Here is a 55,498-nt window from a genome sequence, read left to right on the forward strand (position 1 = left end):
AAATCATAAACAGAAAATTATTATTGCATTTAGAAATATCGAGCAATCGTATATTAATTCAGATTGGAATTGAGAATTGTGTAAATGATTTCGATACATATTTTCTTATGCGATTACTAACACAAATTGTACTGGAATGTAGACTCCTGCATTAAAATGTTATCAAAAGCAACTAAGTTCTTCTATTTGTTCAGAAATTTGATTATATGGTGAGTTAGCATTTAAACTTTGACACTTTCAAGAGTTCATTCTTAATCATCTCATATTATTATTAAGTATTTAAAAGTGTTATCAGTTTGCATAAAATACCAAGTGGATATAAAAGATTCCATGATTCAGAAAAAGATGTGAAGAATATAGTTCTGCACAAACCGACAAACCCAACAAACATTTGTGGTTGTCAACAAGAAAACAAAAGAATTAAAACTTATGGTTCATGAACTGAAAATTAACGATCGATGACATGCACTAATTTGCTATTTACTGTTTACCGTAACAACCAGGAGCTTTTGCAGCCCTTAATTGCTTACAAATCTTCCCATTCCAATTAATGATTTTTTAAAAAAATGCTATTATTCAATTTTTTCTTCTGTATATAAATTATATATAATTATAAAAATTATTATATATTATTTTTAAGAGATGAATGAAAATTACAAGAAAAAACCTCTAACGCAGAAGGTCAAAATTAAAGAAAGAAAGAGCTGAATCCAGAGCTGCATAGAAGAATGGTTATGGACTTATGGCCAATAGAGGTGACTACGTCCGCGACAAAGTAGGGTTCACGAAGAATGTGGCTGAATGAAATATCTTCAAACCTTCCAGGTATCACGATCTTAGGGTGAATGCATCTCACACATATTATTAATGCAGTTGCGAATGATTAAATTTTTAACCAGCCCATTTATGCAAAACAGATGGATCGCGCTGATGGGTATGGGGTGAGTGGGTGGGCTCCACTTTCAGATGATCATATATTAAAAATATCTTTCTAATATCTACAACTTCATAATAGCACATTACCCCCACGTTGAAGTTAATTTTACAAAAGAATTTGAGGTTCCTACTAAAGTACTAAGGGACAGATGCCCACATTCATTTAGAACGTACTGAGAATCTTTTTGAGTAGTAGTTTACAACAAAATCCTCATAAATTAATATTTTCTTAAATTATTTCTACGATCGAGACTAGCATTTTTCACGTTCTATCGGTATTTAATCAGGCAATGACAGAATTATAATATGTGAACTGGGTTTCAAGGAAAATGATCGACGAGAGTTCCAACATATCTTTATTCTTCAGAAGTGACTTGGAAATGACTGTGAAATATGTATTTCAATTATTTTCATTCAAACTTCAAAAGTCTGTCTCTTTTGGTCCGAGTCAATACCTACCCACGTACGCTTATAAGTGTTATAAATATCGAGTTCCCCCACTCCAGGTCTCCAGCAGTCGATCAAAGTGATCGAGTTCTACTCCTACATATCTCAAACCAAGTCAATCATTCCTCGTAGCTAGATCGCTCTCATGGCTCAGACGACTCCGAATCATACACAGACCGTTTCTGGGTGGGCAGCTCACGATTCCTCCGGCGAGATTACCCCTTTCATCTTCAAGCGAAGGTACGTACCTATATACTAAAATCATCACTCATTAATTAAATGAGATTTTTGTTTGCAGCCTCTCTCATCATGTGTCTTATACTAAAAACTACAGAGAAAACGGGATCAACGATGTCACGATAAAGATATTATACTGCGGGATATGCCACACTGATCTCCACCAAGCTAGGAATGACTGGGGCATCACCATGTATCCTGTTGTCCCTGGTCATGAGATTACTGGGGTGGTCACGAAAGTTGGGAGCAACGTGAAGAACTTCTCGGTCGGAGATAGAGTTGGAGTCGGGTGCTTGGCGGCGACGTGTTTGGAGTGCGATTTCTGCAAGGAATCCCAGGAGAACTACTGCGAGGACCTTCAATTTACCTACAATGGCATCTTCTGGGATGGTAGTATCACCTATGGTGGCTACTCCAAAATGTTGGTTGCTGATCATAGGTACGTTACCTACAAGTACCAACTAATTTAACCGATCAAGCTCATAAATCTCATGTTTACAATTAGTCACCGTAATTCTACGTTTAATGGAAAGAGGTAACAAAAGCGATTGATTTAGGTCTTTGGTCTTGTTCTTTGAGAGGTCTATTCTAAATTGACTTTCCTAGCTGGCATATATGGCGTAGAATGTTTTATTAAAGGGGTAGTGGGAAACCAGCTTATTAAACTGCGACTGGTGGTTCTTTATTTTTCTCTTTGGGGGAAAAGACGACGTACAATTGGTTAGTAGGTCATATATTAGTCACCAATTTTTTTTTTTTTGTTAGAGTTTGTTCTTAATTTTCTAATCTAGCTACCATGTTACTACGACTACCTCAAAAAATTGGGTGGAATATACATATAGTTCGGCCCCTGAAAGTTCTATAACAGTTGAAATTTTGGAAATTTTATTATTAGTTAACTCAATGTTATCCGTGTGACACACTGAGTTAATCTAATGACTCAAGTCTTCAATTTCAATATTCAGAGTACATGGACAGCCAGCTAACACCTACCGGTCCTAGCTTCTTTTTTATGAAATATCTTTTGAAAGTAGTGATGGCTTCCGCCTGATCCTCCTTTTTGGTAAAGCTGTGGTAGAGTAGGGTCTGTGGGATATTATGAAGTCCATTACTCCTTTATATGGGTTTCTGTGGTTGTAAAGGTTTTTAAAGCAGAAAAAGAAGAGAAGAAACAAAAAGATGTCATAATCGATCGGTTTGGTACTTAATTATAGTAGCAGTAGTTCATCGATCATTAGCTCATTGCAGAAGATTAATAAGAAAATATTGCAGCTGTCAAATAACTATATACAAAGCTAGCTTAGCTTGTCTTTGGCTAGGCAAACTAAACAAAACCAGATTTTAAATTAAAGATGAGTGATTAATTAATCGCGGTGTTAACGTACTTGTTGAACATGATGGTTGATAATGAATTAGGTACGTGGTGCGCATACCAGAAAACCTACCAATGGATGCTGCAGCGCCGCTATTGTGTGCCGGAGTGACTGTGTTCAGCCCCTTGAGAGACCACGACTTGCACAAAACACCGGGGAAGAAGATAGGCGTCGTCGGCCTCGGAGGTCTCGGACACGTGGCGGTGAAATTCGGGAAGGCCTTTGGTCATCACGTCACCGTCATCAGCACCTCTCCGTCCAAAGAGAAAGAGGCCAAAGGTCACTTGGGTGCAGACGATTTCATAGTCAGCACTGACGACCAACAAATGCAGGTTTAATTTGCATGGAATAATTTATTAACATGCGGATTATATATTAATTAATCTTGCTTATACTTAAGAATAATCTATCATGACAGAAAGGAAAGAGGAGCCTTGACTTCATATTAAACACGGTGTCAGCTAAGCACTGTCTCGGACCACTCTTAGAGTTGCTCAAAGTGAACGGGACCATGGTGGTTGTGGGTGCACCTGACCAGCCCTTTACGTTGCCTTCCTTCCCTATGATATTTGGTACGTAATTAACTAATTATATCAAGTGTACATATGTAAATATTATAAGCATGCTAACTAATTAGCCTTATGCCCTTATTAATTTAATTAGATTAAACTATCATGCATGGTTATTGCTACAGGGAAGAGGGCAGTGAAGGGTAGTGTGATCGGAGGAATGGATGAGACGAGGGAGATGATGGAACTTTGCGGCAAACACAACATTACGTGCGACATTGAGCTTACATCGCCAGACAAAATTAACCAAGCCTTGGACCGCGTCGCAAAGAATGACGTTAGGTATCGCTTTGTCATCGACATTGCTAATGCCCCCGCTGCTACTGTTGATGATGATAAAATCTGTTCCAATCTTTAGAGGAGCTATCTAAGACATCTAAGACGTACTACTACGGTATTTATATGCATGCCGTCTTAATATCATTGTAATTTTCATCTCAATTGGTTGTGTCATTTGAGTTAATTAATCAAGGTGTTCGATGGGTCTTTGTTGTTTAGTTTGGTCAAGACTCGAGATAGTTGTTGGAGAAACTTTAGTCAAAAATCATGGTGGCTACTTGTGTAAACATCGGGTTCATACTTTTTAATTTATGTTATTCGTTTGGTTGAAGTGCGGCGTTCATGACCTGATTTCTTGTGTATACGATGAAACTATGTTGGTTAACTTTCGACTCGTTGAAAAATAAAGAAAAACATAGGGTTAAGATTTCCCAAAATAGCCTTCAATTTTATTATTTCAAGTTATTCTTCAAATAGACACTCGTAATACATCATCACACTCTTAGAGAGAATGATCCTCGATGCTCAAACATGCGTAAAAAAATTAGCTTATTCTTTCATTAACATGTTTACACATCTTTTCAAATAGTGAACCAAAACTAGCTATAGCCATACCAAAATCTAACAGAGTGAGCGAGACCACTTACCTCTTTTTATTTCTTATGCATATACATAGTGAATGGGCCAATGCCACAAACAACAACCATACTGTGCAATATCTCTTAAACATTTGGCCCATTTTATGCTCCGTACAGATATCTTGATTTTGAAACCCAATCCATCCACAAATTGTGGATATTCTCCTTTTTAATATATGAAATTCTACATACTACGGTTTTAGTGTTTCAATCGAGTAGTGCTACATACACCAAAAAATTATACCAAAAACTAATACCAAATGATGTGGCATTCTACGTGGCATATGTCAAGTCATAACTTATGAAGATACCTCTTTTCTGTTTTGAGATCCATTAATTATTTTGGTCTGAAAAGCATAAAAAGACCATGTAGTCTCTGGACTTATGTACCACTTTTGATATTGTATATCAAAAGAATCAATATGATAGAGAAGAAAAAAAAATTCGGTTAAATTATGCCCTTACCATCCATGCATTAATTGAAAGATTATTGTAAGCAGAGGCGGAGCCGCTAAGGGGCACAGTGGGTCACGGGACCTAGTAACTTTTTGAAGGTATAAATAAAATGAAGTTGCATTACCTTCAAGAATTGTTAGTATGGTTTAGTGTTGTGGCCTACTTACTTTATGGAAGGGGTCTAGGTTTTGATTCTCCCTAGCGACAAGTTTTTTTGTTCAACATATTTACGGTTAGTTAGACTAACTTTTTTGGTATGTTGTGTTGTTCAAAATTTGAAGTTTTCTCTTTATGTTCTTGTTTCTTTTTGGGTTTGTTTACGTTTCTTCATTACCAAAAAAAAAAATTATGAATGAATTATTTAATTATAAAAGATGAATGAATTAGTTAATTATAAAAGATTTTTTTTTACTTGATATATCCACTTAAAAGAAATAAATGATTTCTCGATTTCTTCTATTGAGAAAAACATTTTATTAGTATAAATAAGAGACTTTTATGGAAAAACTTAAAAATATAAAATCTCGTTGAAAACAATCACTATTTTAGTAGGTAAAAATTTCATTTATGTTTAAGGAAAACCAAAATTGGGAGAGAATTGAGTCGTGCTTTCATTGATAATAGGGGTCTCTTTATATAGAGGATTACAAGACATAGAATTAGAGTTGTACAAGGAAATATAACCGTACAATTAATCGGATATCTATGAATATCTCTGAGAATATCTCTAATTCAAAACCCTATTACAACTAGGTCAAGTAACCTAGAGTTTGGGCCAGACACATATTCTGGATTTACTTGAACACTCCCCCTTGTGTCGCCCAAAAGTGGTGCTCCTCTCGTTGCCTCATTAAAAACCTTGCCGAGTAACAAAAACTCAGTGGGACAAAAATAACCTCGGTCGAAGGGAAAAAAGAGCACAACACACCCTTCGATCACTTTTTGAGACCATACATGTAGACATCTCCCCCTAATGTCTGCATCTCCCTCTGATGACTACGGTCATGGGAGTTCGGATAACTTCCGCAAATGATGCTACCAACATGTTTCCTGAAAGTGGAATTTAGGCAATGACTTAGTAAAAAGTCTGCCGCACTGTCCTCAAATTGAACCTAATTCACTTTGATCTTGAGGAGAGTTTGTTGTTGCTGATTATCCATGGTCTTGTCGCTTTTGATGTAGCCTTGCTTCACTTGTTCAAAATAAGCAGCATTATCCTAAATGCTCGTAGGCTCATCTGTGGTAGACTTCAAACCACAATTGTTCGAACATGCGTAATTATGGATCTAATCCATAAACATTCGCGAACTACTACATGAAGAGCAAAAATCTCTGCATGGTTCTAAGATATAGTGACTAGGGTCTGTTCTGTAGACCCCCAAGATATCATGGTCTTTACCCATGGTGAACACTTAACCAGTTTGGGAATGACCTTTGTGTGGGTCAGAGAGATACCCAACATCAGCAAAACCTTCCAAAACGCTTATCGTTTTGGGATGGGGATAGTGGACGCAGGCCAGTGTTGGCGGCGTTCCTGGTGTGTGATGGGTCTGAATCCATCATCTCTCTGTAGGGATAGAACAAGCCCATATCAATCGTACATCTCAAGTACCGAAAGATATCTTTTACACCAATCTAATGACGTCGCGTTGGCGCAAAGCTATACCTTAGCTAACAAGTTCACTGGAAATGAGATGTCCGGTCTGGTGCATTGAGCTAAGTACAATAATGCACCTACTGTACTCAAGTAAGGCACTTCTGCCCCTAGCACATCTTCGTCATCATCCTTCAGACGAAGATGATCATTTTAAGGATCAAGACTACGGACGATCATGGGGGTGCTTGAAGGTTTGACCTTGTCAAAATGCCTAAACATCTATCAACACGATGCTCAAGTTCCAAACTGAGACATAATCGTGTTCTCCCAAAATCCTTCATCTCAAACTCGGATTTCAAGTGTTCAGCGGTTTCCCTTAACTTTTTAAGGGCTTCCAATGAAGATCATGTCCAACATGAACCGTGATAGAATCCGAAACTTGTTATGGAAATGCGCGAGCACATCCCTTCCCAATCAAGTAGTCACTTTAGTGAGCGTTTCAATCTTATTGCAAACGCGCTCTGTGGTCTAGAGCCACTTGACTTGGGTAAATGAAGTCCACCGTGAACCTTCATGCATATTCCTTATCTAGATCCCCATAGAGATACGTAGTGACCACATTCGTAAGCTGCATGATCAGTTATTTAGAAACTACCAAACTGACAGGGTAGTGGAGTGCAATGACATCTATTACGAGAGAATATATCTCATCGTAGTCGATTCCAGGGCGTTTTATGAGAAGCCTTGCGCCATAAGGCGAGATTGCCATCTCTTTTTCTCATCACGCTTTCTAACGAAGACCCATTAGTCAATAGGTTTTATGTTAGGAGGTGTTGGCATCACTGGCTCAGAAACCTTCCTATTCGTTAGAGAATCCAACTTAACCTGGATCGCATCTTTCCATTTAGGCCAAATTTCTCTACGTTGGCATTCATTCATCAACGGAGCGTGGTTCGATATCATCGGACTCAACAAACTCATGCGCAACTACATCATCAATTATATGTTGGAGTTTCTATCCCACATCTCATGTACACTAGTGTAATTTTCATAGAGCTCTATATTCTCAGGAATAGGTTCTGACGTTGAGGCGTCCCCCAACGATAATCATAACCCGGAAGATACTCATGAGACGGATTTTGAGTCTTGATGATCAAAGGATTGGAATGTGCCAAAGTATCCTTCGAACCCACGGGCTTCCCACGCATCCTAGCTGGGGCCATGGCCTATAACGCCAGAGTGCCACTCTCTTTGGCGTTGGCGCCATGCCTACCTCCGTGTAGGGTGGCGTTACGTCATCTCGTAGGGACGTCCTTCCTTGCAGGCATATTTGCAGCAGATATGTGTGATCTCGTCACTTTAGTGGGGATCGAGATGAGACATAGTGGGGACAGACCACGACAATTCATGTCGTTCCTGCTGAACATTCGTGTTCTTATCTCACCCTAACGACTAGAAGACTGTCTCATCAAAGTGACAACCCGCAAATCTAGCGGTAATGAGATCGCCTTGCAAGGGCATTAAGTGGCGGACGATTGTCGGAGTCTCAAATCCAACGTAGTTGCCCATTCGTCTGTAAGGACCTATCATAGTGCACTGTGGCAGCGCAATTGGCACATAAATGGCACACTCAAATTTTGCATAAGTATGATACTTGTACCCAGTCCCAGTCACTAGCTGTAACGCAGAGGTAGATTGAGTGGCGGTGGGTCGTAGACGAATTAGCATCGCTGCATGCGATATTGCATCACCCCAAGCGGATATAAGGAGATTGGTGCGCATTACCAATGTTTTGACTACCATCGTAGTCATTTCCGCGAGACCATTTGGGTGTGTTCATGAGAATATGATGTTCAACATCAGTCCCAGTGCAATATCCATCGAAAGTCTTCGATGTAAACTCTCTAGCATAGTTAAATCCAATTGACTGAATATGATGATTCGGGGAGTGAGCCCGTTGTCATATGATATGTGCTAGGAGTGTAGCATAAGCAACATTTACAGGTGGACAATGGCACAACACGTGACCAGCGTGTTTGCGTGTCAACCAACATCATGAGATATTTAAACGTTCGCAAGTTGGTTGAATTAGTCCATAGAATCCCCATGGATTCTATGTAAGAACAGAATGAGTATTTTCATATCCTTTGCATAGGACGGTCTCAGTCCCAATTTCCTTAAGGAACGGGCTTTGTAAAACGAGCGAGAGGCTTTAGAAGCAACCAATGAGGATTTTGGTTGGGCCTGAGCGTTTGAAACGCTATTTGAAGCAAAGTTGGTGATTACAGCATCACCTAGGGCGCCATCACCATGATGGACGTCATCCATGGCGTCATGGATAGGGACTGTGCCAGCCCTAGGCTGGTGGTGGAAAGCGGCAGTGCCAGAGGCAGCAGCGGCGGTCACACTTAGTCCAGGAATCAACTTTTGATTCATGCTTCGTTTTGCTCGAAAGAATAGATATCCGTGTGAAGTCTTTAGTAGACGGATCATCATGACTAGGATGACCTATCCTGTCGTGACAAAGTCATTATGTGTCTAAATCCAAGAGATCTTCTCTCATAACTTTAATTGATTTAATAACTCGAATAGTGACATAGAGTCCACTAGAGAGACACATAAACTTCTCTAAGATGCGTTTTTGTTCGCAATCATTAGAAGTTTTGCAAAGAAACTCATTTCCGTTCTCTACATGCGTTTTAGCATGGAATCCGTTGGCTATTCATAGGTACGATTTGCCCTAGGAGCGTAGAGAGTTTCTGACAGTAATCAAGGTGTCATTTGGGAACTTGGGCTATTCCATGTCCTTGAATTAATACTGATGACCCAGCCATCGTAGTCACAAAGTAATATGCTCAGAATCAAAATTGAGTCATAATGAAAAGAACTCGAAATTTTATTCATAAGCCAACGGAGTACATCATTGTCTCTTAACCATTAGGAGAATCTAATCCAAATGCTAGCTAATGCAAAACAAAGGTAGTCGTTTGATTTCTTTCGGTAACTCTAAAATAAATATGACCAGGTGAGTATAGAGATGTCGATGGAGCAAAGCTCGCTTAAGTACCACTTATCTCAAAACCTTCCTAGACATCATACTCATTTTGGATGAGCCTATGTGAAAAAAAACTAAACCAATGGCATTCAAAGTATATGCCAATTGCCCATTACATCTCTTGGAAAAATAAAGACTTAAACAGAATTGGCGATCTATTGATCCAAGCCAGATTTGTAGTCTTCAACCCTTCACTCTAGATCATCTTCTTGATCTTCTTGTTCCACATAGTGAGCTTCTCTTGCTTCACAATATGCTTTGTAGGCGGTGACAATTTCTTCACGAGCTCTACAAATGTGTGCCCAATGAACGGATACTCCACATCGAGAACATACATCTCTTTGCTCAAACTCCATTGATTGAGGAGCTTTGAAAGCATCATTTAGATGGCTCCTAGTGTTAGTGGCGCCACCAACATGGCCAGAGGCGTTGTCTCCCTCTCTCTTTCCACATTGACCTCTTCGGTTCCGTGTTCGCCTATTTTGGCTGTTAACTTCCCAAGCAGAGCGATTATATGGACCAGAACGTCCAGAAGTATCCCTAAGATTAGGGTTTCGCTCTTGGCGCACTCTCTTAGGAGCACGACTATAATTGGATTTCGGAATATGATATGTTTCCACGGATCTCGAATTATAGTTCTTCACAAGGATGTTGTCATGCTTTTCAGCGACATTCATAGCTTCAATAAGCTCATGAAACCTTGTGATCCGTCCTGCAGTAACATCGATTCGATAGTTCTTAGCAACCATCAATGCAGAGACGGGGAAGGTAGAGAAAGTATTCTCAATCAACATCACATCTGTGATCTCTTTACCACAGAATTCCATTAAGGATTTAATGCGAAGTGCTTCCGAGTTGTAGTCAAGAACTGACTTGAAATCACAGAAGTGGAGGCTATGCCATCTCACTTCTAGATCAGGAAGCAGGGAGTCACAGACGTTGCCAAATCTTTCTTCGAGTAAGACCCACAGCCTTCTGCGGTCTTCTTCATTCATACACTCGTACTAGAGCGAATCATCCATATGAAGAGTCATTAGGATGATGGCTTTTGCCTTATTTGCCTCTAAGGCTACTCTATTTTCTTCCAAAGCTTGAGCTTGCTCAACAGTTAGCACGTCCTGGCTAGGCTCGAGAATCATATCCAGGATTCCATTGGCTTTGAGATGCTGGCGGACATCACGAACCCACCTGTGATATCCAGAGCCAGTTGTTCCCAATGGAGCAAAATCCAATTTGTTCAAGTTACTCAGCCTGAAAGAGAACAAGAAAAATGGTTAGTTTCGAAGCGGAAAAAGTTACCACGAAAACATATATAATTTCTGAGCATAATTGCTTCCAAGAAATTAGGAATTTCTGAGCGTAATCGCTTCCAAGAAATTCAATTCCAAGAGGTATTGGATTAGATCGAAACAATGACGTAAGTGGTCGATCATAAATTCTCTACAAACTCAAAGTTTGGAGATTTCAACAAGCTCCAAGCTTGGAGTAAGCACGAACCCCCACAGTTCGGCTTAATTAGGTCTCCCCTATGATGAAGAAAGGGAGGTAGAAGAAGGGATGTTGCAAGTCCCCGAGAAAAGAAGAGAAATTGAATTAAAAAACTCTAAAAAAACGGGAACTTTTAGAAAAAAATACCTCGAAATAGGTCGCCGGAAAATTTAACCGGAAAAGTCGTCGGAAAGTTGACCGGAAACGGTCAATCGGTGTTGACAGGTGCTGACGTGGCAGTGGGGTCCTACTGCTGACGTGGTCGTGGGTCCCTTTGATGACGTGGCAAAATCTGATTACGTGGCTGCTGACGTGGCAGAATCTGATTATGGGCTTGCTTCTGGGCTGCGTCAGTGGGCCTGTTTCTGGGATTCTTTCTTTCTTCTTCTTGGCTGGGCCGCCTGCTTCTTCCTTCTCCCTTTTTTCTTTCTTTTTCTTCTCTCTGCCGGTTCAAGATGCAGCCGCAGTCAGGTGGCCGGTTCCGGGGAAAAAATTTTCGATTCCCGGATTCTGGGATCGATACGTTGTCTGTGGAAAAATTTGGTAGCAATTGGAGGTCTGAAAGGTGATGAACCGGTGGAATATTTGCTGAGGGTGGTTTGGAGCTTCCGGTGGCCGGTTCGATAGGTTTTCGACCGGTTCTTGGGGTGGCGCCGCCGGTTCTGGACTCCTGGGATGGAGGGCTTCAAGATGTGCGGCGGGGACCGAAAGGGTTTCAAGGTTTTGTATTCGGATTTAGGGTTTTCGCTATTAGATTTTAGGGTTAGGGCGTCGTACTGATAACGTGTTTAAGGAAAACCAAAATTGGGAGAGAATTGAATCGTGCTTTCATTGATAATAGGGGCCTCTTTATATAGAGGATTACAAGACATAAAATTAGAGTTGTACAAGGAAAAATAATCGTACAATTAATCGGATATCTATGAATATCTCCGAGAATATCTCTAATTCAAAACCCTATTACAACTAGGTCAAGTAACCTAGAGTTTAGGCCAGACACATATTCTGGATTTACTTGAATAATTTAGACATTTTTTTATGTTTTGATATTATTGATTTGTGCCCCAGTAACCTTGAAATTCTGGCGCCGCCACTGATTGTAAGTTCATCCAATAGCACCACATAGAGGAAGCATATATAGTTTCATCACATGACGAACAAGCATAGCAAACCTTGATTATTTGATTGCCCTTAGCCCTAGCCCTAACCGTTAGGATACATAGAAACAACCTTCCCTATTTCAAGCCCTTGCTCATTTTTGTGAGATTGGGAAGGCAAAGAGAACAATTTTTTTTTTAGATCGTGCACTGAGATGAAAAGATAATTCAAGCTCGAGGTTGAATTAAAATTTTCTGCTAAGTTTTTTCTAATAACCAAACCCTTAAGTTCAAAGCTATATTAACTCATTGATACCATCCAGTTTTTTAATAAACAAGATATCATAATAAAAATTTATACTTTAATTGTTGGTTTTTATTTTAAATTAAATAAAATAAAATAGAAACACATGTGAAAAATTATTAGAATTAAGATGATGATGTGGCACATGCCACGTCATTTGGTATATATTTTTGTATAACATTTTAGAATCTCAAATATTTTCTGTTTTAAAATATTGAAATTCTAGAACTAGAAAATTATTAAATAAATTATTTTTTAGGATGCGTACCATAAATATATTAATTCAACAGTTTTAAACTTCAAAATTTCAATACTCATAATAATTAATACAAAACACTCCGCATGCATGAAACATGATAATCTCTTGCAAGATTCGCCCCAATGCTCAGGCACTATTGCCCACATCTTTATCTTCTGGCTTTCAATCATTAAGTGACGAATATATACCCACTTGCAAAATAAATATTATTGCTTTCCGAATGATCGATAATCACAAGCTAAGCATAATTTGATGAAGATATACCAATCTGAAAACACGAATATGCTTTGCTTTTCTCTTTCACTTTGTAAAGCAATCAACCATGTATGAGTTACAGTAATGAAAATGCACATTAACGAGTGTGACATGTACGTGTGAGATTAGGACATTAGGTCAAGCCATATTCAGTGTGTTTTGGAGGTCGACATGTCCCCTATCTTGCGTACAAAATGAAAATGAAATCCCACGTTTAAAATCCAGCCACATTTTGATCCATCGTCATATATCCAGCCAGCCACGTCAACCCTAATTGATTAGTTTCCATGATTGGTCTTATCAGCGACAGATTAGTTTAGGGTTCTGCCATAATTATATGGCATATGCTCTTACGCCTCTCGCATTAATAATGTTATAAATCTCTAAGCCAAGTGAACGACACAGAATCGATAACAGAAGACAGTCCTTTAACGATGTCGAAAGAAGAAGTGACTGAAGAAGGAGAGGTGTTCTCTCATGGTCAGCAACCTAGAGACTACAGCGAACCGGCACCGGCACCGCTCTTTGATGCCGGAGAGCTCAGCCTCTGGTCCTTTTACAGAGCCGTGATTGCCGAGTTCATCGCCAGCCTTCTGTTTTTGTACATCACAGTCGCTACAGTAATAGGGTATCAAAAAGAATCGAACCCATGCGACACTATTGGAGTCTTGGGGATTGCATGGTCTTTCGGAGGCATGATTTTCATCCTTGTATATTCCACTGCTGGAATTTCGGGTATGTTTCGATTTGATTGACCTCGCCAACTTTATATTACTTTCCGGCTCAATAGTCAAGACTTTGTTGAGTACAATGTACGACTACATGTATACACACATGCAGGTGGTCACATAAATCCGGCGGTGACGTTCGGATTGTTCTTGGCAAGGAAGGTTTCGTTGGTAAGGGCAGTGGCATACATAGTGGCACAGTGCTTGGGAGCAATATGTGGAGTTGGGTTGGTAAAGGGAGTGATGAAGCATTACTATGAAAGCTCACCAGGTGGAGGTGCCAATGCTGTGGCTGCTGGCTACTCTAATGGAACCGCTTTGGGAGCTGAGATTATCGGAACTTTTGTGCTGGTCTACACCGTCTTCTCTACCACCGATCCTAAGAGAAACGCACGAGATTCTCACGTACCTGTAAGTTGCTACCTTGCTAACTTTACTTACAATATATACCACGTACTCTTTTGTGTTTTGAATTTCGTAACTTCAATCGAATCATGTGCTTAGCAATCGTTGCAATTTTGCCATTTTAATTGACGTCAAAGTCGATACAAACAATTTCACTTGCTTAGTTGATCTTGTTTGGGTTTGGAACGAACGAATGATATTAGGTTTTGGCCCCGTTGCCGATTGGGTTTGCGGTGTTTGCGGTGCACTTGGCCACGATTCCTATCACAGGGACCGGGATCAACCCTGCTCGGAGCTTGGGAGCAGCCGTCATCTTCGACAACCATAAAGTTTGGGACGATCAGTGGATATTCTGGGTTGGGCCCCTTGTTGGGGCACTGGCTGCCGCAATTTACCATGAGCACATATTGAGAGCCGCCGCCATAAAGGCTTTGGGATCTTTCACAGCCCGCTGACTTACGACTCAGAAGCCACAACGTTTCCAGGGCTGTCTATACAGAAATGTATATTTGCTTAATTGCTTTGTAATTTTTTTCGATGGAATTTTCGTTGTTTGTGTATATATGTTTGAAGTAGTGGGTTGGATGTAAAATGCTTTATGCACCATATCCTTCTAATCTTCTATGTATTCTATGGGTTGTAATCAATAGATTGGGATAGTTTATTAATTACAAGAATGGTTTTGGGAACTATCTGAGTTGCTTGCATATTGAGGTAGGTTTAATAACTATATCCTGTTGAGAATATATACATCCCACATGGGAAAAATGAGACCTTGCATATGAGTTTATAAGGGTTTGGGTCACTCCATTCATTGCCAATTGGTTTTGGATGCAAACCCCAGATTACTTTATCATGGTATCAGAGCGGGCTAACCATGTGTGCATGCCTCACGGCCACACGAGCTCCACGACACCCAAAGTTGTCCACGTGTATGGCTTGAAAATTCGCCACACGTACGGGGGCGTGCTGAGAATCCCACATGAGAAAAATGGAACCTTGCATATGAGTTTATAAGGGTTTGGGTCACTCCATTCATTGTCATTAGTTTTGGATGTGAACCCCATATTACTTTATCATATTACACGCATAAAATTTTGGAGGGAAAAAATGGATTAAGGAGAAATTAATTTCTATCTTTCTATAGCGTATTGTATGAGGATTTGAAAGAAAAAAAGAACGATGATAATATTGAGAGCACCTGTGATTCTGCTGTAATCTTCTCTTTCCTTGCAATTTGGCAGTTTGTTTCTTCTCCATAAACGCCCACCTTGTCTCCAAAGCCTTTTACGTAGAAGCAGTGGCGGAACCACGATCCGAGACTTGTCTAGGCTAATTAGAAGTACACTAATTTTTTTTTTAAGGTGGAATCATGTTTGATTGTTCGGTCCAAATTGAGAATCTTTCAATAGGTTTTTACCTCCGATTGTTCTACTCTTGCAGACAATCAGTACATAATTGTATTGGCCTTCAAAATCTGGGAAAATTTATGTTTCCCCTCCTAATTCATCTTGATTCTAGTTCCTACTTACCAATTCCAAAGATTGTACATATATACTCCTTTCAAGAAAAGTCACGAACCTTGCTATGAGCTTTAAACCAGGACTCTCGGTCGAATTGAGGATTATCAGGATTCACAGGGTCGCCATAAAAGAAATCGGGAACCACCACGAAAAATCCAGCTGCAACAACTTTATCCGGAAGTTTCCTTTTTCAAAAGACAATGTGAAGTAGTAAGTAATGGATACAGTTCATTACTTAACTCAAAGTTGTATGGTAAACTTGGAATAAGACCCCAACTGACCATCTTGATACCAAATTTTTCAAAACGAACATACTTGCATCATTCAAACATTTACCTTATTCTCAGATTTCCAGAGAAAGATTGACCATTTTATTGCTTACTAGAGTAGAGAAAAAGAAGGCATGCCATTGAATAAGAATAAGGACGGACGAATCACAATGTAGAATTGAAGAAAAGATAACCGTACCTTAAACCAAAGAAAAGAATTGATCAGCAAAGAAAAGAAATCAACAACAAACCCATTTAACCCATTAAACCAATCAAGAGAGAATTGATCAGAAACACTATTTCAATCAATGTTAACGTTAATGATCCGTAGGGATCTCTAGTTAGCTATAAATAAAGAGAGAGAGAGATTTGACACAAGATGTATAGTGGTTCGCCTCCGCATGAGCGGGAGACTACGTCCACTTGAAAGCTATACTAGTGTGTCGAGCCTTGCGGCCTAACAAGATTACAAGAGATGTAATGAATGTGTTGAGTTGTGGGAGGAGGCATTCCTTTTATAGATGAAGGAATGCCCTTCCATTACTTGTTCTTCGATGTGGGACAAGTTTCCACATATTTCTAGTCTAGAAAGCCTAGAAGCATGTAGAAAGCTATGTTGTGGTGGCATCTTGGCAAGGGCGGAAAGGTGGCTTCCCGATGGCGGATTTGTGACTTCCGGATACCGCCGCGTAGCCTGAACATAGGGCTACACGATGTATGTCTCGGTTGGGCCTTGCCATGTCTTGTGGATGTCCCAAAGTGGGTGTTACTTATGCTTGGTGATGTAGTAAATACTCCATATTATTGGAGGTATGTACAAGTCCCCGAAGTCCCCAAGTAAGAGGAGCTTCTTGGTTGGGGAGTTCAAATCATGAAGTCATCAAGCATAAGTAACCGGGCGGTACGGAGCCCACAAGTCCCCGAACTCTGTAAGCAAGAAGGGACTCGTTAACCTGCACAACAAAGACAAGAAGACAGGCATATGTAGAATGCTCGTTGCATTTGGGCAACAAATGTGAGTTGCATCGATATGCGTTGGCATATATAAACGTATGGGGTGCGTGATTCATGTTGATGTATACACGCGAATGGCACCGAGTACGATCGATTATGACGTACAAACTCGAGAGCGTGTATGGGCGTGTGAGCATATGGATTGCATATGATAAATGTAAGTTGTATGAGCGCTGCGAAGGTAAGCGTTTGTTTGGTTGTCGCTCGTATTAATGGAACGCGAAAAGAATTCAATTTGTCGGGAGCGACAAATGGTAGAAGAATTCCATGTTCCATTAACGTGTGGTGTGTCGTGTAGACATGAATGTGAAGAGTGGGAATGCCGGGAAGGCGTGAGCGGGAAGCTCGAGGATTGCCGGGAAGGCATGAGCGGGAAGCTCAAGGGGGATGCCGGGAAGGCATGAGCGGAAAGCTCAATGGGTTGCCGGGAAGGCATGAGCGGGAAGCTCGTGAGCGGAAGCTCAAGGGGTGCCGGGAAGGCATGAGCGGGAAGCTCGTGAGCGGAAGCTCAAGGGGTGCCGGGAAGGCATGAGCGGAAGCTCAATGGGATGCCGGGAAGGCATGAGCGGGAAGCTCGTGAGCGGAAGCTCAAGGGTTGGGCCCCTGCTAGGCCCGCTAGAGAGTCCCCGACTCCCCAGCCATGTTTGTTGAGGGGGAGCTGCACGGAGCAGAGGGTGTTGGGAAGCGATCCCAATCTTTAGTACCCAAGCGTCGGGGTTAACTGCCGGATCAATGGCTGCCGTAGGCTGTGTTAACTAGTCCCTTGCTACTGGATCAATGGCTATTATGAGGCGTTGCCTGACCGCTTGGCGGTTTGGTCGTAGACCGTAGACTCGTAAAGTATGTATCTGCATGAAAAAATGACAAAACACACAGAGCAAGCATGTACGATGTAGTAAAGGTGTTAATAACACGCCGTAGGCATGCGTAAGGGCCATGGAGACATGCATAGTCATGGCAAAGGCTCTAATGGCAAGAGCGTAAAGATAAGAGGAAGGCACTTATCTCGTGCCAATTTGGAGGCTAGCGGAGTTTGGCCGAGCGTGACGGTCCATGGCATCGGCAAAGCACCATAGTAGAAGACTAATGGAGACGGTGCTTTTTCCTTGACATAAGATAAGTGATTAGCATACAAATTTGTAAAATGTGAATGGCTATAATGCAACCTGAAAATCACCATTTAGCCATATAGTAAATGCAACCTGCCACATAGCATGTATATACACGAGTGCAAGCAATATCGGACATAAGGATTATGTGCATGAATAACTTGAGTTTAGGCGTATCGAAAACATAGTCGAAGTTCAACAATATGTGGCCATGCTAGTATGCTATAGTGGGAGTGATAACTACCCTGGTGAGTGGCACATGTATAGGTACTGATAAATTGATGACAAGTATAAAGCAGGTGCATGTGAAGGCATAGTTTTGCACAGAAGACACGCATAAGCTATAATATCATGCAGCTGTTAACCATTTGCCCTGCTCGTGAATAAGCAGATAAATGGATAAGAAGACTTATCTATTGGTTGGCTGCGCTGCAGAGGACACCAGTGGAGAAGGCCGGCGTCGAGACAACACCGGTGGTGTGTCAAGAGTGCCGGCGGCTGGTACGCAGCGGTGGACGGAGCTCCCTGCGGAGGTGAAGCCAGCAGTCCCCGAGCTGTCGTTCAGCAGAGTGCAGCGAAGAAGAGAAACTGTAGTTTGGCGGAACTTCAAACTGAAGTCCGGCGGAGGATCGCAGTCCGGCGGAAGATCTCAGGCCGGCGGAGACGTCAGGCCGGCTGAGCTGAGGAGCTGAGGAGGCGAAGCCCTTGTGGGCAACTGTTGCGGTCCGAAAGTTGGGCGGAGCTCGTGCCGGCAACCAACGCGGGGCGGTTGGGTAGTGCCGCTGACGGAGCTGGTTGGTCGGCGGTGAGAGTTGGCCGGCGGAACCTGCAGTGAGCTATCGGAGTCATGTCGGAAGGGTTCGGTGCAACCTGCATTCTGGCAGAACTGCAGAAGTCCGGCGGAACTCCAAAGTGTGGCGGTGGAAGTTGGGCGGAAGATTTCGGTGGCGGAGGATGCCTCTGCTGGCGGAACTGTGTGCAGCGGACCGAGTTCGAAGTCCGGCGGAGCGACACTTTGATTTCGGCAGCGGTGTCCGCTTGGCGGAGGAAGACGGAGGCTCTGAGCTTGGCGATGTAAAGTCCGGCGGAGGACCAGTTCGGCGGAGGACCAGCTCGGCGGAGGAATTGGTGGTCAACGGTGAACGGAGCTCCCTGGGCAGCGTTGTGGCCGGGCAGCAGAAGTCCGGCGGAGCTAGTTCAGCGGGGGCGCAAAGTGCCGCTGATGAAGATGGACGGCAGAGCTCTTGACCGGCAGAGCGGAGCTCGTCCAGCTGAGAAGTCCGGCAGAGCCCTGGAGTGCAGCGGTGGTTTGATGGCCAGTGTAGAGGGTTGCTGCAGTGTCGCTGGGCGGAGGAAGCGCCGGAGTTGCAGCTGGCGGAGCTACAAGTTGGGCGGCGAAGTTGCAGGGGAGGCAGGAGGCAACGCAGCGACGAAGAAGAAGTTGCAAGGGTGTCCAGAAAAAATGTCTGGGTGCCCAGAGAAATTTTTGCCGCCCGAAATTTTTTTTTTTTTGTTTTTTTTTTTTTTTTGGTGGTGGTGGCAGCGTTGACCAAGCTTTGATGGGCGTTGACTGACCCCGCCGGGCGTTGACCAGCTCATACGTTGGTGTTTTGAGCAGTTTCTGCAAGTTTTGACCACTTCATGGGCGTTGACCAATTCCGCTGGGCGTTGACCACGTGTTGACCAGCCCGCAAGGTGCAAATTTCTGCACACTCTGCTCTAGTTGCCGCCAAGAAACATTAATTCAAACATAAACTCAAAGAAGGAAGGAATTTCTTCAAGCTCCGCTAAGCAGACTTAGCTCACGGTAGGTGACGAAGCCATTGTGTTGGCTTCCCACAGACGGCGCCAATGTTAACGTTAGTGATCCGTAGGGATCTCTAGTTAGCTATAAATAAAGAGAGAGAGAGATTTGACACAAGATGTATAGTGGTTCGCCTCCGCATGAGCGGGAGACTACGTTCACTTGAAAGCTATACTAGTGTGTCGAGCCTTGCGGCCTAACAAGATTACAAGAGATGTAATGAATGTGTTGAGTTGTGGGAGGAGGCATTCCTTTTATAGATGAAGCAATGCCCTTCCATTACTTGTTCTTCGATGTGGGACAAGTTTCCACATATTTCTAGTCTAGAAAGCCTAGAAGCATGTAGAAAGCTATGTTGTGGTGGCATCTTGGCAAGGGCGGAAAGGTGGCTTCCCGGTGGCGGATTTGTGACTTCCGGATACCGCCGCGTAGCCTGAACATAGGGCTACACGATGTATGTCTCGGTTGGGCCTTGCCATGTCTTATGGATGTCCCAAAGTGGGTGTTACTTATGCTTGGTGATGTAGTAAATACTCCATATTATTGGAGGTATGTACAATCAACAAACCCATTAAACCAATCAAGAGAGAATTGATCAGGAACACTAATTCCATCAACAAACCCATTAAACCAATCAAGAGACTTAGCTAAAAAGAAAAGAAAGACCTTCCATTTTGGAGCAACTCAGAAAACAAAGCAAGCTTGGATGAGGAAAGCCGGAGAAGATGACTGCAAGTCTGCAATGAAAATCAATACAGGAAGAAGAACTTGACTCAATATCACGAAGAGAAGAACTGGCTGCATCTCATCGACCTGCTGGCTGCTGCGCTACTGTGCGTCCAAGAGGCGACTAGGCGAGGCTGAGAGTTCGAGGAGGTGAGGGAGGTTGCAGATAAGTTGTTGTTTTTTTTTCTTTAGGCTGGTCTGGGCTGAAGGTAGAGATATATATATATATATACACTTACGGATTTTTGGCCCAAAATATTGTCTAGGCTTGAGCCCATATAGCCTTCTATTTGGTTCCGCCCCTGATGTGGAGTTGGGTTGGTAAAGGGGGGTGATGAAGCATTACTATGAAAGCTCACCGGGTGGAGGTGCCAATACTGTGACTGCTGGCTATGCTAATGGAACCGCTTTGGGAGCTGAGATTATTGAAACTTTTGTGCTGGTCTACACCGTCTTCTCTGCCACCGATCCTAAGAGAAATGCGCGAGATTCTCACATACCTGTAAGTTGCTACCTTGCTAACTTTACTTATAATATATACCACGTACTGTTTTGTGTTTTGAATTTCGTAACTTCAATCGAATCATGAACTTAGCAATCGTTGCAATTTGTTGTTTTAGTTGACTTCAAAGTCGATACAAACAATCTAACTTGCTTAGTTGATCTTGTTTGGGTTTGGAACGAACGAATGGAGTTAATTTTTGGCCCCGTTGTTGATTGGGTTTGCGGTGTTTGTGGTGCACTTGGCCACGATTCCCATCACAGGGACCGGAATCAACCTTGCTTGGAGCTTGGGAGCAGCCGTCATCTTCGACAACCATAAAGTTTGGGACGATCAGTGGATATTGGGCCCTTTGTTGGGGCACTGGCTGCCGCACTTTACCATGAGCACATATTGAGAGCCGCGGAGCCGCCACCATAAAGGCTTTGGGATCTTTTACAGCCCGCTGACGTACGACTCCTAAGTCATAATGCATCCAGGGTTGTCTATACAGAAATAATGTGTTTGCTTAATTGCTTTGTAATTTTTTTTCGATGGAATTTTCATTGTTTGTTTATATATGTTTGAAGTAGTTGGTTGGTTGTGCTCGTAAAATGCTTTATTTTTTATTTTATTTTATTTTTTTAAGAAAGCGGTATAAAAGCTAACTCAGCACCCTTACTCGAATTTATTAATAATCAAGGAAAAAAATTCACATAGCAAGGGGGGCTAGACCACACCTTGCCGAGAGAAAATTCAAAATTGCAAAGTACAGAAGATTCAAAAAATCATTGAGAAGCGGGGGACTAGCCCAAGACCGCTTCCAAAACAAACATAATACTAAAAGACAAGAAAAAGAGGCACTCCTTATCTTTTCTGCTTTTTCCATCCATAAAAATAAGGCAACACCCTTCCACTGTTAAAAATGATAATTTGAAAAACCCAAATAATCAGCTTGTAGAAACCTGTGGAGCTCACTAGGAGGATTATCATACCAAGTAAACGTTGCATTTGAGATTCCCAGATTTGCCATCTTGTCAGCTACAGCATTACCTTCCTACAAATATGACTACATCGAAAATTCATTTGGTGTACTTTAGAGAGACAATTGCCCCAACGAACTCTTAAATTCCATGGAGGAGAAAAGGACCTAGAAGAGAAGCAAGCTACCACACTAATAGAATCACTTTCCAACCATAAATAGAACCACCCTCTAGCAAAGGCAATTTCGATAGCCAAAATAACAGCATAAAGTTCAAAATAGAAGGAAGAATTCCAGCCAAGTGACTGACAAAAACTCCCTAAAAATCCACCTGAGGCATCGCGAAACACACCCCTACAAGCTGCCGGGCCTAGATTGCCTTTCGCCAAGCCATCAGTATTTACTTTGACCCAAGGAAAAATTGGCCATTTCCAAAAAACATGGTGAACTTTGGGAGCCTTACCGCGTTTAGGAGCAACTCCAAGAGAAGACAATAATTGGGCATCCAGAACACCCTTATAGTGACCAGAAGCAAACAAATTAATTTGACGAATCCATGCCATAATTAAACAACACATAGTAGAAAAGATAAGGGGACGATTATCAAACCTTAGCCTATTTCGAACCTTCCATATTGCCATAAGCCTATTTCGAGCCTTCCATATTGCCATAAAAATAACCATGTCAGCCGCTAGCCACAAATTAAAGTGCTGAGAGGAGAAATGCTTTTGACAATAGCTCACCCAAAAGTCCAACAGAGAGTCAAAAGAAGAAAAAGATGTACCAAATTGAGCAGCCAACCATCTCCAAACCCGTTGGGCAAAACGGCAGTGTAAAAATAAATGTAATGATGATTCCGCATAACAATAGCATAATTGACAATGTAAACACGAAAAATCCTGCAACTAATGAAAGAAGGACACGTGTACAAAATAATATATTTTTATTAATGAATTTGCGGGTTACAATCTCTGTTGATGCTCTTTCACAAGATTCTCCTCTGATTCGATCTCTGACGTTGATTTAATCCAAGGGTGGCGAGCACTTGATCTTGAATCAAACGGTTGCAATGTGGACTTCCTGCTATGTTGACAATTTTGAGGAAGATGATTGACCAAGGGCTGTAGAAGCTTGATCTTGATCGGATTTAGGCCACGAGTGGTGTCACGTGACGAGTGTTCTTCGGCTTTGGTAGGGGATGAACCAGCACGTGTGTTTGGTGCTTGTTGATTCTCCACGAGCTTGATGAAGAACTTGGCAGAAGTTTTGCTTTGTTGAAGACAACTTGAAGACAACGGATGATCAAGGGCTGTAGAGGCTTGAACTTGATCAGATTTGAACCCCGAGCGGTGTCACGTGGCGAGTATGGCTTTTGATGGTGGATGAATCAGCACGTGTGTTTGGTGCTTGTTGATCCTCCGCGTATTTGACGACTTCCGAGCTTGTAGGTGATTTCCCCTGCTTGTCTGAAGTCAGTGAGGTGAAGAGACCGGCTATTTGGCAGCTTGATGGTTCTTCACGAGCTAGGGAGACTTCTGAGCTTTAGAGAGGTTTCTTCCGTCTGCTTGCGTCCCTCTGTCTGTCGTCCTCGATGGTGTACTTGACTCAAGGGCGATTGACGCTTGATCTTGAGTCGTATGATGGCCACGAGGGTTGACACGTGACGAGTGCTTTGACTTGAGGTTGGTGATGAACCGGCTATTTGGCAGCTTGAAGGCTCTTCACGCGCTTGAAGACTTATGAACTTTGGGAGTGATTTTTCTCTCCGGCTGAAGTCCTTCTCTTGATTTGAGAGGGGCTATTTATAGTGTCAGCGCCTCTCTCAATTTGGAATGCCTTGATGACACGTAATTAATTGTATTTTCATTAATTACGTAATCAAATCAATCAGCCCTAATTAACTGATTTAATCACGATTATTAAGGAATTATCCAATCAATTTGATGGCTGATTTTAATTGTATTTCATTAATAGCATAATCAAATCAATCAGATTTAATTAACTGATTTAATCATGACTATTAAGGAATTAGCCAATTAATTTGATGGCTGATTTTAATTGTATTTCATTAATAACATAATCAAATCAATCAGCTTTAATTAACTGATTTAATCATGACTATTAAGGAATTAGCCAATTAGTTTGATGGCTGATTTTAATCTTGATTATCAATTTAAATAAATTGATATCTAATCAGCATACGAGATTTAATGCTTGATTTTATTCGGAATCAATTAATTTGATTGATCCGCTTTAATATCAATTGATTTAGCCGGAGCAAATTCATTTATTGCCGTCGAGCCTTTCATGTATCGCCAACTGTCATTCTCTGAGTCTGCGTGATTTTGCTGACTCACAAGCCATGTGGACAATTTGCGGGACCCACATGCTGACTAAATTTGTTCGGTCATAATTTCAAGTGGTGACCGAATTATTTAATGAATTTTATTTTCATTAAATTTTTGGTGTCTACAGACAAATAGACACAACAGGAATCCCACCTACTGTCACTCGATCATCAGTAGGTAGCCGATCAAATAAGATTCTCCAAACCAAGAAAAAATAACGAGGGGGGATGAAAGGCCGCCATAAATTAGAAGCCCAATCCTTTACACTAAGATGATGCCTCAAAAATTCATAGCCGGCAGAGAAGGATAGCTCACCAGAGAAAGAAGACTCTTAAATAAGCGTATCTGACTCCTCAATACGTAAGAGGGAGAGCAATATCTAAAATTTGTCTAGCCAATACCAAAAAAGTGTGACGAAAGAAAGGAGGAAGTCGCCATAAATGATGTGAAATAAATTCTGTCACCTGAAGATTGCTGAAATTGGACCAATTTGAGACACCCAAAATTTCCAAAATAGGAGCTTGTAAAATGCTTTATGCACCATATCCTTCTATGTATTATTCTATGGGTTGTAATCAATAGATTGGGACAGTTTATTAATTACAGGCATAGTTTTGGGATCTATCTGAGTTGCTTGCATCTTAATGTAGGTTTAATAACTATATCCTAAATCTGTGATTAGAAATTATGGCACCATATAATTAAGGCAACGTACTCGAATTTAGGCCTTATCAAAAAGCTCGCGGATCAAGTGGGCCGATGGAGGCCCGCCGGCCCTGAGGGCCTAAAAAGCCCGCCTTGGTGGGTAGTGGGCCGGCTCGTCAAAAGCCCGCAAAACCCGACCCGGCCCGGCCAGTAAAAGCCAGTTAGGCCCGGCCCGTAAAAGCCCACAAACAAAAAATATTATATAAATAACACAGAAACTGTTGTGCAGAATACCTAACTTCGCTGAATTATTGGGAACTGCTCGAACAGAATTAGAGTTGTACCCTATATGCACGGAAAGCCCCATGTGTCTGATTTCTGAGGAATTTTACAGTTTGCAATTCATACTTTTGTAGAAGGAGTTATGGCAATTTAAGTGAAGGAAGTTCAGCTTGAACGAGAATCTGCAACACAGAAGCTGTTGTGCAGAACACCTAACTTCACTGAATTACTGGGAACTTCTCCGATGGAATTAAGAGCTGTACCCTATATGCAAGGAAAGCCCCATGTGTCTAGTTTCTGAGAAATTTTACGGTTTGCGATTCTGACTTTTCTAGAAGGAGTTATGACAATTTAAGTGAAGGTAGTTCAGCTTGAATGAGAATCTGCAACACAGAAACTGTTGTGCAGAACACCTAACTTCGCTGAATTACTGGGAACTTCTCGGATGGAATTAAGATCTGTACTCTATATGCACGGAAAGCCCCATGTGTCTAGTTTCTGAATAATTTTACGGTTTGGGATTCCGACTTTTCTAGAAGGAGTTATGGAAATTTAAGTGAAGGCAGTTCTGCTTGGACTAGAATCTGCAACATCTTTTACAAGTTCATGTCAAGAACCGAACTTCGCTGAATTACTGGGAACTTCTCGGATGAAATTAGGAGCTATACTCTATATGCACGGAAAGCCCCATGTGTCTAGTTTCTGAAGAATTTTACGGTTTGCGATTCCAACTTTTCTAGAAGGAGTTATGACAATTTAAGTGAAGACAGTTCAACTTGGACGGGAATCTGCAACATCTTTTACAAGTTTATGTCTAGAAGGCCCATCACATATATTTGGAAATCTTCAGTGTGCCACATCATCATTTTATGTGTGTGTGTCTCTTTGTGTGAGTGTGAATTTGTTGTAATTTGGCTTATGGTGAAATTGGACGTTCTCATACTTCTATTATTCTATATAGAATATGTGCATATATATTCTACATGTCATGACTACGGTTGACCGGTTCGATCAGATTCGAAAATATGGTGAAATTAGCTAAATTTTTTACCACACTGATAATTTATTATAATAATCTCATCCAACGGTCGGTTTTTCCATTTTATTTGAATTGATAGAGGTTGCCCTTTGGAGTGTATGATATATAAATATAGGTTTATAAGAGTAATTAAGTTTGACCTAGCTGATTGAATTCGAAACGAGAACCAAATTGGCTGGATTTTCTACAACCACCATAAAACATTACAATCTCTCTATCGAGCAGTTGGTTTCTCCGAATTCATTTTCCATCGATGAAATTTTTAGAATGAACCTCAACAATTTAAATGCAATATATAAGTCAATACAACTTCAGGAGGCAAATTGGTATAGGTCAACGTCTTTGTAATTAAAATTGAAGTTTTTATCTTATGTTCACGCACATCCATCGATGAAATATTTACAGACGTGATGTGAAAAAATAAGCACGTTTCGCGGTCGTCATGCCATCGGTCAACTAAGAAGACATACAAGTGACGACGGTTGACCAATTCGATCGGATTCGAAAATATGGTGAAATTGACTAAATTTTTAACCACACGCATAATTTATTGTAATAATCACATCCAACGGTCGGTTTTCCCATTTTATTTGAATTGATAGAGGTTGCTCTTTGGAATGTATGATATATAAAAATAGATTTATAAAAAAATTAGTGTCTTTAAATATTTATTATAAATAAAGCTCATAAGGCCCGTCCCGAAAAAGCCCGCAAGGCCCGCTTTATATGGACGGGCTTGGATCCTTCGATTTATAAAAAAGCCCGGCCCGGCCCGTTGACGAGGCCTACTCGAATTAGAATGTTCATCTTTTGGTTCACTCTGGGTAAATAAAGCCAAAAATAATGGAGGCTAGAACTCAGGTTTGGGCAAAAGTGAACTCTCAGTTCCCGTTTTCCCGTCTTTGAGTAAAAGAAAAAAAGTTAAAGAGTTGCTTGAATACATCTTTCCTTATCTACTTTCTTAATCCACTTTGATGATCATTCTCAAGAATGTAGATTGGACATCATAAAAATATATAAATATTGTACAGTCATCTGTAATTTTCTTCGAAATGAGTTGCATATTTTGAGCCACTGCGTACCATTTTCACCTATATCCATTCTGTCCTCATAGAGCATGTGTTCAAATTTCAAGCACTCAGATTCTGATCTTCTTTTTCCTTATTTTATATACGCTTCATATCCATCCTTCAAAAAAAAAAATCTTGCATGACTTGGAGTTTCTGTCTTAACGTAACCTTTCAAAAGAAAAACCATCTATGCATGACAAACTTTTTTTTTTTAACAAACCTCGACAAAGCGAGGGAAAATTATTAAAAGAAAAAGAAAAACGAGTACATCAAGACGTTACATAAAATTAAGGACAGTTATTAATATTATAACGCAAAAAATTAAAGGAGGAAAAAAATGGATTAGGGAGAGAATTAATTTATATCTTTCTATGGCGTATGCCGTATGGTATGAGGATTTGAAAAAAGAAAAAGAACAAAAGAATGATGATAATATTGAGAGCACCTGTGATTCTGCTGTAATATTCGCTTTCCTTGCAATTTGGCAGTTTGTTTCTTCTCCATAAACGCCCACCTTGTCTCCAAAGCCTTACACGTAGAAGAACACAGCGTGTGAGGGACTCTCACGTAAAACCTAAGAAATCTTTTTATCCATAACTAAATTGAAAGCGGTGCTTAACTGCCAACTGGGTTATAATTAAAGTGGGTTCCGTCTAAGAAACCAGCTGCTCTATATATACAGAGCGACGCTCCATTAGGCTTCTTCTAATAACAATCTCTCCCTCCTCGATCAGTTTTCAGAGACAGCGATCGAGAAGTAGAATTAATAGAAACATAGATATATCTTTCATACATCTGAGTTTCTATTTTTTTTTTCTTTCTTTCAAGTAATTCCATCCGATCTTATTGACACGTCCAAGATGAGGAAAAGTATGCGCTCCAGGTTGAGATCTATGTTTTCGAAACCAGGTGAGTTCCGATTTAGAAATTTCTTTAATTGTCATTAGCTATAATCTGTCATTTATTTTGATTTGTTTCTGATGTGTTGTGTTTTTATGATTTTCTTCAGGCAGCAGATCAAGGAAAGTCAATGACCGAGGCGGTGGAGGTAGCTTTTCCAGCAAGCTGAGTGTGAACGAGGAGTACTTGGAAGTTTTCAGAACAAAATCGTATCTAGAAATGTGGGATAGAGTTCATGGATCGGTACAGCGTCCAACGACAAATACTAGACTATCCTCTTCTCCATCGGTTCCTTTCTATATGAATCTCTCCGAAAATCTTCTCGATCCGCGGCAAGAAACCCTCAATGACATGATTAGTGAGGAGGGAATAAACGTGCACCACCTTCTCACTGACTACTTTGAAGCAAACTTAGAGGCTTGCCATCTATGCGAGTTACTCCTTCGAAGCATCCATCAAACGCACGCAGAGTACCGCAACATCAAGAAGGTGATGAAAAAGCTAAGCCAAAGGAACAATTACACTGACGAGCAATGCCGGGCTATTTTCCGAGAGCTTACAACGTTTGCACGTCTGAAAAACTCGTTGTCGATTATCAGCCCCCTGCAATTCCGTGACATTCACGATAGCTACTCGGCATTGCTCAATAATTTGACATCGAGACAGAAAAAGATTAGACGCAGGGCAAAGCGGAACAGGATTTTGAAGAAAGTTGGAGGAGTTGGTCTCGTAGTGTCACACAGTGCACTTTTGCTCGCTTTGCTAGTCTTTGCATTTCATAGCATGATTGGACTAGTGGCAGCGCCAGCAATCATGTCTTGTTCTATAGGTTTGTGCAAGAAGAAAATGGAGTCAGGAGAGGAGTGGCTCAAGTCGAGTTTCGACCACGAAATCCATGGGGAGCAACTTGATGTTGCGGCCAAAGGGATTTACATACTGATCAACGATTTCGATACCATGAGTCGGATGGTCAGGCGATTACAGGACGAGGTAGAACACCGCAAAGCTGTTGCAGATTTGTGTGTTAGGAATGGAGTCAATTGCGAAATATTTAATGAGGTTGTGCGAGAATTTCATGTCCATGACTCTAACTTTATGGAGCAGTTGGAGGAGCTTGAAGAACATGTATACTTGTGTATGCTGACGATCAACCGATCCAGAAGGCTTGTGCTTCAAGAAATATTCGCAACACACTAAATGAATACGAACAGATGTCTTTATTTGTGACATCACGCTTGTGGCCAAGTAGTATGATATGTTACGGCAGAAACACGTGGTGATCACAAGATTCAAATATACAAGCTTTGGCCGTGGGCAAAACCCAATAATGTTGCTTCATCAACGAGATCCAATATTTGCTTCATCAACCAAGCCATCTCAAATTAATGAACAACCAAGTATGAGATGCATATATTTTTATGAATTTCTCTGTTCCAAATTGTATATATGTGGGTGGCAACTGATGTTAGGTTTAGAGGAAAATTCTATGGAGTACTTCTCGGAAAGTTAACCGATGACTTCCACCACATATTAAGGTTCGCAATTTTGAATTCGATGGAAATTTTGAGTGTTGATTGAAATATTGGGAATTTTTTATAAGTAAAAAAAAAAAAAAGTTTGAATAATCACTCAAATTGTGAGATTAAATTATGAAAAATTTTGACAATGTTTAAGGATATCTCTATTTGTGTTTGGCCCAAACTCTAGGTTACTTGACCTAGTGGTAATAGGGTTTAATTAGAAGGATCTAGAATCCTAATCAATGTAGAATTACTTTCCTTGTATGATTGAGATTCTATGCATTGTAATCCTCTATATAAAGAGGCCCCTATTATCAATGATAGATACACAGTAAATTCCTCTCAATTTCAGTTTCTCTACAACACGTTATCAGCACGAGCCCTAACCCTAGCTTTAGAAACCAAAACCCCAGAAATTGATCAAGCTCCACCAGATTTGCCTTGCCTACGCTACTACTGCCCCCGCAGCCCCCGTGTCGCAACTCATCGCTAACCCTACCAGGTTAGCCTCGCTGCCCCTGTAGCGCCCGCAAGCACTGCTTGCCTTCTACCTTCGCGCGTGCTTGCCTGCCCTCGTGACCGCGACTCACTAGCGGCCTCGCGGCATCTCCACAGTATCCCCGCAACTATCCTCGCGGCCTCGCGACATCCCCGCAGCAGTCGCATCCCCACAGCGTCCCCGCAACTGTCCTCGCGGCCTCGTGACATCCCCGCAGCGGCCCCGCAACTGTCCTCGCGACATCCCCGCAGCAGTCGCATCCCCGCAGTGGCCCCACAACAGTCCTCGCGACATCTCCGTAGCGTCCTCGCGACATCCTCACAGCGACCCTGCAGTATCACTGCACAGCCCAACCAACATCTTTTCCGGTCAAGAATTCCGGCATCTTTTCAAGGTAAACTTTTCTAAAAGTTCCCGTTTTTGAAGTTTTTCAATTTCTTCTTCTTTTTTCTCGGGGACTTCCAACATCCCTTCTTCTACCCCCCTTTCTTCTTCATAGGGGAGACCAATAGCCGAACTGTGGGGGTTCGTGCTCACTCCAAGCTTGGAGCTTGTAGAGTCCTCCAAACTTAGAGTTTGTTGAGAAGAAAACGATCGACCACATACATCGTCGTTTCGATCTAATCCAAAACCCCTCTTGGAATCGGATTTTCTTGAAAGCGACTACGCTCAGAAAATCCCTAATTTCTTGGAAGCGACTACGCTCAGAAATTTTATAGTTTTTCGTGGTAGTCTTCTTCGCTCCGAAACTAACCCTATTTTCTTGTTGTTTTTCAGGATGAGTAACCTGAACAAGTTGAGCTTCGCTCCACTAGAGACAACAGGAGCTGGATACCACAAGTGGGTCCGTGATGTGCGCCAGCATCTTAAGGCTGATGGGATCCTGAGTACGATCCAAGAGCCAAGTCAGGATGTGCGTACTCCTCAACAAGCTGCTGCTTTTAAAGCAAATAGAGCTACGAGAGAGGCGAATGAAGCTAAAGCCATCATCCTCATGACAAGGCACATGAATGACGCGCTCCAAAATGAGTACCTCAATGAGGAAGACCCAAGAAGACTATGGGTAGAACTCGAGCACCGTTTTGGCAACGTCCGTGATTCCCTGCTTCCAGACTTAGAAGTGAGATTGTCTAGCCTCCGCTTCTGTGATTTCAAGTCTGTACTTGACTACAATTCAGAAGCACTTCGTATCAAGTCTATGATGGAATTCTGTGGACAGAACATCACTGATACGATGTTGATCGAGAAAACTCTCTCCACCTTCCCCGTCTCTGCATTGATGATAGCCAAAAACTATCGGATTGATGTCAATGCCAGACGCATCACAAGATTTCATGAGCTAATTGGTGCCTTGAACGTAGCTGAAAAGCACGACAACATACTTGTGAAGAACTATAATTCCAGACCCGTGGGAACCAAGTCAATTCCGGAGTCTAATTATAGTCGCGCCTCCAAGGGAGGACGCAAGGAGCGAAACCCTAAGAGTAGGGATAATTCTGGACGTTCTGGTCCATATTCTCGCCCTAAAGAGGAAGGAAATCGCCAAGATAGGCGTGCACGGAACCGTGGAGGTAAACGTGTGAAGAGAGAGAGAGGCCAAGCCTCCGGTTATGGTGGTAACGCCACCAAAGGCAATAACCGTCAACAAAACGCTCCCAGAGCGCCTCGATCAAGGGAACCTGACCATAATGATGCTTGTCTCAGATGTGGATCAAGTGGACATTGGGTAAAGAAGTGTACTGCATCCCAGAACGTTGCAAACGCATACAAGATGTATCGTGAAGCAAGGGAGGCAAATTACATGGAACAAGAAGATCAAGATGGAGATCTCGATCTAAGGGTGGAAGACTACAAGGATCAAGACCCAGAAACTGGCGATTTTGATTAAGTCTTTTTATTTCCAAGAGATGTAGGCAATTGCCATATTATTTTTATAGTAGACGCCAATGCTATTAATCTTTCTTCAAAGTAGGCGTACTCAATGTGAGTGTGATGTCTAGGAAGGTTTTGAGATAAGTGGTACTTAAGTGAGCCTCGCTCCACCGACATCTCTCTACTCACCTGGTCACATTTACATTGGAATTACCGAAAGGAGTTAGACGACTACCATTGTTTTGCATTAACTAGTTTATTGGATTAGATTTTCTTTGGTTAAAGAAACGATGATGTAATTCTGTTTGGCTTATTAATAAAAGTTGAGTTCTTCTCTTTATGACTCCTTTTTTTAATTACGAGCTTTTCTTTTAGGAATGGATGAACTTCAATGTCTTGCGGATAGTGCGACTACGCACACCATTCTACGACATAGGCAATTATTCTTGGAGATGTTGCCTACATATTCATCTGTGACTACGATGGCTGGGCCATCAGGTTTAGTTCAAGGACATGGAATGGCCCAATTCCTTTTGCCTAATGGCACCTTGATTAAAGTCACTGAAGCTCTCTACGCTCCTAAGGCAAATAGAACCTTATTGAGCTTTAAAGATATTAGAGCCAACGGATTCCATGCGGAAACGCATAGTGAGAACGGGATAGAATTCCTTTGCATTACCTCTAATGATTGCGGAAGAAAGCGCATCTTAGAGCAGCTTATGTGTCAATCTAGTGGACTTTATGTCACTACAATTCGACCAATTGAATCCCACAATGTCATAAGAGAAGATCTCTTGGATTCAGACACATATTGGCTTTGGCATGACCGACTAGGACATCCTGGTCGTGATATGATGCTCCGTATACTAAAGACTTCACACGGACATCCATTCTTCAGAGTGAGAAGAAGCAAGAATCGAAAATTGATTCCAGGACTTAGCAAGACCGCAACAATTGCAGCATCTGGAGCTGCAGCCGTCTTGGGGCGCCATAGGGCCGCCCAAGTCCCATGTGATGACGCCATTAATGGCGCCAACCCTGAGCATGACGCCATGGTTGTTCCTCCTAGTGGCCATGACGCCATAATGGGAGATGTAGTCACACACTTTGCTTCTAATAGCGCTACAGACGCTCAGACCCAACCAAAATCTTCATTGGTTGCTTCTAAGGCCCCTCGCTCTTTCTGCAAAGCCTGTTCCTTCGGGAAATTAGGACCAAGACCGTCCTACGCAAAGAATCCCAAAATACTCATTCCGTTCTTACAGAGAATCCAATGGGATATCTGTGGACCCATTCAACCACCATGCGGACCTTTTAAATACTTTATGGTTTTGGTTGATGCGACGACACGCTGGTCACATGTCGCGCTACTGTCCACTCGAAATGCTGCTTATGCTAAACTCCTCGCCCAGATTATCCGTCTACGGGCTCACTACCCTGACCATCCTATTAAGTCAATTCGACTTGATAATGCTGGGGAGTTTACATCGAAAACATTCGATGACTATTGCATGTCACTGGGGATTGATGTAGAGCATCCAGTTCCCCATGTTCATACCCAAAATGGTCTCGCAGAAGCCGCTATCAAACGACTACAGATGATAGCACGGACATTGGTTATGCGCACCAACCTCCATGTTTCTGCTTGCGGATATGCAATATTGCATGCAGCGACGCTAATTCGTCTACGACCCACTGCCACCCAATCTTACTCTGCGTTACAGCTAGTGACTGGGTACGAGCCCGATATCTCGCACTTACGCATTTTTGGGTGTGCCATTTATGTGCCTATTACGCCGCCACAGCGTACTAAGATGGGTCCACAACGACGGATGGGCATTTATGTTGGATATGAATCTCCAACGATCGTCCGCTACCTTGAACCCTTGACAGGCGATCTCTTTACCGCTAGATTTGCGGATTGTCACTTTGATGAGACAGTCTTCCCCTCGTTAGGGGGAGATAAGAACACATATGTTCAACAGGAATGACAGGAATTGTCGTGGTCTGTCCCCACTATGTCTCATCTCGATCCCCGTACCGCACAGTCCGAACTTGAAGTGCGAAGAATAATCGAGCTCCAGAACGTAGCAAACACTCTGCCTGATGCGTTTTCTGATGTTGCCAAAGTGACGAGATCACACATACCTGCTGCAAACGTGCCTGCAAGGATCGATGTCCCAAATACTGGACATCACGCCTCTCCTGTGACACCAGGAGATGGCGCCATTGCCCAACAGGGCAATGATGTGGCATCTATGGCCGCAGGTCCCGCAAGAAAGTGCGGTAGACCGATTGGTTCGAAGGATACTCGCCCTAGAAAGAGAGCAAATGAGGCACAAACAAATCCTTTGATCATCGATACCCAAAATCCGTCCCATGAGAATGTTCCGGATTATGGTTATGTCCAAGAGACATCATTGGGGGACGCCTCAATGTCAGAACCTATCCCTGAGAACGTAGAGATCTCTGTTAATTACACTAGTGTACATGGGACATGGGAAAGAAACTTCATCATCATTGATGATGTATTCGCGTATTCAGTGGCGCGTGAGATTATTGAGACCGATGACATCGAACCACGCTCCGTTGATGAATGCCAACGTAGAGCTGATTGGCCAAAGTGGAAAGATGCGATCCAGGCAGAACTTGATTCTCTAGCGAAAAGAAAGGTATTCGGACCGGTTGTGCCAATACCGCCCAACACCAAACCAGTTGGTCACAAATGGGTATTCGTTAGAAAGCGTAATGAGAAAAACGAGATTGTAAGGTACAAAACTCGCCTTGTGGCGCAAGGTTTCTCACAACGCCCTGGAATCGACTACGAGGAGACCTATTCTCCCGTAATGGACGTCATAACGTTCCGCTACCTTGTCAGTTTGGTAGTTTCCGAAAAACTGAACATGCAGCTTATGGATGTGGTTACTGCGTATCTATATGGGGATCTAGATACGGAAATATACATGAAGATTCCAGACGGAATTCAGTTACCCAAATCAAGTGGCTCTAAACCACGGAGCGCGTTTGCGATTAGATTGAAACGCTCACTATATGGATTGAAACAATCCGGACGGATGTGGTATAACCGTCTAAGTGACTACTTGATTGGAAAGGGATATGTCAACAATGAACTATGCCCATGTGTGTTCATAAAAAGGACAAGTTCCGGATTTGCAATAGTAGCGGTTTATGTCGATGACATGAACATAATTGGCACCCTTAAAGAGTTAAGGGAAACCGCTGAATACTTGAAATCCGAGTTTGAGATGAAAGATCTTGGGAAAACACGGTTTTGCCTCGGTTTAGAACTTGAGCACCGTAGAGATGGTATCCTGATTCATCAATCAGCTTATACCCAAAAGATGCTTAGGCGTTTCAACACTGACAAGATTAAGCCTTCAAGCACCCCAATGGTCGTCCGTAGTCTTGATCCAAGGAAGGATCAATTTCGTCCAAAAGATGACGATGAAGAAGTGCTAGAGGCAGAAGTGCCCTACCTAAGTGCAATAGGCGCATTATTGTACTTAGCACAATGCACAAGACTGGATATCTCATTCGCTGTGAACTTGCTAGCTAGATATAGCTCTGCGCCTACACGACGCCATTGGACTGGTGTTAAAGATATCTTTCGATACCTAAGTGGTACGATCGATATGGGCTTGTTCTATCCCTACAGAGAGAAGATGGATTCGGAGCCATCAAGTGGCAGGGACGCCACACATGGTGGACTGCGTCCCCTATCCCCATCCCAAAACGATATAAGTGTTTTGGAAGGTTTTGCTGATGCTGGGTACCTCTCTGACCCACACAAAGGTCGCTCCCAAACTGGTTATGTTTTCACCATGGGAAAAACCGCGATATCTTGGAGGTCTACAAAACAGACCTTAGTCACTACTTCTTCGAATCATGTAGAGATTATTGCTCTTCACGAAGCAGTTCGTGAATGTATATGGCTTCGATCCATAGTTACGCATATTCGAAGCAATTGTGGTTTGAAGTCTACCACAGATGAGCCAACGAGCATTTATGAGGATAATGCTGCTTGCATTGAACAAATGAAGCAAGGCTACATCAAAGGCGACAACACCAAGCATATATCGCCCAAATTCTTCTACAATCAGCAACAACAGAAACTCCTCAAGATCAAAGTGAACCAGGTTCGATCTGAGGACAATGAGGCAGACTTGTTTACTAAGTCATTGCCCAAATCCACGTTCGAGAAACATGTGGCAAGAATTGGCTTGCGGAAATTATCTGAACTCCCATGATCGTAGTCATCAGGGGGAGGCGCAGACATCAGGGGGAGATGTCTACATGTTCACCTCGAAACGTGAAGGGTGTGTTGTGCTCTTTTTCCCCTTCGATCGAGGTTATTTTTGTCCCACTGGGTTTTTGTTACTCGGCAAGGTTTTTAACGAGGCAACGAGAGAAGCACCGCGTTTGGACAACACAAGGGGGAGTGTTTAAGGATATCTCTATTTGTGTTTGGCCCAAACTCTAGGTTACTTGACCTAGTGGTAATAGGATTTAATTAGAAGGATCTAGAATCCTAATCAATGTAGAATTACTTTCCTTGTATGATTGAGATTCTATGCATTGTAATCCTCTATATAAAGAGGCCCCTATTATCAATGATAGATACACAGTAAATTCCTCTCAATTTCAGTTTCTCTACAACAGACAAAAGTTTATATAGTTTTGGAAAAATTTAACTTTGCACATACACATCTCGAAAATGTCGAAGTTCACTTTTTTCACACGTGGGTTGTCAATGTACGTGTATGCTGTATGCCTTACTTAAAATCCTGACATTAGTGTGTGTTATACAATAATAAAACAATCAATGAATGCACAATCTTCACTTTAATTTACCAGATATAAACAAACAATCCACATATTCAATTTTTGTTTTTTAAAGGGGTAGGAGCCCCATCAAATGTTATTATTGCTTAAAGGATTATACTGCAAGGGGGATGTATTTCCTATACTTCGAGTATTATTACAAGCATCTTCAAAGAGAACATCCTCAATCATAGATGGTGAGCAACACTATTATTAGAAAAGCTAGCGAAGTGTGCTTGACGGTGAGCAACACTACTTGCTTCACGATATACATGTTGAATTAAAATGAAATCAAAGACACTCATGTACTCCTTGCAATCATCCATAATTTGACCCTTTTTTTTTTTTTTTTTTTGGACTTTGTCAAGAGGAACCCAAAAACTTCCTAGGTCCAAGATAAACCCTTGCGGCGCATGTGAAATGCTCCAAGTGTGCATTGCAGTACAGTGTCTGGCCACTTTGACAGCTTCGGGGTTTGAACCTAGGTTGGGGAGCACACCCAACTAGGCAAGAACCACTAGGCCACTTGCAGTGGTTAATTTGACCCACTTATGAGTAGTCCTCATTAGATTTGGCTATTCTTTTTAGACGCTTGGATTCACAAATAATTTTTCGTATGCTTTACTAAAAGTCCCGACATTGCGTGATGTTGTACAATACATTAATTGTAAACCAATATGTGCTTCCAACAATCTTCACTTTGGCAAAATATAAATGTTATACTAAAAGTCTCGACATTAGCTTGTGCTAACCAATGTTTTATTAGTAAACGTATATACATTGAAAAATTATTATTATTATTTTTTTTTTTTTGAAAGGGGGCTGGTGCGGCTGCCCTCAAGCCTTGATTAATGAAATTACAGAATACAAGGGGGGGATGTAGAGCCTGAACCCCAACTTACAACAAGTATAAAGAGAATATCCTGAAATAATACATTGAAAAATTATTATGACAACGCAATTTCGTTGACGAATGTATATCTGTTGAGCAATGACTTTTAACTTTTGTATACCAGCATCCACGTTATTACAAAATTTATAAAAAGGTCCTTGACCCAAAGCACCAAAATGAGCTCAAAATTATCCCACTTACCCCAACAACAAATTTTTATTCCCATTAACCCAATTTAAAGTAAAATATCATTTTTAGGCACAGAATAATTATAAAATTATACACTGCCACACATTCTCTCTCTCTCTCTCTCTCACCCTCACGGCGATGCAGTCGCGTCATCTTTCTCGCTGCAAGGACGTCGTCAACGACAATAAGGATCTCAGCTTCGAAGAGCCGACCATGATCTCGATCCGAAGCAACCGACCAGAGAATTTATTGTCGTTGAAGGCGAAGGCGAAACCAGCGTCTGTCAACCTCGTCACCATGTCGGAGAACTCCGACCCAATCATCCTACGATATGCTATTTCCGATGCTCACAGTGGAGGTCTGGAGGAGATGCTCATGTTTTACGACCCACTCTTCATATCCGGTTAGGATTCACTTTCAAATTTCAGCGAAGTAGTAGCTATGAGAAAGCTACGGGTACAACATCTACAAGCATGGCGTACTTGCCCCAAGCCATTGTCTTGTGTGAGCTTCGGCACGACGCGTTCGAGGCATGAGTCCCTACAGGTCTGTCTGATAGCGGATTGGTTTGAAATGGTGGCCTAAAGACCGAGTAAGCTTCAGTATTTTCTGGTCTTGATGTTGGAAATTGGATGGTACAGTGTTGAATGATTGTTAATTGTGAGATCATTGACCTGAAATTCCTTATTTCACATCCTGTCAAGACTCACTTTCAACTTTCTGCCTCTGAAAATTGAGCCTCGCGTCATGGATTGGGTCAATTTGGGAGAGATTCTCTTGTCCTGTATTCAACGCGAGGAGGCCAGCCACTCCTTTTTTCTTTTCTTTTTTTCCTTCTTTTTTGCCTTGAGAAATTTTGGTAATATAAAATGTAAATTATTGGAGTAACAAGCTACAAAATGGTGCTATGCCAAGGCCAATACAGGTCTATTGGGGGGCAATAGACATTTTGAATTAAAGTAACTCCTTTTTCTTTTCTTTTTTAATCAAAGTTTTATTTGTCTAAACTTAGGGAGATTAGTTCTCATTCTGGCGACTGAAAGTTCTATTGGGGGCCAATAGACATTTTGAATTGATGTAATCTCCTCGTTTCTTTTCTTTAATCAAAGTTTATTTATCTAAATTTAGAGAGATTAGTTCCTATTTCTGCGACCGAAAGTTCTATTGGGGGGCAATAGAGGTTTATTGCTCATGTATTGAGGTAATATAGCTCTATTGGGGGGCAATAGAGGTTTATTTAGGGGTAATAAAGTTTTCCGACGACTAATGAGATCTCCGACGACCTCTTTAGGGACATCCAGCGAGGTTTTTTAAGGAAGTCTAATAGTGGCGGCAGGTGACCGGAATCCCGTGTCTGGTGACCAGAATCCAAAGATTGGTGACCGGATTCCGGCGGCTGGTGATGGGACTCCGGCAAAGTCTCTTATGGTGTCTCTCTCTCTCTCTCTTTATGTAACGAACAGCCAGTCCTGGGAGCAAAGTATCGTGAATGTTCCCAAAACGTCCCTTAAGGGCATCCCACAATTCTTTGGGTGTCTTCAACTGAAGGTACTCCCAGCGTAGGCTAGGATCAATATGTCGCCTCAGAAACATTAAGGCATCTGCTTTCACCTTATTAGATAGTTCATCATCTTTGGGGTCGGTAATGGTGGCGGTGTAGTCTTTTGCCACAAATGTAGTTTCTACATCGGAAACCCAACGGTGGTACTCAAGTCCTTCTGAGTCCAAAATGTCAAACTCAGGTCGAGTTGGATCAGCCATCTACATAAAACAAGAGGGAAGATATAAATTACGCAGTCATAAAGACATCCACGTGAATTATTTTCCAAAAATATGAATTAGATTTCAAGACCAAGATTCGTAATGGTCACTTTTTTTTTTTTTTCGATGCTATGTGAAAATACTTTATCACAGTAAGTGTGTGTGTATAATGCGCATGAATTTTCATTATCATGGCAAAACGCAATTTTTGTATATTGCATTCTAAAAATAAGCATAGCACACTTAAACATAGCATATATAAGAAATAAAGTACATGGCATGGTCAAATTTCATAAATATACAACAAATTATATACTACACATAATCATAGCAAATTATATAATAATAGCAAGAATATATCATGCGTAAAAATAATAGCATAATATAAAGGCATGCTTAGGAATAATTATATAAACGTAAATAAAAATCACAAAACATGCTCAAAATTTCATAAATAATATATAACAAAATATAAACAATAAAATATATAATCATGCTTAAAGATAATCATATAAAGCATAAATGACAAAGCATGCTTAAAATGATTAATATAATCTAACTAAACATGCTTGAAAATTTTATAATAAAAGCATATATAATAAAATCTAAAGCACATGCTTGGTTTTAAAAAAAAAAAAAAAAAACACATACTTGATTTCGAGAAAATAAAACAATCCTAGCGCACGCGCGTGTTGATGCAGGCGTGCGTAGCGATGTTTTTGGACTGAAAAAAAAACTGGGCCGCTTCCTCTCGCTTTTTCAGTAATGGGCCTTGTTCTTGTTTTTTCTTTTCTTTGTTTTTTTTTTTTGTGTTTTTTTTTCTGGGCCTGGTATTTTTTTTCTTGCTAATTTGGGCCGGGTCTTTACTTTGGCGTCTTTTCTCTTCTCTGGGCCGCTTCTCTTCTTTCTTTTCTCTGTGTTTTTTTTTTTCCGCGTCTTCTTTCCTCCCTCCTTCTTCTTTCTCCGTCTTCTTTTTTTTTTTCGCGTCTTTTTCTTCAATCTGCAATCTGGTGCAGGTCGGATCGCAAAGAAAACCTGCTGGTCGGAGCTGCAGTGCAGGTCCGACGCGAGTGGCCTGTACGGGGCTGTGTTCACAGGCGGGGCAGTGGGCTGGGGTGCAGGTGCGGGGGCCATGGAGCAGCGCCGGTGCAGGTGGATTGGGCTGCTACGTCGTCGCCGATCTGGGGCGGGCGCTGGGGCTGAGACCGGAAACAAGGTGGGTTTGCAGGTGATCGATCTGGGACAGGTGCTGCGCGGGTAAGGGGAGCAGCAGCGACGGATTCGAGGCTGGGGACGGCGACGAAGAAAGAATTTTTTTTTATTTTTTTATTATTAGGGTGGCGGCAGAATAAGAAGAAAAAGTTTTTTTTTTCTTCTATGGTTTTGGTTTTTATTTTCGACGGAGAGAAGAAATAAACTAGAAAACTAGATTTTTTTTCTTTGGCTATTGGCTCTGAGCGTGCTGATAACGTGTAAAAGTAAAAATGGAATTGGAATTGGTATACTCATTTCATTTCATAGCTCCTTTATATAGGGAGAGAATTACAACGGAAATATCAATTACAATGATGACATTAACTACTTATTGGTCCTTGATCCATGCTGATTGATGGTGATTGCTAATTACTTGATTCCCTCTCCATGAATCACTTTGACGAGGGCACATAATCTGTTTTTCCTTTAACAAGAACTGAATTTCAAAAATTCATTAAGAAAACCTCAGTCACCAAGTAAAATGAGAAAACGAAAGAATAAGAGTAGGCCCAACAAAAAAAACAGAAAAAGAGGCCCATAACTAGAAAGAATAGGCCCAATTCGGTAACCAAAACCAGAAGAATAGTAGGCCCATTTTACCAAACTTCATGGGTCAACGGAACTGAGGTGATCACCTCAATCCCAAATAAATATGAGAAAAAGAAAGAAGAAACTCAATTCCGTAAGCCGAACAATAAGAAGAGTAGGCCCAGTTCACCCAACGTCATGGGCCAGAGGAGCTTATCACCACAATCCCAAACAAAAATGAGAAAAAGAAAAAAGAAGAGTAGCCCCATTTCCGTTACCAAAATCAGAAGAAAAGTAGGCCCAATTTCAGAACCAAAACCAGAAGAATTGAGCAAATATCATGGTTCAGCGGTAAAAGAAAGAAGAAGAGTAGGCCCAATTCCGTAGCCGAAACCAGAAGAAGGTAGGCCCTATTTAGCAAACATCATAAGGCTAGCGGAAAAAGAAAGAAGAGTAGGCCCAATTCGTAATTAAAACCGGAAAAAGAGTGCCCACTTCACCAAACGCCTCGGGCCAACGAAGTTTATCACCTCAATATTTGAATACAACTTAAGCGCAATAAGGGCACGGTCATAAAAGAATGGAAAATATTTGAACATGAAATTATCGTACCACAGGAATTGAAAAGCTAACTTTAATCATTGGTTATGCCGATTACTAAGTCACTAACAATTTAACAAATAAACCTAAAAAATAGCACCAAGCTATTTACATGCCCGGCTTGGAACAACCAAGCCTAAAAATGGGTAAAGAGAACCACAAATAAATGCGGAAGCTCACAACTAAGTGGTATGGACAATGAAAGTGGTTTGTAAGAATTAATTTTGATTGCGAAAAATAAAATTGACAATTGAAAATTAAAATTGCAACCAAAGATAAAAATAATATAAACCAATTAAGAAACGGAAATTAGGTCATTAGGGTATTCTCCTAACTAAATTTAATGCACAAATATGCTCCGACAATGGTCATTAAATTCATCAAGAACCGTATATAAGGCTTTTCAAAGCTCATAGGTCATTAAATTCCTTAAATGGTATTCCTACTCCGGATCAAGGGTAATAGAAACTCAATTGGGACAATCTAGGGCCTTGCTAGGGCCTCTATTTGCACCAAAAGGCGAAGAGTCCTAGAATCAAGGTTCCCAAGCTAGCCAATACGGCAATCGACTAACCATGTTCTAAACAAGTGTCCTACCTATAAATTAGAGAAGTGATTAGGTTCTTTAATTTGTTCTAGACATGCTCATCTACACATTCAAGAGTTAATCAAGCTCTTAATCATGCATCTAAACAAATATTATAGAATAGAACATATGCCAAATACGAAATTGAAAACCATTAAATCAAAACATATTTATTACATTAATAGACTACTCACAACCCATCAACAAACCCACAACAAAATTCATCAAATTACAATAAATTAAGAGAGTATAGAGTTGAGAAAAGAGAGAAAAACCAACACTAGTCACAACAATACTAAAGAGTCAACATGACTGGCTTGGAATTATACTTTATACCTAAACCCAAATCCTTGGAGAAGATAATGAAAATTGATTGGGTGTGAGGTTGTGGTCTCGGTGGATATAGAAGAAGAGAAGCCACCATTCTCTGTTGTGGGAAGAAGGGAAGGAATACAAATGAGAAAAAAAAAAAAAAAAACGTTGAACAGTAGGCCCAATTCTGTAACAAAAACCGGAAAAAGAGTAGGCTCAGTTCACCAAACGTAATGGGCCATTGGAGCTTTATCATGTATGGGTTTGTGGGCCCAAATCTGTAACCAAGACCAGAAGAGACATTGTGCAAAATGATATTTGATATGGCAATTTGATTTCCCAATAAAGTAAACTATTACAATTGAGATTCATGTTATAAGATATAAAATTATAAATTGTAGTAAACTGTAAAAGGTAAACATATTTCTACATGTTGAAGCATGACCGCGCTTCTTATTTAGTTGCTATAGCCTATAACAGATAACATCATCCATACTTGATGGGTTTTGCTCAAAATGCACAATACCCTTTTAAGCTCATTAACCTGATCATCATATGATAATTCACCCAAAGAATATGGCGGGCTGCTCAAGTAAAATATGTTAAGCACGCCTCTGCTGCTTTCCAAATTAACCAAATCCGAAACCCAGCTGAACCGGAAAAGCCCAGTGCTTAAGAAAACTGTACTAAACTGGAGAAGGTTTGGCCAAAATTCCAACTTGAAGGCACAATGTTCGTAAAGAGTTTAGTTTCTCCATCGGTGGTGGTGACTTTGAAGGACAGAGATTGGCCATTGAGGTAGGCATTGGACTGCCAATTAGCTCCCCAATTTCTTGACATTGCCATCCAACCGGTGTTCGAGCCTTTGACGTAGGCAGATTTAATAGATCCTGCTCCTCCCACATTGCTAATCAGAACAAGCTCAAAATAGTCCCTCCCATTTATGGCGAACCTGACGCCTCCATGCTTCTTACATGGAACCCTGCACCCCATGATCAAAATCCGTTATGCAAATTTACAATCAACCGTGATTTGGGAATCTAAAGTACGAGATTATTTTACCTTTGGAACAAGACGGGGACAATGCCACCTCTGTAGATTGCAATCTTCTCCCAAGCGGGCTGAGCCATGTCGAAATGCTGAAGAGGCGGGTTGCACCAGCCTCCGTTGTTGCTGGGAAGATCATAATTAGGAGGACAAAAGTTGGTTGCTGTCACAGTCACGGATACTCCCTTAATGCACCATTTGGAATCTGTTGCATAATCACAGATGATCCTGTAGCATTGCCCACATGAACCTCCATCGTTGAACAAAGCAGTACTCAGAGCCGCAGTCCTAGTCCCATACCCTGCAGAATACAGATCGCCATATCCACAAGCTCCACCTGCAATTGTACTCAAATTTAGTGAACGAATATCAAACACAGATTACAGAACCAAATTGATTGTACTGTTTAATTAATACACATACCCATAGTTCCGGAGGCATCACTTCCTCCATAAAATGTGGCGTGACCTCTGGTGAACCCAGATGCCGTGAATCCATTAACATATGTAGAAACACTAAGCAAGATTGCCAATGCAGAAACGAGTTTGGCCATGCCCGCCATTCTTAATATCGCTTCTCGTTAACCCAACTCAGAGCAGATTAATGGAGTTTGCTGTATTTACAGATTTGGGATTTCTAAGCAAGAGGTTTCTCTTTAAATAACGGACCGGACGAAACAGATTAAGCAATGGCACCGGCTCACATGGGACCTCTGCAGCCGTATTAAACGTAAATGATATGATTATATCTGTACTTTAATGAATCATCATCTCTGCAAAGTCTGAATCCTTTCAGTCAATTATTCCCACGTTCTAATGTTCTATATAATCCTCTCTCACCTCTCTTAGACACCCGGCCACATGCGCATCCCCAACAGAAGAGCCGTGAATAAATCAAAAATTTATAAATCCAAATTCCTGTTATTTTAAAAATGGCCTAGGGTTTGCAGGTTGCAGGGGTTGTTGCTATTCGAAGATTAGATGACATAAACATTATATATAGCAGTGGTAGAATATTATTGGAATTGGATCGTATCACACTGGTTCACATGGTATTTCTTTGACGCATATGATGAACATACATAAAAGGCCACTATTGAACATGTGTAAAGCACATGACTTTCCCCGTTTTGACATTAATCAGATTCTGAATGTGATGAGTTCTACTTGTTTATGAATATATATATATATACTAGTCCCTTGGCATGCACTTCGTGCTTGCCAATTTACTTTACGGTAGGTTAAAAGCTTCTCCTCCCCACCCTCGATTTTCAGCATATACACTAACTTATATCAACCTAATCCGACACTTGGAGGGAAATCGCACTTATCCTGACCTAGCCAAACTCTAACCTAATTTCCCGCCTCCCTTCGCCATGCGAATCATTTTTTTGTTGTCCCTCTATGTTTTTTCAAACAGAAGCATTCAGAATTTGGGAAACGAATTTGCGGTTTCATTCGGTACAGCTATTTTCGTTACAATTGCCATGTGACACCGTCAAGCATTTTGAAAGAGTCCATGGACTTGCAATAGTTTATGGGGGCATAAAGAGCTGGCCATTGTTATTAATCACCGCTAGTGAGATTGAGAAGTTGGAAATCAATCATATGAAGTCCTGGAGTTTATGTTTTGATAAGAATGAAGACCTAATAAGGGTTTCTTTGTATTCTTCTGCTAGTTGATGCATAAAATAAAAACAAAAATGAAGGTAGTTTCAAGTTTCTTAGGCGCATTCTCAGGCATGCAGAAGATATATAATAAATGAAGGTAGCTAGTTTACGCAATAGACTGGTTAAGAGAAGTTGGTGTTGGTGCTTGAATGATTGGAAGTCAATTCTTGCACATTAAATCAACCTCCTAACACAATTCGTGCTTTGAACAGATCAATTCTATGACTCTATCTATATCCTAAAGCCAGAATCTCACACTGGGTTTGAGAACAAGTATGGAGTCTCCCTGCTTTGCGATTTGTTTTCGGATTTGGGGTAATATAGTATTATACTATTATTAAGTAGTTGAGTTCTTGATTACGCAAGTAGTCCCTCAATGATTTGAGTCAGTCATTCAGTTCTGATAAGATACACACACATTTGTCAAGTTCAAACTTCAGAGTATGGCATCAAAGCTCTGTCCATTTGTCTCTGCATAAACATCATACTCTCTTCTCAGGTATTTACACGAAAATACAACAAACCAAGACCAGCACGCTCTCATTGGTTAATTGAATTCAAAAACCTCAGGCTGCCAAAGTGGATTTCCAGGCGGCAAGAGCAAGCTCTTGTACTTGCTTACTTTACAAGCAAGGTAGTTAACTTGCTGCAAGAAGAGACTCGTTTGCCTCGTTCCCAATTGAATTGTCCCAGAAAACTGACTCATAAAAATAAACAGAATGTGCGCACAAGAACAAATTGTTAATTACTGGGTATACAGAGTTTTGCCGTGTACATTTAGCAAAACTCTTACATTAGATGGGGGAGGTTTCTGACTTTCTTTTACCTGCTGCTCTGAATGTGCTTCAAATCGTGGTACCTTGAGCCTTGGCTTCTCTTTATAGGAATTGTAATAGAACATAATTTTCAGTTCTTTCACGTCTGTAGTCATCTTCATTACTGAATAATGATCTGCCAACCTAACACTTTGCTGGTGCTTGTTGTAAAAAATATGGGACGGAATTCCTGTAAAAATAAAACACAGAATAATATGGTAATATCTTGGGAAATAAAAATAATAATATAGATAGAAAATAATATAATATATATAGATTTTTATGTAGGAAAACTTATTGAGTCGAGGCGTGCAAGCGCACTGTCCTAAGAGAAGATTTGTCCCATACTGCACAGGGTTGAATGACGAACTTCCCCCAAGATACAACAACTCTTCGAGCTCCGTCGTGCAGCTAAGAAGCTCCATTGAACCTTAATCACCCGTGCACTCAAAACGGTATATATTTAAAATAGATATATGTATAATATGGAAGAGAACTTTAGATAGCTAGGGTGTTGTGCTAGAGTGGTTGCATGATGGTGGAGTGCCTTTTCTTCTCACGATATCTCTCATATTTATCCGACCATCTTGATATTTCATATCCAACAATATGTCCAACTACACATGCCTTCCAACCATATGTCTTCCAACTCTAGCCATGTACCCTTATATAGGTCATACTTGCCATGACCATAATTAGCCTCATAAACAATATAACTGTAACGTCCCGAACCCAAATTCACCGGTTTACTAGTCATTTGGACAGTAAACGGTAATTTGTTTTACTTTTACTCTTTTTCAGCAACTTTAGTGGCCCTAAAAGTTGACTTTTTGTTCGGGGCAAAATTTGGGAAAATGTTCTTCATGGAAGTCGTAGAGGACGTTAAACCGAGCGCGTGCATATGTGGTGCGTAAAAATCGGAGTTCGTATGCAAAAGTTATGAGCGAAAGATTTAATTTACTGTTCACGGATTACTGTTCACGGTAACTTTCTATATATATGGAAAGTTACTGTGGTAGGTTTCTATATTCGGAAACCTACCCCCCTCCCCCGAGATTTTCTCTCTCTTCCCTCTCTCTCTCCCCGCGTCGGCCCTCTTCCCTTTCCCCTTCGATTGCCGTCGTCCGGCCATCAATCGGCGAGACCCAGGTGGCTGCTGACTCGCCTCCTCCTTCTGTACCTGCTGGTGGTCGTGAATTGTCACGATTTGGCCGGAGAAACCAGAATCGACGGCGAGAAGCAAACGGTGGCAGTTGACGTTTTCCGGCGATTCCGGCCATTTCCGGCCACCAAACCACTATCGAAGGTAGGGTTTTTGACAAGGATCATTTCCCCCCTAGCCTTGAGCCTCGATTTGCAGCATAGAAGGAGAATCATGGAAAACCCAAATTCTAGGGTTTTGAATTTTCTGGAAAATTTTTCACCGGCCGAATTGGAGCTCTTCAAGGTAAAATTGGAACTTGTTGTAGTTATGAAAATCGTTAGGTCTGATGAGTAGGTGGTACTGCCAAAATTTGGTGGCCATTGGAGGTGGTGGCCGCCGGCGTGTGGGCCCCACGCGCCGCCACTGTAGGTCGCTCCTGGAGGCGCGTAGGGCAGCTTTTTAATTTCAATTTTTAGCCCATTAAATCCTATAATTTGAGTAGAGCTTGGTTATGAAGTTTGGTAATTTTTGGAGGAGTTTGGAATTGTTTGTGAATTTTGAAAGTGTGGAGTTTCGGTTGTTGATTTGTGGGAATCCGGCCTTCGGATTTCCCTTATTCCGTCATGGAATACCTTAATCGACGGATTGATATAAATGGTGAAGTTTGGCTTGAAGTCGAAAGGAGTTGGAGTTGCTAGTTTACGTGGGGTTTTCGGGATTCAATATAGAATCGTATTGTTTTATCGAATTGTTGTTTACGGAATACAATTGTGTACAGGACGAGATACTGACTCATCGCTCGACGAGGATCCTTACTCTTGGATACCACGCTAGCCGTATACTGTGAGTGGACTTTTATTTTTAAATATTGATGCATGCATTTATTTTCTTAAATAATGCTCTAGTTTTAATCATATTACTTATTGAGCAAATGATTTGATTTTCGGAAATTCGATCTCGGTTTATCTCGTGGATTCGCTCTCGACAACGAGTTTCAAAGGTTGATTATGATTTATAATATTATTTGACAAATTGCTTATTTCCGAGGTAATTTTCCGGAATTAAGTATATTTCTAATTGCCGATTTAAGTTCCTGGAAGATTCTCGAGATGAGTTTCGATGGGTTGGATTTTCTTATATATTTATCGACTTTCGGTTTTGGCGTTGGGAATGCCTTAATGATGATTTCGAGATTTTTCTGGAATATTATCGGAAATGGGATTTCCTAAATAAATTATAATGATTTATTAATTCTCGCCCATTTGTTTATGATTTCGAGACTATCTTGACGTGCGGGGTCACGTCGTTGAATACATGGATTTTATCTTGAGAGATTTTGGAGAAGCCTTATGGATTTACGGATTTACTGGTTTTCGATGGTTTCTCCTCACCATACGCGGGTCATGTGATTAGGTCTCCTCCTCACCGACTTTGTGTTGGTGAGTGGCAGTTGAGGTAGCTTATTCTCCTCCTCACTTACTTTGTGTTAGTGAGTGGCAGTAGAGGTGATTTATTCTCCTCCTCACGTGGGTGGCAGTCGAGGTAATGTTCTCCTCCTCACACAATCTATGTGTGAGTGGAAGTCGAGGTTATTAGTTCTCCTCCTCGCACAATCTATGTGTGAGTGGCAGTCGAGGATAGGTAGAGCCTGGGAGGCTCCATTACCCGTATGGTGATATTTCTTCCCCATATCCTATCATTACTTATACTATTTTTGACTAGCGGGGACTAGTCTGAGTTTTCTTAACCAGCGGGGCTGGACTTATATTTTCGAGGATTGAAATTTCAATCTTTTACTCTGTTGTTGTGACTAGCGGGGCTAGTTGGTTTTCTGGAGTTCAACGTTTTTCGGGTTATTTTCTTAAGTGTTTTATAAATGTGGCATGCATCCGGATTTTTTTATATATCAAAAAAATGTGGGAAAGTATGAAGTTTTATTTTGTTTTATTCATATTAAATTATTTATTTTTGTCCACTCACGCTAACGTTTTTATGTACTTTCCCCTGGGCCCTTCGGTTTCAAATGCCCAGTTTGCAGGCGAATTAGTGGAGGTCGGGCGTACATGACATTTGAGGCATAATTGTCACCACTTCCGCATTGTAGGATCCCTTGATCATTTACTCTACTTTTTTATTTCCTTGTGAATTAGTATTGCTCTGATAACTTTTGGGATTTGTATTGTTAAGTTGAGTTTTGTGTTTTGCGAGTTGGGGAATGTTGTTTGGGGGAGCAGGGTGGCTCCAGGAGAATAAGGATGGGTGATTTAGAAGTGTAAATTTTCTTTCTACAGGTTTTGGGTTGTCCACTTTAGGGGAAGTTCTGCCAAATTTTTTGGCAAAATTTCTTCTAAGGTGGGCCCCGCAGGTCCACTTCGGATTTCAGGGTGAAATCTGGGGCGGGTTCTGTCAATAACGGTCAAATAATAATCATATATTTAAAACATAAAACCGTTAAACCATAAATAGAGTAATAAACACAAAATGAAAATAACCCCCAAAATAAATAAAGAAATAAATAATATATATTTTAATTTTAAATCATAAAATTTCCAACAGTGCTCCTATTTGTTGTTGTTAGGGTTTCAAATAATAATTTTCAATTCTTTCACGTCTGTAGTCATCTTCATTATTCAGTAATATCTGGCAACCTAACAATTGTCGGTGCCCCTATTTGTTACTATTAGGCCTCGTTTGGTTATCGGAAAGAAAATTGATTCCTTGGTATTTTCCATGAGCACGGGAAAATAAATTTTCCACTAGTTTCCCTACCAATGTTTGGAAACACTGAGGAAAGTATTAGAAAAATATAATTTACTTTCATTTCTGTTGTTTGGTTTGTGCATGAATAAGGAAGTAGGTAACATATTTCTCTCAGCATCTAAAATGTTCTAAGATTTATTGGCATTGTGATTGGAATGTCACTAAAACGAGAGGTTCATATGGTACTAAAGGGAGAGAGCGAGAAACCCTAGGGTTTAGCAGAGGGCGGCGGCGGAAGCCTTTTCCGGTTGCTGTCTGATCAAGCAACGGTGAGGATTCTCAACGTGGGTCGTGGCAACACAGGTGACCGGTGAGTCAGAGAGGGAGCGAGTTCCGATTGAGAGCGGAAGTTGTTCAAGTGGACGGCGGCGCAGAAGTTCGGCGTCAATCTTGGCTAGGCAGTATGCTTCCGTCTCTGGGTTTCTCCTTAGAGGTGGAGATAGATTTGATCTCGAATCGACAAAGGATTGTTTCGATCTGGGAGTGAGGTGGGGTTGGTCGGCGTCTGATCGGTTGACGACCTTGCATACAAGATCAAGGATCGAAGTCGATCTTGGGCGGCATCTGAACGGAGTTCTTGTAATTTTGGACTCACGTTGGGTGTGGTTGGTGGTGGATAGGCGTGGGTTCACCATGGGAAGCTGGAAGGGTCGGCCGCCAGAGGGCTTGGCGACCGCGGTAGGCGGGCAGCGGGAGAGTGGTGCTTTAGCCACTGTCTGGATTTGGGCTTCTGGGCCTGGACCATGTGGGCTTAATCTCTTCTGGGCCCATTTGAGTAGGTCTAATTCTTTGCAGAATTGGACCAGGTTGGAGGGTGTCTTGACACTCTCATTTATTAATTAGTGCTTTGGGCTGGCCTGGCCCGAGAGTTGACCTACTTGGGCGAAGTTGGGCCTTTATGGTTTGTCAAGTGTCAGTCATAATTTGGATCATGGTTCTACGGAATTGGTAATTATCTCGAGTTGGACTGGAGAAAGCGGCTTATGGATGAGGAATTGACTCCTATTTGTTTGTTGGGAAGTAGCTTTCTGTTCGTACCACAATTGCGTGTCTGGCGGATGGAGGACTAAAAGATGATTTTTTCTCAGAAGACACGGAGTTGGTCTTTATCTATGGGTTCGCTTTACAAAGCGGGCTCAATTTGACTTGTAATAAGTGTATGTTAGACTCTGACTTTTTAACTAGTCATCTAATGCAATGAACCTTTATTTCAAATAAAAGAAAGTAGGTAACATTAATATCCTTATTATTAAAACATAAACAATTCAAGATTCAAACGTTTCTTCGTTAATTTAGTAATAACAATCATTAAAATAATCTTTAAAGTAAGCAATTAATGCAGAAAAAGTATGAGAACATGAATCCCATAGTGTTCCATTTTCCCCTTATTTTCCCTTCATGCAGAAAAATTGTTCCTTTCCTTAGGTGTGCCAAACACATGAAAAGATAAAGTTTCCCTTCCCAACCTTTCCATTCCGCGAACCATACCAGGCCTTAGAATTTCAATTTGTTACAATTATTATAGATCTGGTGGGCTTTCATTCCTTCAGCACTTGTAGATGCCAAACCAAAACCAGATAACAATGAACCCAGATCATCCAGACACATTACATTTGGTGCAGTCTAATTCAAATGAGGGCTGTTAGTGCAGAAGACATGATTTAGTTAAAATCAACATAGTAATCAACTAATCATAACAGTAAACCTATAGTCCAGCCACTCCTCCAAAATAGTGAACCGGGCTGATAGTTATGCACTTATGCTATGCGTAAAATAGTAAAGGAAAATCTTTTTTGACAACAAAATTCTCCCATAATAATAAAAGAATGCGCTGATCAATCCAGATGTTAAAAACATGTCACCTACATCTACACGACAAAACAAGAGGGATTACCTCAAAGGACTCTAAACTAAGGTCTACAATGATCATCATGCATAAAGATAATATAGAAAACATAGATTGGATAATAAAGGCTCCCATCTGTAGACACTGGCCATTTGCAGGATGTTCAATGCCGTCCATATTGCAACTCAAGCAGCTGCCTGGATCGGCCCATTAGACCTATAGCCGCCACGGCCCCTTCCACGATATCCTCCCCTGCCACGGCCACGACCTGCACAGCAAGCAATTCCGACACATTTAAGCAAAGAGAATTGATTCGATTATGATTAATGCAATGTCTAGATATGCACATGTAAGGAAAAAGAAAATTAGTTAAACACATACCACGGCCGCCTTGAGGAGGTGCTTCTTCATTGTATCCTCCATCTTGCTGCACATCAGCCTGGGCCCCATTGTACCCTCCCCTTCCACGGCCTCGGAAACTACGTCCTCTACCACGGCCCCTACCCCTGAAATCACCCCCACTGCGGTCATAACCTCCATCATCATATTCAGGCACAAAGCCATTGTTTCCTGCAATTACAACAAAATTGCATTTATCAAAATTCTACTATAAAGCATCAAAGAACTCTCCACTTATCTATACCACCTATATGCAACAATTTTAACAAACCACTAGTTAAAGTAAGATGCAATGCAACAAAAGGTATAAGGATGTAGATGCAGCAAAACTAGAGAAAAAGTATTAAACAAATTGCATCAGTGACTACCTCTGAACCTGCCCCTCCCCCTCCCCCTTCCCCTTCCTCTGCCACGGCCACGACCACTAGGTGAGTCCTCTGCAAAATACAGATAAGTTGAACAAATAAACACATCAGAATCTACAAAGTGAAAGAAGATAAATAAACTATCGTGTTGCTACTTATATGGCACTACCTCCTTCATAATCAATCTCCGCAGATGCCTTCACCAGTTCAGCAGGTAATGGGGGCTGGTACCTGATGGTAACAGTAGTTTATGGATGTCAATAAATCTCTATATTCATTGAAAAGTTCAGTAAACAGATTCTTCTATGTTTAAAAGCTCATAATTCATACATGTACATCAGATAAACTCAAACCAATGCAACAGATATCAACTAAAGTTCATCACATAAAATCAAACTATGCAACAGATGAAAATGTGAACTCAGCAGTCCTCAATGTCAATATAACCAACGAATACCACGTACAGTTACAATGACTGTACATCATCAATATATAACATCGTGCTAGAAGTCCACGATCGAAGGCTAATGTGCTACTAGATTGGGAAAAAATAACTGCAACTTATTATGGCTCCGCAACTCACCCAATGGTAGATTTGTTGACTTCCTTCTTTGACAGTGTTATGACGATCATTGACACATGCCTCGTTGTCTCCAGTCTGTAGAAAAGAACAGAACACTATGAGGCCTAAACTAGTAAGTGACATATAAGGTACAGCAAATAAACCAGTGTTGCAAGTTTAGCGACTCTTACGGTAGAAGGCCTTCCTCAAGCGGTTCCCAAGTATCAGTTATGTCGGTGGATCCAATTGTAGTATACTGGTGAAGACCGACAATTCTTCTCTGGAATACAAGTAATAAGGCTAACTTGTCAGCCTACTAGATCTAGTGAACATATAAACATCCAGCATAGTGATACACAATGAGACATCTAACCTTAATTAGCTCCACAATCGTCACAGTCTTGTTGATAGCTCTTCCCATAGCCTTGAAAACAATTTCGTCCGAACCCTTGTCCTGCGATACATTGAAGAAATTTATACACACCATTGAAAAGCACCAAAGCATAGTAACTACATGCTATCCCTCAGAGAAGCCTATAACAAGAACAACCAGTAGCAAAATACACAGGTATATCCACGAGTTGCCTATATATCATACAATTGCATTTTCGACTTGCATAAGCAGTATATCTTACCAACGAATTGCATATATAGATAGCTAGCTAACTAAAAAACAATCATCACAAGTTCAATAACTATTCCGTGTTCCCAAACGGCATTCATCGAAACAAATTCATACATCTGACTAATATCATTACAAAATTCGCCACATATCATAGAAATCCACAAGTTTAAACACTAAAATTTCGAGTCCGCTAAAACAAATTTAAACATACTAATCAACAGGCACCACTTTTTACTTAAAAATGAGAGGCCAAAATTAGATAAGGGACCTGAAGCAGAGTCATGGCGTAAGTGATGTAGTTTCGCATCCTCCCTTGGCTCGTAATCCTAATCTCATTCTCATCAATTGGCGTCTCTGCTCTTGGCTTCTCCACTCTCTGGTACCGATCCATCTTTGTTTTCAAAACACCAAACAAAATCGAACCACATCAGAGAGCCATGCATCAAAATCAAACCACACAAGCAGCTAAGTCGCAGACTCAAGAGACACAAACACACAGGCCGTAGAAAATTTAAACAAAACGCAGGAAAGAGAGAGAGAGAGAGAGAGTGATTCAGAGAAATTTACAGAGGAAAAAGGAGGGAGTGAGAGAATCGGGAGGAGGAAGAAGAGGAGGTTGGATCTGGGAGAAACATACCGTGAAGTTCAAAAACGGATAAGTAGTGCTCCACACAAAAAAGAGCCCTCTTCTACGGCTTCGTTTTTCTTTTACGCCCTAATTCGCACACTGCGGTGTCTCTTGGTTTATATACCACCCCAATCCTCCAAAACTGCCCTAACCACCTGCTTTACTTCTTTGTCCCGTCTATTATCTCTCCAATTAGTTACTTCGCCCTAACCGCAGTTTGGCTCCTTGGGCTTGGGCCTTTTTAAGGTTTCGCCCCAGCGTCCATTCTCCAATTCAGTCTATTAATAACAACCTTTTATTTTTCTTCTTTTTGAGTTTTTTCCTCCAATTGATACTGTTTTGAAAAGAGTTCACAAAGGAGAACTTGGGGTTTCCATAGATGATGAAGATAATATCTTGAATTTGATTTTTGATCACATGAAGAAAAATTGAAGTAGTCCATGCCTTTTTCTTATTTCTTCTATTTT

At 41.2% G+C, this 55,498-nt stretch overlaps 5 protein-coding genes across 5 annotated transcripts; 3 read left to right on the plus strand and 2 right to left on the minus strand.

Annotated features, from left to right (window-relative positions):
* The first annotated feature begins 1,377 nt into the window (after positions 1–1,377).
* Positions 1,378–4,172, plus strand: LOC133740781 (probable cinnamyl alcohol dehydrogenase 6). Its single transcript, XM_062168725.1, has 5 exons — positions 1,378–1,623; positions 1,718–2,059; positions 3,037–3,325; positions 3,412–3,565; positions 3,688–4,172. Exons 1-5 carry the CDS (start codon positions 1,529–1,531, stop codon positions 3,918–3,920), a joined length of 1,113 nt encoding a protein of 370 aa, XP_062024709.1. The 5' UTR covers positions 1,378–1,528; the 3' UTR covers positions 3,921–4,172.
* A 9,149-nt stretch (positions 4,173–13,321) lies between these two features.
* Positions 13,322–14,804, plus strand: LOC133735148 (aquaporin PIP-type-like). Its single transcript, XM_062162558.1, has 3 exons — positions 13,322–13,725; positions 13,831–14,129; positions 14,327–14,804. Exons 1-3 carry the CDS (start codon positions 13,425–13,427, stop codon positions 14,576–14,578), a joined length of 852 nt encoding a protein of 283 aa, XP_062018542.1. The 5' UTR covers positions 13,322–13,424; the 3' UTR covers positions 14,579–14,804.
* A 13,264-nt stretch (positions 14,805–28,068) lies between these two features.
* On the plus strand, positions 28,069–30,122 carry LOC133739340 (UPF0496 protein At1g20180). The gene is made up of 2 exons (XM_062167091.1): positions 28,069–28,324; positions 28,425–30,122. The coding sequence occupies exons 1-2, from the start codon at positions 28,276–28,278 to the stop codon at positions 29,510–29,512; spliced, it is 1,137 nt and encodes a 378-aa protein (XP_062023075.1). The 5' UTR covers positions 28,069–28,275; the 3' UTR covers positions 29,513–30,122.
* Positions 30,123–43,501: 13,379 nt separating this feature from the next.
* LOC133741285 (expansin-A11) lies at positions 43,502–44,910 on the minus strand. The gene is made up of 3 exons (XM_062169221.1): positions 44,641–44,910; positions 44,233–44,554; positions 43,502–44,152 (listed from the first exon to the last, which is right to left on the minus strand). The coding sequence occupies exons 1-3, from the start codon at positions 44,777–44,779 to the stop codon at positions 43,843–43,845; spliced, it is 771 nt and encodes a 256-aa protein (XP_062025205.1). The 5' UTR covers positions 44,780–44,910; the 3' UTR covers positions 43,502–43,842.
* A 7,470-nt stretch (positions 44,911–52,380) lies between these two features.
* LOC133738128 (5'-3' exoribonuclease 2-like) lies at positions 52,381–55,198 on the minus strand. The gene is made up of 9 exons (XM_062165579.1): positions 55,041–55,198; positions 54,672–54,794; positions 54,152–54,232; positions 53,970–54,058; positions 53,800–53,874; positions 53,386–53,447; positions 53,220–53,288; positions 52,834–53,022; positions 52,381–52,720 (listed from the first exon to the last, which is right to left on the minus strand). The coding sequence occupies exons 2-9, from the start codon at positions 54,792–54,794 to the stop codon at positions 52,638–52,640; spliced, it is 771 nt and encodes a 256-aa protein (XP_062021563.1). The 5' UTR covers positions 55,041–55,198; the 3' UTR covers positions 52,381–52,637.
* Between the last annotated feature and the right edge of the window lie 300 nt (positions 55,199–55,498).

This window comes from Rosa rugosa, chromosome 3 (genome assembly GCF_958449725.1).
Source record: "Rosa rugosa chromosome 3, drRosRugo1.1, whole genome shotgun sequence".
NCBI lineage: Eukaryota > Viridiplantae > Streptophyta > Magnoliopsida > Rosales > Rosaceae > Rosa > Rosa rugosa.

Coding starts and splice junctions, on each gene's coding strand:
- LOC133740781 (XM_062168725.1), top strand. CDS start 1,529: ATGGCTCAGACGACTCCGAATCATACACAGACCGTTTCTGGGTGGGCA. Junction 1,624..1,717: donor CCTTTCATCTTCAAGCGAAG/GTACGTACCTAT, acceptor TAAAAACTACAG/AGAAAACGGGATCAACGATG. Junction 2,060..3,036: donor ATGTTGGTTGCTGATCATAG/GTACGTTACCTA, acceptor ATAATGAATTAG/GTACGTGGTGCGCATACCAG.
- LOC133735148 (XM_062162558.1), top strand. CDS start 13,425: ATGTCGAAAGAAGAAGTGACTGAAGAAGGAGAGGTGTTCTCTCATGGT. Junction 13,726..13,830: donor TTCCACTGCTGGAATTTCGG/GTATGTTTCGAT, acceptor ACACACATGCAG/GTGGTCACATAAATCCGGCG. Junction 14,130..14,326: donor CACGAGATTCTCACGTACCT/GTAAGTTGCTAC, acceptor GAATGATATTAG/GTTTTGGCCCCGTTGCCGAT.
- LOC133739340 (XM_062167091.1), top strand. CDS start 28,276: ATGAGGAAAAGTATGCGCTCCAGGTTGAGATCTATGTTTTCGAAACCA. Junction 28,325..28,424: donor ATCTATGTTTTCGAAACCAG/GTGAGTTCCGAT, acceptor GATTTTCTTCAG/GCAGCAGATCAAGGAAAGTC.
- LOC133741285 (XM_062169221.1), bottom strand. CDS start 44,779: ATGGCGGGCATGGCCAAACTCGTTTCTGCATTGGCAATCTTGCTTAGT. Junction 44,555..44,640: donor TGATGCCTCCGGAACTATGG/GTATGTGTATTA, acceptor GTACAATTGCAG/GTGGAGCTTGTGGATATGGC. Junction 44,153..44,232: donor GTCCCCGTCTTGTTCCAAAG/GTAAAATAATCT, acceptor CATGGGGTGCAG/GGTTCCATGTAAGAAGCATG.
- LOC133738128 (XM_062165579.1), bottom strand. CDS start 54,794: ATGGATCGGTACCAGAGAGTGGAGAAGCCAAGAGCAGAGACGCCAATT. Junction 54,233..54,671: donor ACGCCATGACTCTGCTTCAG/GTCCCTTATCTA, acceptor AATGTATCGCAG/GACAAGGGTTCGGACGAAAT. Junction 53,448..53,799: donor GTCAACAAATCTACCATTGG/GTGAGTTGCGGA, acceptor TGTTACCATCAG/GTACCAGCCCCCATTACCTG.